The 71,482-nt window shown below is 52.8% G+C and overlaps 2 protein-coding genes and 2 pseudogenes across 2 annotated transcripts; all 4 read left to right on the plus strand.

Moving 5' to 3' along the window:
• Positions 1-1,847: 1,847 nt before the first annotated feature.
• LOC147988527 (uncharacterized) lies at positions 1,848-40,044 on the plus strand. Its single transcript, XM_087535060.1, has 3 exons — positions 1,848-2,230; positions 2,341-2,549; positions 39,917-40,044. The coding sequence occupies exons 1-3, from the start codon at positions 2,118-2,120 to the stop codon at positions 40,042-40,044; spliced, it is 450 nt and encodes a 149-aa protein (XP_087391186.1). The 5' UTR covers positions 1,848-2,117.
• A 13,519-nt stretch (positions 40,045-53,563) lies between these two features.
• Positions 53,564-54,382, plus strand: LOC147988528 (subtilisin-chymotrypsin inhibitor-2B-like). Its single transcript, XM_087544572.1, has 2 exons — positions 53,564-53,919; positions 54,030-54,382. Exons 1-2 carry the CDS (start codon positions 53,807-53,809, stop codon positions 54,256-54,258), a joined length of 342 nt encoding a protein of 113 aa, XP_087400698.1. The 5' UTR covers positions 53,564-53,806; the 3' UTR covers positions 54,259-54,382.
• Positions 54,383-58,420: 4,038 nt separating this feature from the next.
• LOC147988529 (subtilisin-chymotrypsin inhibitor-2A pseudogene) lies at positions 58,421-58,821 on the plus strand (annotated as a pseudogene).
• A 5,266-nt stretch (positions 58,822-64,087) lies between these two features.
• Positions 64,088-68,215, plus strand: LOC147988530 (uncharacterized; annotated as a pseudogene).
• The last annotated feature ends 3,267 nt before the right edge of the window (positions 68,216-71,482 follow it).

Genomic DNA, 71,482 nt, shown 5'->3' on the forward strand with positions numbered 1-71,482 from the left:
ACTTCATAAAAATGTTCATATCTTTCAAAATACGAACATTCTTAAAAAGAATGAGGACATTTTGCACATGATAGTTTTTTTGAATAACTCATACAAATTAGGAATTCCAAAAAATCAGAAATATCCGAACAAAAACATTAAACCAATTTGTTTTTCAATTGCCCTGAACATTTTTTGCACTTGTCTAGACTTTTTTCAAAAATAGGAACGCTTTTGAAATTCCAAAAAAATACATTCGAAAGTGCGAACATTATTTGAAACTAACAAAACAATTCTCGATTTTTTAAAAAAATTGATAATACACTCGCATATGTGTCTGGTTCAGCGAAAAAACGAAAACAACCAGTATGCCATGGGCTAGCCCTCCCATGAAACAAGCAAAACAGAGCAACAACTATGGCTCTCAGCCAAAACAAACCAAGCTATCCTTGTAAGAGATCAATTCACTCCAACACTGTTACTTAGTCTATTACAAAACCAAGCAATATCTCTTTTTGCAAGTGACTGTCATTTAAAAAAGACGCTCATCGATCACAGAACTTCCAGCGAAGCCGGCAAGGTGTGCTTTTGGCTTGGGAGAAGTGTTTGTTCTGACCATCCGTGTTTTGCGAGGTCGGATCCTTGCCTAGCTCTCGGGAGAGCACCTCTTCTTACCGACGGTGTGGTGACTCTCTTAGGTATCATAGAAGGAAGGATCTTTGTCACCCAAGCCCGGTGGAGTCAGCTTGCCGACGTTCTCTCTAGCGTTTGGAGACTCCTTTGGCTATCTGTTCTGCTTAGTGATTTAGGATCATGAGAGTGGTGGGCGACACACAGGTTAGCTGTGCTTACAGTTATATTTCTTTTACTCGTTCTGTCTTTGTGTTGTAAGCTACAATTCCACCTCCATGTATTTTGTGGCCATTGTTTTTGTTGGCCTTATGTAACCCTTGGGCGGTTGATGACTTTGTTAATTCAAAGCTGGACTCTTCTTGGGTTGTCTTCTATAAAAAAACATATGTTTCCTTCCCATTATTGTCCTTGCATTGTCAGAGTGGAACTCAAATGGCATTAGTAAAAAGAAAGAGTAAAACACAGATATCACATATCTCCACACAAAAGCACATGATATCCAGTACCATGTCCTTCGTGACCCAAAAAATACACTCAAGGATGTAGCTAGGCGGACGTGGATTTGTGGCACTCAGTCTCAGGGCACTGAGTCCCTAACGCGTGCATTTATTTTTCGCTTTAATTTTCAAACTTTTATATCTTTTGAACGCAATGCCCAAACTAAGTTCTGTTTTCAATCCGTGTTTCTCGTGATGAGGGCTTTCTAATAAGATCCATTTTGAATATGTTTTGATTTTTTTTTGAAAATAAATGTTATGTTTCAACTCTTGAAACATAGTACGGGCGACCGGTAAAATCATGATTTTTGTGCCGATGACCAATAATAAAATGCCTTAAAATTTTATCTATGAAACTTGGTAAGAGTGAGCGAGAAACCGCAAGTCTCAATTAGCAAATTGTAAGTTTCAACGATAGAAACATAAAATTTACTATGCCCTCGTGCAGGATCCAATTACTTCGCGAATCGCGAGGCAATCAAGCGGCAGGGCAGGGCTTGGCCGATGCGTGACCGGGCACCTTCGTGCTCCTATGAATTTCCGGTAACTCGGTAGTTAAATAATATTATAGTAAGTCCATGATTTTCTGGAGACTACACTATTATAAGTCCATAGGTTTCTGGAGAGATAATATTATCATCCTTCCGGTAACTCGGTAGTTAAATAATATTATAATAAGTCCATGATTTTCAGGAGACTACGCTATAATAAGTTCATAGTTTTCGGGAGAGATAATATTATTATCCTTAATATTAATAGATTATGATTTTAGAATACCTGAAAATATTATCTCTTATCGCGTACATGGAAGTAAGCATTCAAGACCATATCAATTCGCCAGCTACCTGTAGGTTGCTTGCTTGACCCAAACTTAATGGATGTGCCGACGAAGAAGCTCTGCATGCAAGTCGTGTGGCACGTGTACCTTGCTACCAGAACGTACCATGGATGGAAAATGAAGCTGCTACCTACTCGTAATCTCTCTACTATATATACATCACTCGACCAATGTGTTATGCAAATCAAGTCTCACGCACAGCGCAACTTGCTAGCCTGTCAATCATCGAATATATATCATCGACCGTACGTCCATCAGCTCGGAGAAGACCGTCCATTAATCGGTGAGTAGTAACTAGACTAGATGTGCCGCAATTAATCTTGTTTAGGTTGTTGTTCAAATTCCTCACTGCATGCCTCAGTTAAGCTAGCTCTGTTGATCGATCTTAACCAGTGCGACGACGATGAGCTCCTCGGACGACGTCGCCGGTGGGTGCAAGAAGACTTCGTGGCCGGAGGTGGTCGGGCTGACCATCAAGGAGGCCAAGGAGATCATCATCAAGGACAAGCCTGACGCCGACATCGTCGTCGTGCCGGTTGGTTTGGCGGTGACCGAAGACTTCAGGCCCAACCGCGTCCGCATCTTCGTCGGCACTGTCACAAGTCTGGAAGTGTTGTGCCGGTTGCAAACGCCCGGCACGCGTGTCCGGGGTGTGCCCCCCCTCACGGACGGCGCCGTCGCCGGCACCAGGAGGGGGGAAACGGACGCGTGGGGTCTACACGGAGGGGATCTTGCTGTGGGTCTGGCTCGGATGTTGCTCCAAAGTGTTCCTATGGGCTGACCTAACACAACCGGGTGGGGAGGTCCACTGGTCAAAGCCCGTCCGTGCAAAGTCAAAGGGCTAGATCCCGTGGTCAAACGCTACAGGGTTAGGCGGGACAGGGGCACTGGGGGGGGGGGGGGGGTAGCAATGCCACTGGAGCGTCGCACCGGGCCCTCATACATGCGGGGTGGTGTGGTGGCATGTCCGAAGAGGCGGGACGCGTCTCTGGGGTGTGGCCCCCCCTCACGGATGGCGATGACACGGTAGTAGACGTTCTGCGGTAACGATGCGGCGTCAATATTACTAAATACTCGGAGCGCGATAAAATCATGAGTTTTTTTGCACGACGCGGGCACATGTGCTATAGGAACGATGGTATTTTTTCATAATTTTTGGTGATGGAGAAGTATCCGAAAAATTCCCTCTATGCGGATTGCCCTTCGCGCGTCTAGGGCTGTGGCCGGCGGCCTCCGGGGGTTAGCATGCCGCCAAATCTTGCGTAGGCGGCCTCTCACTAGTCTGGAAGTGTTGTGGCGGTTGCAAACGCCCGACACGCGTGTCCGGGGTGTGCCCCCCCTCACGGACGGCGCCGCCGGCACCTGGAGGGGGGAAACAAACGCGTGGGGTCTACACAGAGAGGATCTTGCTGTGGGTCTGGCCCGGATGTTGCTCCAGAGTGTTCCTATGGGCTGACCTAACACAACCGGGTGGGGAGGTCCACTGGTCAAAGCCCGTCCGTGCAAAGTCAAAGGGCTAGATCCCGTGGTCAAACGCTACAGGGTTAGGCGGGACAGGGGCACTTGGGGGGGGGGGGGGTAGCAATGCCACCGGAGCGTCGCACCGGGCCCTCATACATGCGAGGTGGTGTGGTGGCATGTCCGAAGAGGCGGGACGCGTCTCCGGGGCATGGCCCCCCCTCACGGACGGCGATGATACAGTAGTAGACGTTCTGCGGTAACGATGCGGCGTCAATATTACTAAATACTCGGAGCGCGATAAAATCATGAGTTTTTTGCACGACGCGGGCACATGTGCTATAGGAACGATGGTATTTTTTCATAATTTTTGGTGATGGAGAAGTATCCGAAAAATTCCCTCTACGCGGATTGCCCTTCGCGCGTCTACGGCTGTGGCCGGCGGCCTCCGGGGGCTAGCATGCCGCCAAATCTTGCGTAGGCGGCCTCTCACAAGTCTGGAAGTGTTGTGGCGGTTGCAAACGCCCGGCACGCGTGTCCGGGGTGTGCCCCCCCTCACGGACGGCGCCGCCGCCGGCACCTGGAGGGGGGAAACGGACGCGTGGGGTCTACACGGAGGGGATCTTGCTATTGGTCTGGCCCGGATGTTGCTCCAAAGTGTTCCTATGGGCTGACCTAACACAACCGGGTGGGGAGGTCCATTGGTCAAAGCCCGTCCGTGCAAAGTCAAAGGGCTAGATCCCGTGGTCAAACGCTACAGGGTTAGGCGGGACAGGGGCACTAGGGGGGTAGCAATGCCACCGGAGCGTCGCACCGGGCCCTCATACATGCGGGGTGGTGTGGTGGCATGTCCGAAGAGGCGGGACGCGTCTCCGGGGCGTGGCCCCCCCTCACGGACGGCGATGACACGGTAGTAGACGTTCTGCGGTAACGATGCGGCGTCAATATTACTAAATACTCGGAGCGCGATAAAATCATGAGTTTTTTGCACGACGCGGGCACATGTGCTATAGGAACGATGGTATTTTTTCATAATTTTTGGTGATGGAGAAGTATCCGAAAAATTCCCTCTATGCGGATTGCCCTTCGCGCGTCTACGGCTGTGGCCGGCGGCCTCCGGGGGCTAGTATGCCGCCAAATCTTGCGTAGGCGGCCTCTCACTAGTCTGGAAGTGTTGTGGCGGTTGCAAACGCCCGACACGCGTGTCCGGGGTGTGCCCCCCCTCACGGACGGCGCCGCCGCCGGCACCTGGAGGGGGGAAACGGACGCGTGGGGTCTACACGGAGGGGATCTTGCTATGGGTCTGGCCCGGATGTTGCTCCAAAGTGTTCCTATGGGCTGACCTAACACAACCGGGTGGGGAGGTCCACTGGTCAAAGCCCGTCCATGCAAAGTCAAAGGGCTAGATCCCGTGGTCAAACGCTACAGGGTTAGGCGGGACAGGGGCACTAGGGGGGTAGCAATGCCACCGGAGCGTCACACCGGGCCGTCATACATGCGGGGTGGTGTGGTGGCATGTCCGAAGAGGCGGGACGCGTCTCCGGGGCGTGGCCCCCCCTCACGGACGGCGATGACACGGTAGTAGGCGTTCTGCGGTAACGATGCGGCGTCAATATTACTAAATACTCGGAGCGCGATAAAATCATGAGTTTTTTGCACGACGCGGGCACATGTGCTATAGGAACGATGGTATTTTTTCATAATTTTTGGTGATGGAGAAGTATCCGAAAAATTCCCTCTACACGGATTGCCCTTCGCGCGTCTACGGCTGTGGCCGGCGGCCTCCGGGGGCTAGCATGCCGCCAAATCTTGCGTAGGCGGCCTCTCACTAGTCTGGAAGTGTTGTGGCGGTTGCAAACGCCCGGCACGCGTGTCCGGGGTGCGCCCCCCCTCACGGACGGCGCCGCCGTCGGCACCTGGAGGGGGGAAACGGACGCGTGGGGTCTACACGGAGGGGATCTTGCTGTGGGTCTGGCCCGCATGTTGCTCCATAGTGTTCCTATGGGCTCACCTAACACAACTGGGTGGGGAGGTCCACTGGTCAAAGCCCGTCCATGCAAAGTCAAAGGGCTAGATCCCGTGGTCAAACGCTACAGGGTTAGGCGGGACAGGGGCACTAGGGGGGTAGCAATGCCACCGGAGCGTCACACCGGGCCGTCATACATGCGGGGTGGTGTGGTGGCATGTCCGAAGAGGCGGGACGTGTCTCCGAGGCGTGGCCCCCCCTCACGGACGGCGATGACACGGTAGTAGACGTTCTACGGTAACGATGCGGCGTCAATATTACTAAATACTCGGAGCGCGATAAAATCATGAGTTTTTTGCACGACGCGGGCACATGTGCTATAGGAACGATGGTATTTTTTCATAATTTTTGGTGATGGAGAAGTATCCGAAAAATTCCCTCTATGCGGATTGCCCTTCGCGCGTCTACGGCTGTGGCCGGCGGCCTCCGGGGGCTAGCATGCCGCCAAATCTTGCGTAGGCGGCCTCTCACTAGTCTGGAAGTGTTGTGGCGGTTGCTAACGCCCGACACGCGTGTCCGGGGTGTGCCCCCCCTCACGGACGGCGCCGCCGCCGGCACCTGGAGGGGGGAAACGGACGCATGGGGTCTACACGGAGGGGATCTTGCTGTGGGTCTGGCCCGGATGTTGCTCCAGAGTGTTCCTATGGGCTGACCTAAGACAACCGGGTGGGGAAGTCCACTGGTCAAAGCCCGTCCGTGCAAAGTCAAAGGGCTAGATCCCGTGGTCAAACGCTACAGGGTTAGGCGGGACAGGGGCACTTGGGGGGGGGGGGGGTAGCAATGCCACCGGAGCGTCGCACCGGGCCCTCATACATGCGGGGTGGTGTGGTGGCATGTCCGAAGAGGCGGGACGCGTCTCCGGGGCGTGGCCCCCCCTCACGGACGGCGATGATACGGTAGTAGACGTTCTGCGGTAACGATGCGGCGTCAATATTACTAAATACTCGGAGCGCGATAAAATCATGAGTTTTTTGCATGACGCGGGCACATGTGCTATAGGAACGATGGTATTTTTTCATAATTTTTGGTGATGGAGAAGTATCCGAAAAATTCCGTCTACGCGGATTGCCCTTCGCGCGTCTACGGCTGTGGCCGGCGGCCTCCGGGGGCTAGCATGCCGCCAAATCTTGCGTAGGCGGCCTCTCACTAGTCTGGAAGTGTTGTGGCGGTTGCAAACGCCCGGCACGCGTGTCCGGGGTGTGCCCCCCCTCACGGACGGCGCCGCCGCCGGCACCTGGAGGGGGGAAACGGACGCGTGGGGTCTACACGGAGGGGATCTTGCTGTGGGTCTGGCCCGGATGTTGCTCCAAAGTGTTCCTATGGGCTCACCTAACACAACCGGGTGGGGAGGTCCACTGGTCAAAGCCCGTCCATGCAAAGTCAAAGGGCTAGATCCCGTGGTCAAACGCTACAGGGTTAGGCGGGACAGGGGCACTAGGGGGGTAGCAATGCCACCGGAGCGTCGCACCGGGCCGTCATACATGCGGGGTGGTGTGGTGGCATGTCCGAAGAGGCGGGACGCGTCTCCGGGGCGTGGCCCCCCCTCACGGACGGCGATGATACGGTAGTAGACGTTCTGCGGTAACGATGCGGCGTCAATATTACTAAATACTCAGAGCGCGATAAAATCATGAGTTTTTTTGCACGACGCAGGCACATGTGCTATAGGAACGATGGTATTTTTTCATAATTTTTGGTGATGGAGAAGTATCCGAAAAATTCCCTCTACGCGGATTGCCCTTCGCGCGTCTACGGTTGTGGCCGGCGGCCTCCGGGGCTAGCATGCCGCCAAATCTTGCGTAGGCGGCCTCTCACTAGTCTGGAAGTGTTGTGGCGGTTACAAACGCCCGGCACGCGTGTCCGGGGTGTGCCCCCCCTCACGGACGGCGCCGCCGCCGGCACCTGGAGGGGGGAAACGGACGCGTGGGGTCTACACGGAGGGGATCTTGCTGTGGGTCTGGCTCGGATGTTGCTCCAAAGTGTTCCTATGGGCTGACCTAACACAACCGGGTGGGGAGGTCCACTGGTCAAAGCCCGTCCGTGCAAAGTCAAAGGGCTAGATCCCGTGGTCAAACGCTACAGGGTTAGGCGGGACAGGGGCACTGGGGGGGGGGGGTAGCAATGCCACCGGAGCGTCGCACCGGGCCCTCATACATGCGGGGTGGTGTGGTGGCATGTCCGAAGAGGCGGGACGCATCTCCGGGGCATGGCCCCCCCTCACGGACGGCGATGACACGGTAGTAGACGTTCTGCGGTAACGATGCGGTGTCAATATTACTAAATACTCGGAGCGCGATAAAATCATGAGTTTTTTGCACGACGCGGGACATGTGCTATAGGAACGATGGTATTTTTTCATAATTTTTGGTGATGGAGAAGTATCCGAAAAATTCCCTCTACGCGGATTGCCCTTCGCGCGTCTACGGCTGTGGCCGGCGGCCTCTAGGGGCTAGCATGCCGCCAAATCTTGCGTAGGCGGCCTCTCACAATTCTGGAAGTGTTGTGGCGGTTGCAAACGCCTGGCACGCGTGTCCGGGGTGTGCCCCCCCTCACGTACGGCGCCGCCGCCGGCACCTGGAAGGGGGAAACGGACGCGTGGGGTCTACACAGAGGGGATCTTGCTATGGGTCTGGCCCGGATGTTGCTCCAAAGTGTTCCTATGGGCTGACCAAACACAACCGGGTGGGGAGGTCCACTGGTCAAAGCCCGTCCGTGCAAAGTCAAAGGGCTAGATCCCGTGGTCAAACGCTACAGGGTTAGGCGGGACAGGGGCACTGGGTGGGGGGGGGGGAGGGTAGCAATGCCACCGGAGCGTCGCACCGGGCCCTCATACATGCGGGGTGGTGTGGTGGCATGTCCGAAGAGGCGGGACGCGTCTCCGGGGCGTGGCCCCCCCGTCACGGACGGCGATGACACGATAGTAGACGTTCTGCGGTAACGATGCGGCGTCAATATTACTAAATACTCGGAGCGCAATAAAATCATGAGTTTTTTTGCACGACGCAGGCACATGTGCTATAGGAACGATGGTATTTTTTCATAATTTTTGGTGATGGAGAAGTATCCGAAAAATTCCCTCTACGCGGATTGCCCTTCGCGCGTCTACGGTTGTGGCCGGCGGCCTCCGGGGCTAGCATGCCGCCAAATCTTGCGTAGGCGGCCTCTCACAAGTCTGGAAGTGTTGTGGCGGTTGCAAACGCCCGGCACGCGTGTCCGGGGTGTGCCCCCCTCACGGACGGCGCCGCCGCCGGCACCTGGAGGTGGGAAACGGACGCGTGGGGTCTACACGGAGGGGATCTTGCTGTGGGTCTGGCTCAGATGTTGCTCCAAAGTGTTCCTATGGGCTGACCTAACACAACCGGGTTGGGAGGTCCACTGGTTAAAGCCCGTCCGTGCAAAGTCAAAGGGCTAGATCCCGTGGTCAAACGCTACAGGGTTAGGCGGGACAGGGGCACTGGGGGGCGGGGGGTAGCAATGCCACCGGAGCGTCGCACCGGGCCCTCATACATGTGGGGTGGTGTGGTGGCATGTCCGAAGAGGCGGGACGCGTCTCCGGGGCGTGGCCCCCCCTCACGGACGGCGATGACACGGTAGTAGACGTTCTGCGGTAACGATGCGGCGTCAATATTACTAAATACTCGGAGCGCGATAAAATCATGAGTTTTTTTGCACGACGCGGGCACATGTGCTATAGGAACGATGATATTTTTTCATTATTTTTGGTGATGGAGAAGTATCCGAAAAATTCCCTCTATGCGGATTGCCCTTCGCGCGTCTACGGCTGTGGCCGGCGGCCTCCGGGGGCTAGCATGCCGCCAAATCTTGCGTAGGCGGCCTCTCACTAGTCTGGAAGTGTTGTGGCGGTTGAAACGCCCGACACGCGTGTCCGGGGTGTGCCCCCCCCTCACGGACGGCGCCGCCGCCGGCACCTGGAGGGGGGAAACGGACGCATGGGGTCTACACGGAGGGGATCTTGCTGTGGGTCTGGCCCGGATGTTGCTCCAGAGTGTTCCTATGGGCTGACCTAACACAACCGGGTGGGGAAGTCCACTGGTCAAAGCCCGTCCGTGCAAAGTCAAAGGGCTAGATCCCGTGGTCAAACGCTACAGGGTTAGGCGGGACAGGGGCACTTGGGGGGGGGGGGGGGGGTAGCAATGCCACCGGAGCGTCGCACCGGGCCCTCATACATGCGGGGTGGTGTGGTGGCATGTCCGAAGAGGCGGGACGCGTCTCCGGGGCGTGGCCCCCCCTCACGGACGGCGATGATACGGTAGTAGACGTTCTGCGGTAACGATGCGGCGTCAATATTACTAAATACTCGGAGCGCGATAAAATCATGAGTTTTTTGCACGACGCGGGCACATGTGCTATAGGAACGATGGTATTTTTTCATAACTTTTGGTGATGGAGAAGTATCCGAAAAATTCCCTCTACACGGATTGCCCTTCGCGCGTCTCCGGCTGTGGCCGGCGGCCTCCGGGGGCTAGCATGCCGCCAAATCTTGCGTAGGCGGCCTCTCACTAGTCTGGAAGTGTTGTGGCGGTTGCAAACGCCCGGCACGCGTGTCCGGGGTGTGCCCCCCCTCACGGACGGCGCCGCCGCCGGCACCTGGAGGGGGGAAACGGACGCGTGGGGTCTACACGGAGGGGATCTTGCTGTGGGTCTGGCTCGGATGTTGCTCCAAAGTGTTCCTATGGGCTGACCTAACACAACCGGGTGGGGAGGTCCACTGGTCAATGCCCGTCCGTGCAAAGTCAAAGGGCTAGATCCCGTGGTCAAACGCTACAGGGTTAGGCGGGACAGGGGCACTTGGGGGGGGGGGTAGCAATGCCACCGGAGCGTCGCACCGGGCCCTCATACATGCGGGGTGGTGTGGTGGCATGTCCGAAGAGGCGGGACGCGTCTCCGGGGCGTGGCCCCCCCTCACGGACGGGGATGATACGATAGTAGACGTTCTGCGGTAACGATGCGGCGTCAATATTACTAAATACTCGGAGCGCGATAAAATCATGAGTTTTTTGCACGACGCGGGCACATGTGCTATAGGAACGATGGTATTTTTTCATAATTTTTGGTGATGGAGAAGTATCCGAAAAATTCCCTCTACGCGGATTGCCCTTCGCGCGTCTACGGCTGTGGCCGGCGGCCTCTGGGGCTAGCGTGCTGCCAAATCTTGCGTAGGCGGCCTCTCACAAGTCTGGAAGTGTTGTGGCGGTTGCAAACGCCCGGCACGCGTGTCCGGGGTGTGCCCCCCCTCACGTCCGGCGCCGCCGCCGGCACCTGGAGGGGGGAAACGGACGCGTGGGATCTACACGGAGGGGATCTTGCTATGGGTCTGGCCCGGATGTTGCTCCAAAGTGTTCCTATGGGCTGACCAAACACAACCGGGTGGGGAGGTCCACTGGTCAAAGCCCGTCCGTGCAAAGTCAAAGGGCTAGATCCCGTGGTCAAACGCTACAGGGTTAGGCGGGACAGGGGCACTGGGTGGGGGGGGGAGGTAGCAATGCCACCGGAGCGTCGCACCGGGCCCTCATACATGCGAGGTGGTGTGGTGGCATGTCCGAAGAGGCGGGACGCGTCTCCGGGGCATGGCCCCCCCTCACGGACGGCGATGATACAGTAGTAGACGTTCTGCGGTAACGATGCGGCGTCAATATTACTAAATACTCGGAGCGCGATAAAATCATGAGTTTTTTGCACGACGCGGGCACATGTGCTATAGGAACGATGGTATTTTTTCATAATTTTTGGTGATGGAGAAGTATCCGAAAAATTCCCTCTACGCGGATTGCCCTTCGCGCGTCTACGGCTGTGGCCGGCGGCCTCCGGGGGCTAGCATGCCGCCAAATCTTGCGTAGGCGGCCTCTCACAAGTCTGGAAGTGTTGTGGCGGTTGCAAACGCCCGGCACGCGTGTCCGGGGTGTGCCCCCCCTCACGGACGGCGCCGCCGCCGGCACCTGGAGGGGGGAAACGGACGCGTGGGGTCTACACGGAGGGGATCTTGCTATTGGTCTGGCCCGGATGTTGCTCCAAAGTGTTCCTATGGGCTGACCTAACACAACCGGGTGGGGAGGTCCATTGGTCAAAGCCCGTCCGTGCAAAGTCAAAGGGCTAGATCCCGTGGTCAAACGCTACAGGGTTAGGCGGGACAGGGGCACTAGGGGGGTAGCAATGCCACCGGAGCGTCGCACCGGGCCCTCATACATGCGGGGTGGTGTGGTGGCATGTCCGAAGAGGCGGGACGCGTCTCCGGGGCGTGGCCCCCCCTCACGGACGGCGATGACACGGTAGTAGACGTTCTGCGGTAACGATGCGGCGTCAATATTACTAAATACTCGGAGCGCGATAAAATCATGAGTTTTTTGCACGACGCGGGCACATGTGCTATAGGAACGATGGTATTTTTTCATAATTTTTGGTGATGGAGAAGTATCCGAAAAATTCCCTCTATGCGGATTGCCCTTCGCGCGTCTACGGCTGTGGCCGGCGGCCTCCGGGGGCTAGTATGCCGCCAAATCTTGCGTAGGCGGCCTCTCACTAGTCTGGAAGTGTTGTGGCGGTTGCAAACGCCCGACACGCGTGTCCGGGGTGTGCCCCCCCTCACGGACGGCGCCGCCGCCGGCACCTGGAGGGGGGAAACGGACGCGTGGGGTCTACACGGAGGGGATCTTGCTATGGGTCTGGCCCGGATGTTGCTCCAAAGTGTTCCTATGGGCTGACCTAACACAACCGGGTGGGGAGGTCCACTGGTCAAAGCCCGTCCATGCAAAGTCAAAGGGCTAGATCCCGTGGTCAAACGCTACAGGGTTAGGCGGGACAGGGGCACTAGGGGGGTAGCAATGCCACCGGAGCGTCACACCGGGCCGTCATACATGCGGGGTGGTGTGGTGGCATGTCCGAAGAGGCGGGACGCGTCTCCGGGGCGTGGCCCCCCCTCACGGACGGCGATGACACGGTAGTAGGCGTTCTGCGGTAACGATGCGGCGTCAATATTACTAAATACTCGGAGCGCGATAAAATCATGAGTTTTTTGCACGACGCGGGCACATGTGCTATAGGAACGATGGTATTTTTTCATAATTTTTGGTGATGGAGAAGTATCCGAAAAATTCCCTCTACACGGATTGCCCTTCGCGCGTCTACGGCTGTGGCCGGCGGCCTCCGGGGGCTAGCATGCCGCCAAATCTTGCGTAGGCGGCCTCTCACTAGTCTGGAAGTGTTGTGGCGGTTGCAAACGCCCGGCACGCGTGTCCGGGGTGCGCCCCCCCTCACGGACGGCGCCGCCGTCGGCACCTGGAGGGGGGAAACGGACGCGTGGGGTCTACACGGAGGGGATCTTGCTGTGGGTCTGGCCCGCATGTTGCTCCATAGTGTTCCTATGGGCTCACCTAACACAACTGGGTGGGGAGGTCCACTGGTCAAAGCCCGTCCATGCAAAGTCAAAGGGCTAGATCCCGTGGTCAAACGCTACAGGGTTAGGCGGGACAGGGGCACTAGGGGGGTAGCAATGCCACCGGAGCGTCACACCGGGCCGTCATACATGCGGGGTGGTGTGGTGGCATGTCCGAAGAGGCGGGACGTGTCTCCGAGGCGTGGCCCCCCCTCACGGACGGCGATGACACGGTAGTAGACGTTCTACGGTAACGATGCGGCGTCAATATTACTAAATACTCGGAGCGCGATAAAATCATGAGTTTTTTGCACGACGCGGGCACATGTGCTATAGGAACGATGGTATTTTTTCATAATTTTTGGTGATGGAGAAGTATCCGAAAAATTCCCTCTATGCGGATTGCCCTTCGCGCGTCTACGGCTGTGGCCGGCGGCCTCCGGGGGCTAGCATGCCGCCAAATCTTGCGTAGGCGGCCTCTCACTAGTCTGGAAGTGTTGTGGCGGTTGCTAACGCCCGACACGCGTGTCCGGGGTGTGCCCCCCCTCACGGACGGCGCCGCCGCCGGCACCTGGAGGGGGGAAACGGACGCATGGGGTCTACACGGAGGGGATCTTGCTGTGGGTCTGGCCCGGATGTTGCTCCAGAGTGTTCCTATGGGCTGACCTAAGACAACCGGGTGGGGAAGTCCACTGGTCAAAGCCCGTCCGTGCAAAGTCAAAGGGCTAGATCCCGTGGTCAAACGCTACAGGGTTAGGCGGGACAGGGGCACTTGGGGGGGGGGGGGTAGCAATGCCACCGGAGCGTCGCACCGGGCCCTCATACATGCGGGGTGGTGTGGTGGCATGTCCGAAGAGGCGGGACGCGTCTCCGGGGCGTGGCCCCCCCTCACGGACGGCGATGATACGGTAGTAGACGTTCTGCGGTAACGATGCGGCGTCAATATTACTAAATACTCGGAGCGCGATAAAATCATGAGTTTTTTGCATGACGCGGGCACATGTGCTATAGGAACGATGGTATTTTTTCATAATTTTTGGTGATGGAGAAGTATCCGAAAAATTCCGTCTACGCGGATTGCCCTTCGCGCGTCTACGGCTGTGGCCGGCGGCCTCCGGGGGCTAGCATGCCGCCAAATCTTGCGTAGGCGGCCTCTCACTAGTCTGGAAGTGTTGTGGCGGTTGCAAACGCCCGGCACGCGTGTCCGGGGTGTGCCCCCCCTCACGGACGGCGCCGCCGCCGGCACCTGGAGGGGGGAAACGGACGCGTGGGGTCTACACGGAGGGGATCTTGCTGTGGGTCTGGCCCGGATGTTGCTCCAAAGTGTTCCTATGGGCTCACCTAACACAACCGGGTGGGGAGGTCCACTGGTCAAAGCCCGTCCATGCAAAGTCAAAGGGCTAGATCCCGTGGTCAAACGCTACAGGGTTAGGCGGGACAGGGGCACTAGGGGGGTAGCAATGCCACCGGAGCGTCGCACCGGGCCGTCATACATGCGGGGTGGTGTGGTGGCATGTCCGAAGAGGCGGGACGCGTCTCCGGGGCGTGGCCCCCCCTCACGGACGGCGATGATACGGTAGTAGACGTTCTGCGGTAACGATGCGGCGTCAATATTACTAAATACTCAGAGCGCGATAAAATCATGAGTTTTTTTGCACGACGCAGGCACATGTGCTATAGGAACGATGGTATTTTTTCATAATTTTTGGTGATGGAGAAGTATCCGAAAAATTCCCTCTACGCGGATTGCCCTTCGCGCGTCTACGGTTGTGGCCGGCGGCCTCCGGGGCTAGCATGCCGCCAAATCTTGCGTAGGCGGCCTCTCACTAGTCTGGAAGTGTTGTGGCGGTTACAAACGCCCGGCACGCGTGTCCGGGGTGTGCCCCCCCTCACGGACGGCGCCGCCGCCGGCACCTGGAGGGGGGAAACGGACGCGTGGGGTCTACACGGAGGGGATCTTGCTGTGGGTCTGGCTCGGATGTTGCTCCAAAGTGTTCCTATGGGCTGACCTAACACAACCGGGTGGGGAGGTCCACTGGTCAAAGCCCGTCCGTGCAAAGTCAAAGGGCTAGATCCCGTGGTCAAACGCTACAGGGTTAGGCGGGACAGGGGCACTGGGGGGGGGGGGGTAGCAATGCCACCGGAGCGTCGCACCGGGCCCTCATACATGCGGGGTGGTGTGGTGGCATGTCCGAAGAGGCGGGACGCATCTCCGGGGCATGGCCCCCCCTCACGGACGGCGATGACACGGTAGTAGACGTTCTGCGGTAACGATGCGGTGTCAATATTACTAAATACTCGGAGCGCGATAAAATCATGAGTTTTTTGCACGACGCGGGACATGTGCTATAGGAACGATGGTATTTTTTCATAATTTTTGGTGATGGAGAAGTATCCGAAAAATTCCCTCTACGCGGATTGCCCTTCGCGCGTCTACGGCTGTGGCCGGCGGCCTCTAGGGGCTAGCATGCCGCCAAATCTTGCGTAGGCGGCCTCTCACAATTCTGGAAGTGTTGTGGCGGTTGCAAACGCCTGGCACGCGTGTCCGGGGTGTGCCCCCCCTCACGTACGGCGCCGCCGCCGGCACCTGGAAGGGGGAAACGGACGCGTGGGGTCTACACAGAGGGGATCTTGCTATGGGTCTGGCCCGGATGTTGCTCCAAAGTGTTCCTATGGGCTGACCAAACACAACCGGGTGGGGAGGTCCACTGGTCAAAGCCCGTCCGTGCAAAGTCAAAGGGCTAGATCCCGTGGTCAAACGCTACAGGGTTAGGCGGGACAGGGGCACTGGGTGGGGGGGGGGGAGGGTAGCAATGCCACCGGAGCGTCGCACCGGGCCCTCATACATGCGGGGTGGTGTGGTGGCATGTCCGAAGAGGCGGGACGCGTCTCCGGGGCGTGGCCCCCCCGTCACGGACGGCGATGACACGATAGTAGACGTTCTGCGGTAACGATGCGGCGTCAATATTACTAAATACTCGGAGCGCAATAAAATCATGAGTTTTTTTGCACGACGCAGGCACATGTGCTATAGGAACGATGGTATTTTTTCATAATTTTTGGTGATGGAGAAGTATCCGAAAAATTCCCTCTACGCGGATTGCCCTTCGCGCGTCTACGGTTGTGGCCGGCGGCCTCCGGGGCTAGCATGCCGCCAAATCTTGCGTAGGCGGCCTCTCACAAGTCTGGAAGTGTTGTGGCGGTTGCAAACGCCCGGCACGCGTGTCCGGGGTGTGCCCCCCTCACGGACGGCGCCGCCGCCGGCACCTGGAGGTGGGAAACGGACGCGTGGGGTCTACACGGAGGGGATCTTGCTGTGGGTCTGGCTCAGATGTTGCTCCAAAGTGTTCCTATGGGCTGACCTAACACAACCGGGTTGGGAGGTCCACTGGTTAAAGCCCGTCCGTGCAAAGTCAAAGGGCTAGATCCCGTGGTCAAACGCTACAGGGTTAGGCGGGACAGGGGCACTGGGGGGCGGGGGGTAGCAATGCCACCGGAGCGTCGCACCGGGCCCTCATACATGTGGGGTGGTGTGGTGGCATGTCCGAAGAGGCGGGACGCGTCTCCGGGGCGTGGCCCCCCCTCACGGACGGCGATGACACGGTAGTAGACGTTCTGCGGTAACGATGCGGCGTCAATATTACTAAATACTCGGAGCGCGATAAAATCATGAGTTTTTTTGCACGACGCGGGCACATGTGCTATAGGAACGATGATATTTTTTCATTATTTTTGGTGATGGAGAAGTATCCGAAAAATTCCCTCTATGCGGATTGCCCTTCGCGCGTCTACGGCTGTGGCCGGCGGCCTCCGGGGGCTAGCATGCCGCCAAATCTTGCGTAGGCGGCCTCTCACTAGTCTGGAAGTGTTGTGGCGGTTGAAACGCCCGACACGCGTGTCCGGGGTGTGCCCCCCCCTCACGGACGGCGCCGCCGCCGGCACCTGGAGGGGGGAAACGGACGCATGGGGTCTACACGGAGGGGATCTTGCTGTGGGTCTGGCCCGGATGTTGCTCCAGAGTGTTCCTATGGGCTGACCTAACACAACCGGGTGGGGAAGTCCACTGGTCAAAGCCCGTCCGTGCAAAGTCAAAGGGCTAGATCCCGTGGTCAAACGCTACAGGGTTAGGCGGGACAGGGGCACTTGGGGGGGGGGGGGGGGTAGCAATGCCACCGGAGCGTCGCACCGGGCCCTCATACATGCGGGGTGGTGTGGTGGCATGTCCGAAGAGGCGGGACGCGTCTCCGGGGCGTGGCCCCCCCTCACGGACGGCGATGATACGGTAGTAGACGTTCTGCGGTAACGATGCGGCGTCAATATTACTAAATACTCGGAGCGCGATAAAATCATGAGTTTTTTGCACGACGCGGGCACATGTGCTATAGGAACGATGGTATTTTTTCATAACTTTTGGTGATGGAGAAGTATCCGAAAAATTCCCTCTACACGGATTGCCCTTCGCGCGTCTCCGGCTGTGGCCGGCGGCCTCCGGGGGCTAGCATGCCGCCAAATCTTGCGTAGGCGGCCTCTCACTAGTCTGGAAGTGTTGTGGCGGTTGCAAACGCCCGGCACGCGTGTCCGGGGTGTGCCCCCCCTCACGGACGGCGCCGCCGCCGGCACCTGGAGGGGGGAAACGGACGCGTGGGGTCTACACGGAGGGGATCTTGCTGTGGGTCTGGCTCGGATGTTGCTCCAAAGTGTTCCTATGGGCTGACCTAACACAACCGGGTGGGGAGGTCCACTGGTCAATGCCCGTCCGTGCAAAGTCAAAGGGCTAGATCCCGTGGTCAAACGCTACAGGGTTAGGCGGGACAGGGGCACTTGGGGGGGGGGGTAGCAATGCCACCGGAGCGTCGCACCGGGCCCTCATACATGCGGGGTGGTGTGGTGGCATGTCCGAAGAGGCGGGACGCGTCTCCGGGGCGTGGCCCCCCCTCACGGACGGGGATGATACGATAGTAGACGTTCTGCGGTAACGATGCGGCGTCAATATTACTAAATACTCGGAGCGCGATAAAATCATGAGTTTTTTGCACGACGCGGGCACATGTGCTATAGGAACGATGGTATTTTTTCATAATTTTTGGTGATGGAGAAGTATCCGAAAAATTCCCTCTACGCGGATTGCCCTTCGCGCGTCTACGGCTGTGGCCGGCGGCCTCTGGGGCTAGCGTGCTGCCAAATCTTGCGTAGGCGGCCTCTCACAAGTCTGGAAGTGTTGTGGCGGTTGCAAACGCCCGGCACGCGTGTCCGGGGTGTGCCCCCCCTCACGTCCGGCGCCGCCGCCGGCACCTGGAGGGGGGAAACGGACGCGTGGGATCTACACGGAGGGGATCTTGCTATGGGTCTGGCCCGGATGTTGCTCCAAAGTGTTCCTATGGGCTGACCAAACACAACCGGGTGGGGAGGTCCACTGGTCAAAGCCCGTCCGTGCAAAGTCAAAGGGCTAGATCCCGTGGTCAAACGCTACAGGGTTAGGCGGGACAGGGGCACTGGGTGGGGGGGGGAGGTAGCAATGCCACCGGAGCGTCGCACCGGGCCCTCATACATGCGGGGTGGTGTGGTGGCATGTCCGAAGAGGCGGGACGCGTCTCCGGGGCGTGGCCCCCCCTCACAGACGGCGATGACACGGTAGTAGACGTTCTGCGGTAACGATGCGGCGTCAATATTAATAAATACTCGGAGCGCGATAAAATCATGAGTTTTTTTGCACGACGCAGGCACATGTGCTATAGGAACGATGGTATTTTTTCATAATTTTTGGTGATGGAGAAGTATCCGAAAAATTCCCTCTACGCGGATTGCCCTTCGCGCGTCTACGGTTGTGGCCGGCGGCCTCCGGGGCTAGCATGCCGCCAAATCATGCGTAGGCGGCCTCTCACAAGTCTGGAAGTGTTGTGGCGGTTGCAAACGCCCGGCACACGTGTCCGGGGTGTGCCCCCCTCACGGACGGCGCCGTCGCCGGCACCTGGAGGTGGGAAACGGACGCGTGGGGTCTACACGGAGGGGATCTTGCTGTGGGTCTGGCTCGGATGTTGCTCCAAAGTGTTCCTATGGGCTGACCTAACACAACCGGGTTGGGAGGACCACTGGTTAAAGCCCGTCCGTGCAAAGTCAAAGGGCTAGATCCCGTGGTCAAACGCTACAGGGTTAGGCGGGACAGGGGCACTGGGGGGCGGGGGGTAGCAATGCCACCGGAGCATCGCACCGGGCCCTCATACATGCGGGGTGGTGTGGTGGCATGTCCGAAGAGGCGGGACGCGTCTCCGGGGCGTGGCCCCCCCTCACGGACGGCGATGACACGGTAGTAGACGTTCTGCGGTAACGATGCGGCGTCAATATTACTAAATACTCGGAGCGCGATAAAATCATGAGTTTTTTTGCACGACGCGGGCACATGTGCTATAGGAACGATGGTATTTTTTCATAATTTTTGGTGATGGAGAAGTATCCGAAAAATTCCCTCTATGCGGATTGCCCTTCGCGCGTCTACGGCTGTGGCCGGCGGCCTCCGGGGGCTAGCATGCCGCCAAATCTTGCGTAGGCGGCCTCTTACTAGTCTGGAAGTGTTGTGGCGGTTGCAAACGCCCGGCACGCGTGTCCGGGGTGTGCCCCCCCTCACGGACGGCGCCGCCGCCGGCACCTGGAGGGGGGAAACGGACGCGTGGGGTCTACACGGAGGGGATCTTGCTGTGGGTCTGGCCCGGATGTTGCTCCAAAGTGTTCCTATGGGCTAACCTAACACAACCGGGTGGGGAGGTCCACTGGTCAAAGCCCGTCCATGCAAAGTCAAGGGGCTAGATCCCGTGGTCAAACGCTACAGGGTTAGGCGGGACAGGGGCACTAGGGGGGTAGCAATGCCACCGGAGCGTCACACCGGGCCGTCATACATGCGGGGTGGTGTGGTGGCATGTCCGAAGAGGCGGGACGCGTCTCCGGGGCGTGGCTCCCCCTCACGGACGGCGATGACACGGTAGTAGACGTTCTACGGTAACGATGCGGCGTCAATATTACTAAATACTCGGAGCGTGATAAAATCATGAGTTTTTTGCACGACGCGGGCACATGTGCTATAGGAACGACGGTATTTTTTCATAATTTTTGGTGATGGAGAAGTATCCGAAAAATTCCCTCTATGCGGATTGCCCTTCGCGCGTCAACGGCTGTGGCCGGCGGCCTCCGGGGGCTAGCATGCCGCCAAATCTTGCGTAGGCGGCCTCTCACTAGTCTGGAAGTGTTGTGGCGGTTGCTAACGCCCGACACGCGTGTCCGGGGTGTGCCCCCCCTCACGGACGGCGCCGCCGCCGGCACCTGGAGGGGGGAAACGGACGCATGGGGTCTACACGGAGGGGATCTTGCTGTGGGTCTGGCCCGGATGTTGCTCCAAAGTGTTCCTATGGGCTGACCTAACACAACCGGGTGGGGAGGTCCACTGGTCAAAGCCCGTCCATGCAAAGTCAAAGGGCTAGATCCCGTGGTCAAACGCTACAGGGTTAGGCGGGTCAGGGGCACTAGGGGGGTAGCAATGCCACCGGAGCGTCGCACCGGGCCGTCATACATGCGGGGAGGTGTGGTGGCATGTCCGAAGAGGCGGGACGCGTCTCCGGGGCGTGGCCCCCCCTCACGGACGGCGATGATACGGTAGTAGATGTTCTGCGGTAACGATGCGGCGTCAATATTACTAAATACTCGGAGCGCGATAAAATCATGAGTTTTTTGCACGACGCGGGCACATGTGCTATAGGAACGATGGTATTTTTTAATAATTTTTGGTGATGGAGAAGTATCCGAAAAATTCCCTCTACGCGGATTGCCCTTCGCGCGTCTACGGCTGTGGCCGGCGGCCTCCGGGGGCTAGCATGCCGCCAAATCTTGCGTAGGCGGCCTCTCACTAGTCTGGAAGTGTTGTGGCGGTTGCAAACGCCCGGCACGCGTGTCCGGGGTGTGCCCCCCTCACGGACGGCGCCGCCGGCACCTGGAGGGGGGAAACGGACGCGTGGGGTCTACACGGAGGGGATCTTGCTGTGGGTCTGGCCCGGATGTTGCTCCAAAGTGTTCCTATGGGCTGACCTAACACAACCGGGTGGGGGGGGGTCCACTGGTCAAAGCCCGTCCGTGCAAAGTCAAAGGGCTAGATCCCGTGGTCAAACGCTACAGGGTTAGGCGGGACAGGGGCACTGGGGGGGGGGGGTAGCAATGCCACCGGAGCATCGCACCGGGCCCTCATACATGCGGGGTGGTGTGGTGGCATGTCCGAAGAGGCGGGACGCGTCTCCGGGGCATGGCCCCCCCTCACGGACGGCGATGACACGGTAGTAGACGTTCTGCGGTAACGATGCGGCGTCAATATTACTAAATACTCGGAGCGCGATAAAATCATGAGTTTTTTGCACGACGCGTGCACATGTGCTATAGGAACGATGGTAGTTTTTCATAATTTTTGGTGATGGAGAAGTATCCGAAAAATTCCCTCTACGCGGATTGCCCTTCGCGCGTCTACGGCTGTGGCCGGCGGCCTCCGGGGGCTAGCATGCCGCCAAATCTTGCGTAGGCGGCCTCTCACAAGTCTGGATGTGTTGTGGCGGTTGCAAACGCCCGGCACGCGTGTCCGGGGTGTGCCCCCCCTCACGGACGGCGCCGCCGCCGGCACCTGGAGGGGGGAAACGGACGCGTGGGGTCTACACGGAGGGGATCTTGCTATTGGTCTGGCCCGGATGTTGCTCCAAAGTGTTCCTATGGGCTGACCTAACACAACCGGGTGGGGAGGTCCATTGGTCAAAGCCCGTCCGTGCAAAGTCAAAGGGCTAGATCCCGTGGTCAAACGCTACAGGGTTAGGCGGGACAGGGGCACTGGGGGGGGGGGGGTAGCAATGCCACCGGAGCGTCGCACCGGGCCCTCATACATGCGGGGTGGTGTGGTGGCATGTCCGAAGAGGCGGGACACATCTCCGGGGCGTGGCCCCCCCTCACGGACGGCGATGACACGGTAGTAGACGTTCTGCGGTAACGATGCGGCGTCAATATTACTAAATACTTGGAGCGCGATAAAATCATGAGTTTTTTTGCACGACGCAGGCACATGTGCTATAGGAACGATGGTATTTTTTCATAATTTTTGGTGATGGAGAAGTATCCGAAAAATTCCCTCTACGCGGATTGCCCTTCGCGCGTCTACGGTTGTGGCCGGCGGCCTCCGGGGGCTAGCATGCCGCCAAATCTTGCGTAGGCGGCCTCTCACAAGTCTGGAAGTGTTGTGCCGGTTGCAAACGCCCGGCACGCGTGTCCGGGGTGTGCCCCCCCTCACGGACGGCGCCGTCGCCGGCACCAGGAGGGGGGAAACGGACGCGTGGGGTCTACACGGAGGGGATCTTGCTGTGGGTCTGGCTCGGATGTTGCTCCAAAGTGTTCCTATGGGCTGACCTAACACAACCGGGTGGGGAGGTCCACTGGTCAAAGCCCGTCCGTGCAAAGTCAAAGGGCTAGATCCCGTGGTCAAACGCTACAGGGTTAGGCGGGACAGGGGCACTGGGGGGGGGGGGGTAGCAATGCCACCGGAGCGTCGCACCGGGCCCTCATACATGCGGGGTGGTGTGGTGGCATGTCCGAAGAGGCGGGACGCGTCTCTGGGGTGTGGCCCCCCCTCATGGATGGCGATGACACGGTAGTAGACGTTCTGCGGTAACGATGCGGCGTGAATATTACTAAATAGTCGGAGCGCGATAAAATCATGAGTTTTTTTGCACGACGCGGGCACATGTGCTATAGGAACGATGGTATTTTTTCATAATTTTTGGTGATGGAGAAGTATCCGAAAAATTCCCTCTATGCGGATTGCCCTTCGCGCGTCTACGGCTGTGGCCGGCGGCCTCCGGGGGTTAGCATGCCGCCAAATCTTGCGTAGGCGGCCTCTCACTAGTCTGGAAGTGTTGTGGCGGTTGCAAACGCCCGACACGCGTGTCCGGGGTGTGCCCCCCCTCACGGACGGCGCCGCCGGCACCTGGAGGGGGGAAACGAACGCGTGGGGTCTACACAGAGGGGATCTTGCTGTGGGTCTGGCCCGGATGATGCTCCAGAGTGTTCCTATGGGCTGACCTAACACAACCGGGTGGGGAGGTCCACTGGTCAAAGCCCGTCCGTGCAAAGTCAAAGGGCTAGATCCCGTGGTCAAACGCTACAGGGTTAGGCGGGACAGGGGCACTTGGGGGGGGGGGGGGTAGCAATGCCACCGGAGCGTCGCACCGGGCCCTCATACATGCAGGGTGGTGTGGTGGCATGTCCGAAGAGGCGGGACGCGTCTCCGGGGCGTGGCCCCCCCTCACGGACGGCGATGATACGGTAGTAGACGTTCTGCGGTAACGATGCGGCGTCAATATTACTAAATACTCGGAGCGCGATAAAATCATGAGTTTTTTGCACGACGCGGGCACATGTGCTATAGGAACGATGGTATTTTTTCATAATTTTTGGTGATGGAGAAGTATCCGAAAAATTCCCTCTACGCGGATTGCCCTTCGCGCGTCTACGGCTGTGGCCGGCGGCCTCCGGGGGCTAGCATGCCGCCAAATCTTGCGTAGGCGGCCTCTCACTAGTCTGGAAGTGTTGTGGCGGTTGCAAACGCCCGGCACGCGTGTCCGGGGTGTGCCCCCCCTCACGGACGGTGCCGCCGCCGGCACCTGGAGGGGGGAAACGGACGCGTGGGGTCTACACGGTGGGGATCTTGCTGTGGGTCTGGCCCGGATGTTGCTCCAAAGTGTTCCTATGGGCTCACCTAACACAACCGGATGGGGAGGTCCACTGGTCAAAGCCCGTCCATGCAAAGTCAAAGGGCTAGATCCCGTGGTCAAACGCTACAGGGTTAGGCGGGACAGGGGCACTAGGGGGGTAGCAATGCCACCGGAGCGTCACACCGGGCCGTCATACATGCGGGGTGGTGTGGTGGCATGTCCGAAGAGGCGGGACGCGTCTCCGGGGCGTGGCTCCCCCTCACGGACGGCGATGACACGGTAGTAGACGTTCTACGGTAACGATGCGGCGTCAATATTACTAAATACTCGGAGCGCGATAAAATCATGAGTTTTTTGGACGACGCGGGCACATGTGCTATAGGAACGATGGTATTTTTTCATAATTTTTGGTGATGGAGAAGTATCCGAAAAATTCCCTCTATGCGGATTGCCCTTCGCGCGTCAACGGCTGTGGCCGGCGGCCTCCGGGGGCTAGCATGCCGCCAAATCTTGCGTAGGCGGCCTCTCACTAGTCTGGAAGTGTTGTGGCGGTTGCTAACGCCCGACACGCGTGTCCGGGGTGTGCCCCCCCTCACGGACGGCGCCGCCGCCGGCACCTGGAGGGGGGAAACGGACGCATGGGGTCTACACGGAGGGGATCTTGCTGTGGGTCTGGCCCGGATGTTGCTCCAGAGTGTTCCTATGGGCTGACCTAAGACAACCGGGTGGGGAAGTCCACTGGTCAAAGCCCGTCCGTGCAAAGTCAAAGGCCTAGATCCCGTGGTCAAACGCTACAGGGTTAGGCGGGACAGGGGCACTTGGGGGGGGGGGGGTAGCAATGCCACCGGAGCGTCGCACCGGGCCCTCATGCATGCGGGGTGGTGTGGTGGCATGTCCGAAGAGGCGGGACGCGTCTCCGGGGCGTGGCCCCCCCTCACGGACGGCGATGATACGGTAGTAGACGTTCTGCGGTAACGATGCGGCGTCAATATTACTAAATACTCGGAGCGCGATAAAATCATGAGTTTTTGCACGACGCGGGCACATGTGCTATAGGAACGATGGTATTTTTTCATAATTTTTGGTGATGGAGAAGTATCCGAAAAATTCCCTCTACGCGGATTGCCCTTCGCGCGTCTACGTCTGTGGCCGGCGGCCTCCGGGGGCTAGCATGCCGCCAAATCTTGCGTAGGCGGCCTCTCACTAGTCTGGAAGTGTTGTGGCGGTTGCAAACGCCCGGCGCGCGTGTCCGGGGTGTGCCCCCCCTCACGGACGGCGCCGCCGCCGGCACCTGGAGGGGGGAAACGGACGCGTGGGGTCTACACGGAGGGGATCTTGCTATGGGTCTGGCCCGGATGTTGCTCCAAAGTGTTCCTATGGGCTGACCTAACACAACCGGGTGGGGAGGTCCACTGGTCAAAGCCCGTCCGTGCAAAGTCAAAGGGCTAGATCCCGTGGTCAAACGCTACAAGGTTAGGCGGGACAGGGGCACTGGGGGGGGGGGGGGGGTAGCAATGCCACCGGAGCATCGCACCGGAACCTCATACATGCGGGGTGGTGTGGTGGCATGTCCGAAGAGGCGGGACGCGTCTCCGAGGCATGGCCCCCCCTCACGGACGGCGATGACACGGTAGTAGACATTCTGCGGTAACGATGCGGTGTCAATATTACTTAATACTCGGAGCGCGATAAAATCATGAGTTTTTTGCACGACGCGGGCACATGTGCTATAGGAACGATTGTATTTTTTCATAATTTTTGGTGATGGAGAAGTATCCGAAAAATTCCCTCTACGCGGATTGCCCTTCGCGCGTCTACGGCTGTGGTCGGCGGCCTCTGGGGGCTAGCATGCCGCCAAATCTTGCGTAGGCGGCCTCTCACAAGTCTGGAAGTGTTGTGGCGGTTGCAAACGCCCGGCACGCGTGTCCGGGGTGTGCCCCCCCTCACGGACGGCGCCGCCGCCGGCACCTGAAGGGGGGAAACGGACGCGTGGGGTCTACACAGAGGGGATCTTGCTGTGGGTCTGGCTCGGATGTTGCTCCAAAGTGTTCCTATGGGCTGACCTAACACAACCGGGTGGGGAGGTCCACTGGTCAAAGCCCGTCCATGCAAAGTCAAAGAGCTAGATCCCGTGGTCAAACGCTACAGGGTTAGGCGGGACAGGGGCACTAGGGGGGTAGCAATGCCACCGGAGCGTCGCACCGGTCCGTCATACATGCGGGGTGGTGTGGTGGCATGTCCGAAGAGGCGGGACGCGTCTCCGGGGCGTGGCCCCCCCTCACGGACGGCGATGATACGGTAGTAGACGTTCTGCGGTAACGATGCGGCGTCAATATTACTAAATACTCGGAGCGCGATAAAATCATGAGTTTTTTGCATGACGCGGGGACATGTGCTATAGGAACGATGGTATTTTTTAATAATTTTTGGTGATGGAGAAGTATCCGAAAAATTCCCTCTACGCGGATTGCCCTTCGCGCGTCTACGGCTGTGGCCGGCGGCCTCCGGGGGCTAGCATGCCGCCAAATCTTGCGTAGGCGGCCCCTCACTAGTCTGGAAGTGTTTTGGCGGTTGCAAACGCCCGGCACGCGTGTCCGGGGTGTGCCCCCCTCACGGACGGCGCCGCCGGCACCTGGAGGGGGGAAACGGACGCGTGGGGTCTACACGGAGGGGATCTTGCTGTGGGTCTGGCCCGGATGTTGCTCCAAAGTGTTCCTATGGGCTGACCTAACACAACCGGGTGGGGGGGTCCACTGGTCAAAGCCCGTCCGTGCAAAGTCAAAGGGCTAGATCCCGTGGTCAAACGCTACAGGGTTAGGCGGGACAGGGGCACTTGGGGGGGGGGGGTAGCAATGCCACCGGAGCGTCGCACCGGGCCCTCATACATGCGGGGTGGTGTGGTGGCATGTCCGAAGAGGCGGGACGCGTCTCCGGGGCATGGCCCCCCCTCACGGACGGCGATGACACGGTAGTAGACGTTCTGCGGTAACGATGCGGCGTCAATATTACTAAATACTCGGAGCGCGATAAAATCATGAGTTTTTTGCACGACGCGTGCACATGTGCTATAGGAACGATGGTAGTTTTTCATAATTTTTGGTGATGGAGAAGTATCCGAAAAATTCCCTCTACGCGGATTGCCCTTCGCGCGTCTACGGTTGTGGCCGGCGGCCTCCGGGGGCTAGCATGCCGCCAAATCTTGCGTAGGCGGCCTCTCACAAGTCTGGATGTGTTGTGGCGGTTGCAAACGCCCGGCACGCGTGTCCGGGGTGTGCCCCCCTCACGGACGGCGCCGCCGGCACCTGGAGGGGGGAAACGGACGCGTGGGGTCTACACGGAGGGGATCTTGCTGTGGGTCTGGCCCGGATGTTGCTCCAAAGTGTTCCTATGGGCTGACCTAACACAACCGGGTGGGGGGGTCCACTGGTCAAAGCCCGTCCGTGCAAAGTCAAAGGGCTAGATCCCGTGGTCAAACGCTACAGGGTTAGGCGGGACAGGGGCACTTGGGGGGGGGGGGTAGCAATGCCACCGGAGCATCGCACCGGGCCCTCATACATGCGGGGTGGTGTGGTGGCATGTCCGAAGAGGCGGGACGCGTCTCCGGGGCATGGCCCCCCCTCACGGACGGCGATGACACGGTAGTAGACGTTCTGCGGTAACGATGCGGCGTCAATATTACTAAATACTCGGAGCGCGATAAAATCATGAGTTTTTTGCATGACGCGTGCACATGTGCTATAGGAAAGATGGTAGTTTTTCATAATTTTTGGTGATGGAGAAGTATCCGAAAAATTCCCTCTACGCGGATTGCCCTTCGCGCGTCTACGGCTGTGGCCGGCGGCCTCCGGGGGCTAGCATGCCGCCAAATCTTGCGTAGGCGGCCTCTCACAAGTCAGGATGTGTTGTGGCGGTTGCAAACGCCCGGCACGCGTGTCCGGGGTGTGCCCCCCCTCACGGACGGCGCCGCCGCCGGCACCTGGAGGGGGGAAACGGACGCGTGGGGTCTACACGGAGGGGATCTTGCTATTGGTCTGGCCTGGATGTTGCTCCAAAGTGTTCCTATGGGCTGACCTAACACAACCGGGTGGGGAGGACCATTGGTCAAAGCCCGTCCGTGCAAAGTCAAAGGGCTAGATCCCGTGGTCAAACGCTACAGGGTTAGGCGGGACAGGGGCACTGGGGGGGGGGGGTAGCAATGCCACCAGAGCGTCGCACCGGGCCCTCATACATGCGGGGTTGTGTGGTGGCATGTCCGAAGAGGCGGGACGCATCTCCGGGGCGTGGCCCCCCCTCACGGACGGCGAAGACACGGTAGTAGACGTTCTGCGGTAACGATGCGGCGTCAATATTACTAAATACTTGGAGCGCGATAAAATCATGAGTTTTTTTGCACGACGCAGGCCCATGTGCTATAGGAACGATGGTATTTTTTCATAATTTTTGGTGATGGAGAAGTATCCGAAAAATTCCCTCTACGCGGATTGCCCTTCGCGCGTCTACGGTTGTGGCCGGCGGCCTCCGGGGGCTAGCATGCCGCCAAATCTTGCGTAGGCGGCCTCTCACAAGTCTGGAAGTGTTGTGCCGGTTGCAAACGCCCGGCACGCGTGTCCGGGGTGTTCCCCCCCTCACGGACGGCGCCGTCGCCGGCACCTGGAGGGGGGAAACGGACGCGTGGGGTCTACACGGAGGGGGATCTTGCTGTGGGTCTGGCTCGGATGTTGCTCCAAAGTGTTCCTATGGGCTGACCTAACACAACCGGGTGGGGAGGTCCACTGGTCAAAGCCCGTCCGTGCAAAGTCAAAGGGCTAGATCCCGTGGTCAAACGCTACAGGGTTAGGCGGGACAGGGGCACTAGGGGGGGGGGGTAGCAATGCCACCGGAGCGTCGCACCGGGCCCTCATACATGCGGGGTGGTGTGGTGGCATGTCCGAAGAGGCGGGACGCGTCTCTAGGGTGTGGCCCTCCCTCACGGATGGCGATGACACGGTAGTAGACGTTCTGCGGTAACGATGCGGCGTCAATATTACTAAATACTCGGAGCGCGATAAAATCATGAGTTTTTTTGCACGACGCGGGCACATGTGCTATAGGAACGATGGTATTTTTTCATAATTTTTGGTGATGGAGAAGTATCCGAAAAATTCCCTCTATGCAGATTGCCCTTCGCGCGTCTACGGCTGTGGCCGGCGGCCTCCGGGGGTTAGCATGCCGCCAAATCTTGCGTAGGCGGCCTCTCACTAGTCTGGAAGTGTTGTGGCGGTTGCAAATGCCCGACACGCGTGTCCGGGGTGTGCCCCCCCTCACGGACGGCGCCGCCGGCACCTGGAGGGGGGAAACGAACGCGTGGGGTCTACACAGAGGGGATCTTGCTGTGGGTCTGGCCCGGATGTTGCTCCAGAGTGTTCCTATGGGTTGACCTAACACAACCGGGTGGGGAGGTCCACTGGTCAAAGCCCGTCCGTGCAAAGTCAAAGGGTTAGATCCCGTGGTCAAACGCTACAGGGTTAGGCGGGACAGGGGAACTTGGGGGGGGGGGGTAGCAATGCCACCGGAGCGTCGCACCAGGCCCTCATACATGCGGGGTGGTGTGGTGGCATGTCCGAAGAGGCGGGACGCGTCTCCGGTGCGTGGCCCCCCCTCACGGACGGCGATGATACGGTAGTAGACGTTCTGCGGTAACGATGCGGCGTCAATATTACTAAATACTCGGAGCGCGATAAAATCATGAGTTTTTTGCACGACGCGGGCACATGTGCTATAGGAACGATGGTATTTTTTCATAATTTTTGGTGATGGAGAAGTATCCGAAAAATTCCCTCTACGCGGATTGCCCTTCGCGCGTCTACGGCTGTGGCCGGCGGCCTCCGGGGGCTAGCATGCCGCCAAATCTTGCGTAGGCGGCCTCTCACAAGTCTGGAAGTGTTGTGGCGGTTGCAAACGCCCGGCACGCGTGTCCGGGGTGTGCCCCCCCTCACGGACGGCGCCGCCGCCGGCACCTGGAGGGGGGAAACGGACGCGTGGGGTCTACACGGAGGGGATCTTGCTATTGGTCTGGCCCGGATGTTGCTCCAAAGTGTTCCTATGGGCTGACCTAACACAACCGGGTGGGGAGGTCCATTGGTCAAAGCCCGTCCGTGCAAAGTCAAAGGGCTAGATCCCGTGGTCAAACGCTACAGGGTTAGGCGGGACACTGGGGGGGGGGGGGGGTAGCAATGCCACCGGAGCGTCGCACCGGGCCCTCATACATGCGGGGTGGTGTGGTGGCATGTCCGAAGAGGCGGGACGCGTCTCCGGGGCGTGGCCCCCCCTCACGGACGGCGATGACACGGTAGTAGACGTTCTGCGGTAACGATGCGGCGTCAATATTACTAAATACTCGGAGCGCGATAAAATCATGAGTTTTTTTGCACGACGCAGGCACATGTGCTATAGGAACGATGGTATTTTTTCATAATTTTTGGTGATGGAGAAGTATCCGAAAAATTCCCTCTACGCGGATTGCCCTTCGCGCGTCTACGGTTGTGGCCGGCGGCCTCCGGGGGCTAGCATGCCGCCAAATCTTGCGTAGGCGGCCTCTCACAAGTCTGGAAGTGTTGTGGCGGTTGCAAACGCCCGGCACGCGTGTCCGGGGTGTGCCCGCCCTCACGGACGGCGCCGTCGCCGGCACCTGGAGGGGGGAAACGGACGCGTGGGGTCTACACGGAGGGGATCTTGCTGTCGGTCTGGCTCGGATGTTGCTCCAAAGTGTTCCTATCGGCTGACCTAACACAACCGGGTGGGGAGGTCCACTGGTCAAAGCCCGTCCGTGCAAAGTCAAAGGGCTAGATCCCGTGGTCAAACGCTACAGGGTTAGGTGGGACAGGGGCACTGGGGGGGGGGGCTAGCAATGCCACCGGAGCGTCGCACCGGGCCCTCATACATGCGGGGTGGTGTGGTGGCATGTCCGAAGAGGCGGGACGCGTCTCCGGGGCGTGGCCCCCCCTCACGGACGGCGATGACACGGTAGTAGACGTTCTGCGGTAACGATGCGGCGTCAATATTACTAAATACTCGGAGCGCGATAAAATCATGAGTTTTTTTGCACGACGCAGGCACATGTGCTATAGGAACGATGGTATTTTTTCATAATTTTTGGTGATGGAGAACTATCCGAAAAATTCCCTCTACGTGGATTGCCCTTCGCGCGTCTACGGTTGTGGCCGGCGGCCTCCGGGGGCTAGCATGCCGCCAAATCTTGCGTAGGCGGCCTCTCACAAGTCTGGAAGTGTTGTGGCGGTTGCAAACGCCCGGCACGCGTGTCCGGGGTGTGCCCCCCCTCACGGACGGCGCCGTCGCCGGCACCTGGAGGGGGGGAAACGGACGCGTGGGGTCTACACGGAGGGGATCTTGCTGTGGGTCTGGCTCGGATGTTGCTCCAAAGTGTTCCTATGGGCTGACCTAACACAACCGGGTGGGGAGGTCCACTGGTCAAAGCCCGTCTGTGCAAAGTCAAAGGGCTAGATCCCGTGGTCAAACGCTACAGGGTTAGGTGGGACAGGGGCACTGGGGGGCGGGGGGTAGCAATGCCACCGGAGCGTCGCACCGGGCCCTCATACATGCGGGGTGGTGTGGTGGCATGTCCGAAGAGGCGGGACGCGTCTCCGGGGCGTGGCCCCCCCTCACGGACGGCGATGACACGGTAGTAGACGTTCTGCGGTAACGATGCGGCGTCAATATTACTAAATACTTGGAGCGCGATAAAATCATGAGTTTTTTTGCACGACGCGGGCACATGTGCTATAGGAACGATGGTATTTTTTCATAATTTTTGGTGATGGAGAAGTATCCGAAAAATTCCCTCTATGCGGATTGCCCTTCGCGCGTCTACGGCTGTGGCCGGCGGCCTCCGGGGGCTAGCATGCCGCCAAATCTTGCGTAGGCGGCCTCTGACTAGTCTGGAAGTGTTGTGGCGGTTGCAAACGCCCGACACGCGTGTCCGGGGTGTGCCCCCCCTCACGGACGGCGCCACCGCCGGCACCTGGAGGGGGGAAACGGACGCGTGGTGTCTACACGGAGGGGATCTTGCTGTGGGTCTGGCCCGGATGTTGCTCCAGAGTGTTCCTATGGGCTGACCTAACACAACCGGGTGGGGAGGTCCACTGGTCAAAGCCCGTCCGTGCAAAGTCAAAGGGCTAGATCCCGTGGTCAAACGCTACAGGGTTAGGCGGGACAGGGGCACTTGGGGGGGGGGGGGGTAGCAATGCCACCGGAGCGTCGCACCGGGCCCTCATACATGCGGGGTGGTGTGGTGGCATGTCCGAAGAGGCGGGACGCGTCTCCGGGGCGTGGCCCCCCCTCACGGACGGGGATGATACGATAGTAGACGTTCTGCGGTAACGATGCGGCGTCAATATTACTAAATACTCGGAGCGCGATAAAATCATGAGTTTTTTGCACGACGCGGGCACATGTGCTATAGGAGCGATGGTATTTTTTCATAATTTTTGGTGATGGAGAAGTATCCGAAAAATTCCCTCTATGCGGATTGCCCTTCGCGCGTCTACGGCTGTGGCCGGCGGCCTCCGGGGGCTAGCATGCCGCCAAATCTTGCGTAGGCGGCCTCTGACTAGTCTGGAAGTGTTGTGGCGGTTGCAAACGCCCGACACGCGTGTCCGGGGTGTGCCCCCCCTCACGGACGGCGCCACCGCCGGCACCTGGAGGGGGGAAACGGACGCGTGGGGTCTACACGGAGGGGATCTTGCTGTCGGTCTGGCTCGGATGTTGCTCCAAAGTGTTCCTATCGGCTGACCTAACACAACCGGGTGGGGAGGTCCACTGGTCAAAGCCCGTCCGTGCAAAGTCAAAGGGCTAGATCCCGTGGTCAAACGCTACAGGGTTAGGCGGGACAGGGGCACTGGGGGGGGGGGGGCTAGCAATGCCACCGGAGCGTCGCACCGGGCCCTCATACATGCGGGGTGGTGTGGTGGCATGTCCGAAGAGGCGGGACGCGTCTCCGGGGCGTGGCCCCCCCTCACGGACGGCGATGACACGGTAGTAGACGTTCTGCGGTAACGATGCGGCGTCAATATTACTAAATACTCGGAGCGCGATAAAATCATGAGTTTTTTTGCACGACGCAGGCACATGTGCTATAGGAACGATGGTATTTTTTCATAATTTTTGGTGATGGAGAACTATCCGAAAAATTCCCTCTACGTGGATTGCCCTTCGCGCGTCTACGGTTGTGGCCGGCGGCCTCCGGGGGCTAGCATGCCGCCAAATCTTGCGTAGGCGGCCTCTCACAAGTCTGGAAGTGTTGTGGCGGTTGCAAACGCCCGGCACGCGTGTCCGGGGTGTGCCCCCCCTCACGGACGGCGCCGTCGCCGGCACCTGGAGGGGGGGAAACGGACGCGTGGGGTCTACACGGAGGGGATCTTGCTGTGGGTCTGGCTCGGATGTTGCTCCAAAGTGTTCCTATGGGCTGACCTAACACAACCGGGTGGGGAGGTCCACTGGTCAAAGCCCGTCTGTGCAAAGTCAAAGGGCTAGATCCCGTGGTCAAACGCTACAGGGTTAGGTGGGACAGGGGCACTGGGGGGCGGGGGGTAGCAATGCCACCGGAGCGTCGCACCGGGCCCTCATACATGCGGGGTGGTGTGGTGGCATGTCCGAAGAGGCGGGACGCGTCTCCGGGGCGTGGCCCCCCTCACGGACGGCGATGACACGGTAGTAGACGTTCTGCGGTAACGATGCGGCGTCAATATTACTAAATACTTGGAGCGCGATAAAATCATGAGTTTTTTTGCACGACGCGGGCACATGTGCTATAGGAACGATGGTATTTTTTCATAATTTTTGGTGATGGAGAAGTATCCGAAAAATTCCCTCTATGCGGATTGCCCTTCGCGCGTCTACGGCTGTGGCCGGCGGCCTCCGGGGGCTAGCATGCCGCCAAATCTTGCGTAGGCGGCCTCTGACTAGTCTGGAAGTGTTGTGGCGGTTGCAAACGCCCGACACGCGTGTCCGGGGTGTGCCCCCCCTCACGGACGGCGCCACCGCCGGCACCTGGAGGGGGGAAACGGACGCGTGGTGTCTACACGGAGGGGATCTTGCTGTGGGTCTGGCCCGGATGTTGCTCCAGAGTGTTCCTATGGGCTGACCTAACACAACCGGGTGGGGAGGTCCACTGGTCAAAGCCCGTCCGTGCAAAGTCAAAGGGCTAGATCCCGTGGTCAAACGCTACAGGGTTAGGCGGGACAGGGGCACTTGGGGGGGGGTAGCAATGCCACCGGAGCATCGCACCGGGCCCTCATACATGCGGGGTGGTGTGGTGGCATGTCCGAAGAGGCGGGACGCGTCTCCGGGGCGTGGCCCCCCCTCACGGACGGGGATGATACGATAGTAGACGTTCTGCGGTAACGATGCGGCGTCAATATTACTAAATACTCGGAGCGCGATAAAATCATGAGTTTTTTGCACGACGCGGGCACATGTGCTATAGGAGCGATGGTATTTTTTCATAATTTTTGGTGATGGAGAAGTATCCGAAAAATTCCCTCTATGCGGATTGCCCTTCGCGCGTCTACGGCTGTGGCCGGCGGCCTCCGGGGGCTAGCATGCCGCCAAATCTTGCGTAGGCGGCCTCTGACTAGTCTGGAAGTGTTGTGGCGGTTGCAAACGCCCGACACGCGTGTCCGGGGTGTGCCCCCCCTCACGGACGGCGCCACCGCCGGCACCTGGAGGGGGGAAACGGACGCGTGGGGTCTACACGGAGGGGATCTTGCTGTGGGTCTGGCCCGGATGTTGCTCCAGAGTGTTCCTATGGGCTGACCTAACACAACCGGGTGGGGAGGTCCACTGGTCAAAGCCCGTCCGTGCAAAGTCAAAGGGCTAGATCCCGTGGTCAAACGCTACAGGGTTAGGCGGGACAGGGGCACTTGGGGGGGGGGGGGGGGTAGCAATGCCACCGGAGCGTCGCACCGGGCCCTCATACATGCGGGGTGGTGTGGTGGCATGTCCGAAGAGGCGGGACGCGTCTCCGGGGCGTGGCCCCCCCTCACGGACGGGGATGATACGATAGTAGACGTTCTGCGGTAACGATGCGGCGTCAATATTACTAAATACTCGGAGCGCGATAAAATCATGAGTTTTTCTCACGACGCGGGCACATGTGCTATAGGAGCGATGGTATTTTTTCATAATTTTTGGTGATGGAGAAGTATCCGAAAAATTCCCTCTACGCGGATTGCCCTTCGCGCGTCTCGGCTGTGGCCGGCGGCCTCCGGGGGCTAGCATGCCGCCAAATCTTGCGTAGGCGGCCTCTCACAAGTCTGGAAGTGTTGTGGCGGTTGCAAACGCCCGGCACGCGTGTCCGGGGTGTGCCCCCCCTCACGGACGGCGCCGCCGCCGGCACCTGGAGGGGGGAAACGGACGCGTGGGGTCTACACGGAGGGGATCTTGCTGTGGGTCTGGCCCGGATGTTGCTCCAAAGAGTTCCTATGGGCTGACCTAACACAACCGGGTGGGGAGGTCCACTGGTCAAAGCCCATCCGTGCAAAGTCAAAGGGCTAGATCCCGTGGTCAAACGCTACAAGGTTAGGCGGGACGGGGGCACTGGGGGGTAGCAATGCCACCGGAGCGTCGCACCGGGCCCTCATACATGCGGGGTGGTGTGGTGGCATGTCCGAAGAGGCGGGACGCGTCTCCGGCGCATGGCCCCCACTCACGGACGGCGATGACACGGTAGTAGACGTTCTGCGGTAACGATGCGGCGTCAATATTACTAAATACTCGGAGCGCGATAAAATCATGAGTTTTTTGCACGACGCGGGCACATGTGCTATAGGAACGATGGTATTTTTTTCATAATTTTTGGTGATGGAGAAGTATCCGAAAAATTCCCTCTACGCGGATTGCCCTTCGCGCGTCTACGGCTGTGGCCGGCGGCCTCCGGGGGCTAGCATGCCGCCAAATCTTGCGTAGGCGGCCTCTCACAAGTCTGGAAGTGTTGTGGCGGTTGCAAACGCCCGGCACGCGTGTCCGGGGTGTGCCCCCCCTCACGGACGGCGCCGCCGCCGGCACCTGGAGGGGGGAAACGGACGCGTGGGGTCTACACGGAGGGGATCTTGCTGTGGGTCTGGCCCGGATGTTGCTCCAAAGAGTTCCTATGGGCTGACCTAACACAACCGTGTGGGGAGGTCCACTGGTCAAAGCCCATCCGTGCAAAGTCAAAGGGCTAGATCCCGTGGTCAAACGCTACAAGGTTAGGCGGGACGGGGGCACTGGGGGGTAGCAATGCCTCCGGAGCGTCGCACCGGGCCCTCATACATGCGGGGTGGTGTGGTGGCATGTCCGAAGAGGCGGGACGCGTCTCCGGCGCATGGCCCCCCCTCACGGACGGCGATGACACGGTAGTAGACGTTCTGCCTAACCCTGTAGTGTTTGACCCCGTCCCGCCTAACCCTGTAGTGTTTGACCACGGGATCTATCCCTTTGACTTTGCACGGACGGGCTTTGACCAGTGGACGTATTCACTCGGTTGTGTTAGGTCGGCCCATAGGAACACTTTGGAGCAACATCCGGGCCAGATCCACGGGAAGATCCCCTCCGTGTAGACCCGACGCTTCCGTTCCCCCCCTCCAGGTGCCGGCGGCGGCGCCGTCCGTGAGGGGGGGGCTCACCCCGGAGACGCGTGCCGCCTCTTCAGACATGCCACCACACCACCCCTCATGTATGACGGCCCGGTGCGATGCTCTGGTGGCATTGCTACCCCCCACCAGGGCCCCCGTCCCTCCGTGTAGACCTCACGGGCGTGGCTGCTGCCGTGTCCCGAAGGGGGGAAACGGCCACGTTGGGCCGACACGGAGGGTATCTTTGGGTGGGTTGGGCCGGGATGGTGTTGGGGGTGCAGCTATGGGCTGGGCTACGAAAATCAGGTGAAAAGGTCCACCGGTGAGACCCAGTCCGGCGCAAGTCAAAGAGCTAGATCCGGCGGTCGTCTATGTCAGGGTTAGACGGGACGGGGTGGCGAGGTGGAACTATTTTTTACAGTGTGCTGAGAGCCAGACATTAATAATTACATTTTGTTAGGACATTTTTTAAAGAAATTGAATTTAATGTAAACAAAAAACAAAAAAAGAAGGTATACCGACGGCACAACGGTCGGCATAGGTGGATTATGAGAAAATAGATGTTTGCCCGAAGAATTGCCTTTTGTTTAGGCACGAGTATGCGGATGACAAGTACTGTAGGAAGTGCGGTTCGTCTCGGTACATTGAGGTGGTCGGTGAGGATGGTGAGAAAAAGCAGCTAACCATCCCCGTTAAGGTTCTTCGGTATCTTGATTTTATAAAAAGACTGCAGCGCCTTTTCATCACGAAGGAGTCTGCCAAAATGATGAAGTGGCACAAGGAAGGTATAAGGTACAATCCAAAAAAATCATACATCCATCGGGAGGGGAAGCATGGAAGTCATTCGATGAAGAATACCCCAAGGAAGCAGCCGAGGCTGGGAATGTCAGAATAGCCATATCAGGTGATGGGTTGAATCCATATGGTATGTCGTCCAATCCATACACCTGCTGGCCTGTGTTTGTAATTCCGCTCAATCTTCCTCCCGGTGCCCTAATGCAACGGAAGACCATGTTCTTGTCGCTCATCATTCCGGGGCCTGACTACCCGGGGAAGCAATTGGGTGTGTTTATGCAGCCGCTTGTGGATGCTTTGCACCATTCTTGGTACTTTCCGAGGTTGACATACGACCGGGATCTGCAGAGAAATTTCTTGATGAAAGTTTGGTTGCACTATTGCATGCATGACTTTCCCGGCTATGCTCTATTCTGCGGATGGTGTACAAGTGGTAAGATGCCATGCCCAGTGTGCATGCAGGCTCTGTGAATGATTTGGCTGAGTAAGGGTGGCAAGTATGTAGCCTTTGACCTGCATCGACAGTTCCTCCCTCCAGACCATCCAGACAGGGAAGACAAGAAGAATTTCACGAAAGGCCGGGTTGTTCATGAAGTAACCGAGATTCCAACATTTTCGGGGGCAGATGTTCTTGCTCAGCTAAAAGCTCTCAAGCCTAAAGTCAAAGGCAAAGGCAAAGGCAAAGCCAAAGGCTTCGAGGGATATGGTGAGACGCACAACTGGACGCACATTACCCCCTTCTCGCAGCTTCCCTATTTCAAGGACCTCAAACTTCCTTACAATATTGATGTGATGCACACCGAAAAGAATGTGGCAGAGTCCCTTTTCCACACGATCCTCAACATTCCTGATAAGACAAAGGATAACGTAAAAGCTAGAGCCGATCAACAGAGAATTTGTGATAGACCACGCCTGAACATGAAGCCTCCCACAGGCGGTCGAAAAAACTGGTTCAAGCCAGATGCTGACTTTGTCCTTAAACCGCCAGAAAAAAAAGAAGTACTTATCTGGCTGAAACAAATTTTGAAGTTCACCGATGGTTATGCATCGGATATAAGTAAGGGAGTCAATCTTTCAACGGGCAAAGTGACCGGCCTGAAGAGTCATGACTACCATGTATGGATTGAGCAGATAATGCCGGTGATGGTTCGAGGCTATGTCCCCGAGCATGTCTGGCGAGTGCTTGCCGAGCTTAGCCATTTCTTCCGCACACTCTGTGCTAAAGAAGTAAGTAAAGAGGTGATTGAAAAATTGCATAAGAAGGCACCGGAGTTGATAGTCAAGCTAGAGAAGATCTTTCCGCCAGGCTTCTTTACTCCGATGACACATCTCATTCTGCACCTCGCGAACGATGTATTGTTGGGGGGCCCTGTGCAAAATCGCTGGCAGTACGGCCCTGAGAGGCAGAACAAGCATCTCCGACAGAAATGTGGAAACAAAGCTAAGATTGAAGCTTCCATAGCTGAGGCAGTTATCCTAGAGGAGGTGTCAGACCTCAGGACATCATACTATCCAGACCACGTTCCCCATCTGCATAACAAGGTACCTCGATACAATATAGAAGAGCCCAAGTATCAACCCAGGCTCGATCTATTCAACGCACAAGGTGGGAGGGCTGGGGCCTCGAAATCTTATAACATGCCACGACAAGAGTGGGAGGACCTCATGTTCTATATCTTGCACAACATCAAGGAAGTTGAGGAAGTGTGGATGAGGTAATACCACTACACCATTCCTTTATGTCTTCCACATCATCATGTTTCATGTTCACTTAGTCCCGGTCTAACACCGCTTATCTTTTTTAGTGATTTCGTTCAAGAGGAATGGACGGGAGTGAATCCTCCTACTGAGGCGGAGGCACTTACTCTTCTCCGTCATGGAAACCCTGGACGTAAAAAATTTGTTGCTTGGTTCATGGAGAAAGTAATTTTCCACACTCCCCTATTAAATACCTACTTCAACATTTATTAGTTAACCGAACTAATGCACGCAACAATTTCCATTATACTTGTAGGGAAAAGATCCGAACATATCTATGGATGATGAATTGAGATGGGTTTCCATGGGTTTTGACCCTGCCGTCATGACATGTAAAAAGTATGATGTGAATGGGTATCGCTTCCATACAGAGGAGCACCAAAACAGCCGCCCCGATCCCAAAACTATAAATACTGGAGTGTATACCCCCGGTCAAAATTCAGTAGACTACTATGGAAGGGTACAAAATATATACGAGGTTAAATTCCGCCAGGGGTGTGAGACCCTAAGTCTTCCTGTGTTCAAATGCCGATGGTTCGATCCGCGGGAGGGGGTAAAACATACGCCTTCCATTGGTTTGGTTGAAGTTAAACCATCAACCGTCTATGCCGGAGCCGATCTCTTCATTGCGGCTACCCAAGCTACACAAGTATATTATCTGCCTTACCCATGCCAGAAAGTGTATCTAAAGGGTTGGGAAGTTGTGTTCAAGGTGTCGCCACATGGTAAGCTACCAGACCCGAATGAAGACGATTACTACAACATTAACCCCATGACATACGAGGGAGTGTTCTATCAAGAGCAACCTGATGATGATGATGATGATGTGGTTAGAAACGATGACGCTAGACCATTGGGTGATGATGATGTGGACCCAAACGTCGATGATGCACGGAATGATGGTGAGACCATTGTCAATGAAAATGACATACTTATGCTAGAAAAGTTAAACGAAGACGCTGACGACGAGGAAGAGCCTCCACCTCCATCGGACAACGAAGATGATATGATTGATAGTGATGATGAGACGGACCGAGAAAGAGGTTACAACAGTGATGATTCATATGGGTTCTAGCAGATGTACGTTTCAAGTATTTTTTTCTATAGTTTAGGAATATGCCTTTTTATGCATTTTTATTAATGTGTTTATTATCATGCCTTTTCCTTCATTTCATTAATTTACTAATTGCCTTTTATCTTTTCAATGCAGGTTCGTGGAACATGGGCAAGGGGAAGGCCGACGGCGTGGGTTTCCTACGCAAGGTCGTCGGCCTGCCTAGTCGGAGTGGTCGAGCACGTAATCCTCCCCCTCGGCTACTTGACGATGACTCCTCATAGGGAGGTCGAGGGAGAGGTTCCCCTAGAGGAGGAGGGGGCGGGGGGAGAGCCTCTAGAGGACGAGGTGCTGGGGGGAGAGCCACTACAGGGGGTCGCGGCCAGAAAGAGCGCACCCTCACCGACTTAGGGGTGTTGTCTTCGAGGCCCTCCTCTAGTGAGGTACCCTCCTCTAGTGAGGTACCCTCCTCTAGTGAGGTACACTCTAGGGAGGAGGAGGAGGAGGTGGAGGAGGAGGCAGGCGAGGAGGAGGAGGAGGAGGACGTTGGGGAAGGGGAGGCAGGCGAGGAGGAGGGTGGTGGCGGGGATGATGGTGGTGACGGGAAGGGGGTTGACAAGAAGGGGTGGCTGCGTGGTAACACAAAGCTACCAAAGCAGGTTCCTGCTACTGAGGAGCAGAAGTGGCTCATTGAGCCCATGGGAAAAGAGTAAGTGGCTCATTATTTTGCTTGTCACATGCTTATTCCGGTTGTTATTTATTTTGCTTGTCACATGCTAATAGTTCATTCTTTTGCAGCAACTGGATATATTCTAAAGGGGTCCATATTCCCAACGGCCTCATCACCGTCTTGCTGAAGTTATATTGGCCGGGGTTGTACTGTCCTGATCCAGTCAGGCAGCCGGACCGTCGGGTTTTGGCCACGAGCTGGGACCACTGGGAAGCGGCCCGCCACGCGGACCATGAGACCCATGCCAAGGCCGTGATCACTACTTTCTGGGTGAGTTCTCTTCAGAAGCACAAGTCCATTCTAGTTTCATGAATGATTTAACTCATGGCTTCTTCCATTCTTGTTTCATGCATGATTGTAGACATTCTATCGAGTTCTTCCGAAGCACAGGGCTAGAGGGGACCAGATCGTGCTGCGCCAATGCAAGAAGAAGGCCCGCCAGATGCAGTACGAGGTGCGCTATGTGGCCATCTCCACATACTACCACGACTATCTTGGTGTGAAGATGACCAAGGAAGAAGCGCGGAGGATGAGCATTACCTTGGAGAGGCCCGAGTTCTTGGCGGGTAAGTATAAAAGATTTTTCATTATGCTTTCATATATTATGCTTTCATTATGCTTTCATTACCTTGTGGTACATTATGCTTTATGCTTTATGCTTCCATAACACCAATTTAGACACACCTACATGCCATTATGCTTTTATTATGTAGGTGTGTCCAAATTGGTGTTATGGAAAACACGAGTCCTGGGGGACATTGGTGGATCTTTGGTGTGATGAGGCTGGAGCCTGGGCGGCTATGAGAACCAAAAATAAGGCTAACCGAGGGACGGAGGGAGTACATGCTCAGGGAAACCGAAACCACTATCTCCACAAGGCAGTTAATGTATGACTAACCCCATTAAACATTCTTCTTCTTCTATTTACCATCACTTTCTTATGTATGACTAACCTCTGTTTGGTGGTGCAGGAGGAGAAACTGAAGCGGCCGCTCTCAGACATGCAGGTGTGGGAGATCGCCCATACGCGGAAGGACTCCAAGCCTGGCGAGCCCCACACTAGTGCAGAACCGGGCAATAGCACCGGTTCGTAAGGCCCTTTAGTGCCGGTTTCGGAACCGGCACTAACATTTCGGCACTAAAGGCCCCCCCCTTTAGTACCGGTTCAGCACGAACCGGTGCTAAAGGGCAACCACGTGGCACGAGCCAGCTCCGGGGGCCGGGAGCCCTTTAGTACCGGTTGGTAACACCAACCGGTACTAAATGCTTGTGGGTTTTTGTTTTATTTTGTATTTTTCAATTAAATTTGTGTTATCAATTTAATTTAGGATTGTTTTACGTTATAATGAGTTGTAGTCGTCATCATCATCATCATCGCATATTAATAAATAAATAAACTCTAGCTAGCTAAAAATCATCATAGTCGTCTAATTACCACTATTTAATCATCATAGTCATTACCGCTAGCTATCTAATCATCATCAACGCTGGCTAGCTTAAAGAGGAAACATTCACTTTGTAACAGAAGCAGAGATATCATCAAGTTCAACATAATCATCACCAACATCGAAGTTCAGGACACGGACATGAGACAAGTACTAATTAAGAGCATGAACTAGTAGCTACTGATCCTGCTGCTCCCTCTCAGGTAGAATAACATAGAACATGTATAGCTCTCCTGATTCATCATACTGGAGCATGCAGATGAATCTGTCTTCTAATCTTGGGTTGCGCTTCTCCTTGCTGCCCCCTAGTACTTCTCTGCGATCGTTAACAATTTTGCTCCAATCTTTCACTATTAAGCATTCTTCGCTTTCAGAAATCCTGAATGCACTCATGTGCAATGTAGGAAATCTTGGTCGTAAGCTAACCATTGACATGCGGCCTTTTGTCTCGATCCACTGAGGCACAACTGTCATCGGAAGTCCGTGTTGAAGAACACCGTATAGTAATTAATATACTAAGCAATGAAAGTTTAGCTTCAAAAATAATGTATGCAAAAGATGCACTAATTAAGGACAAATATTTAAAATCTTACCATCTTTCGATTATAGATGTGACCGTAGTTCAATACGATTACCATTGGTCGCACGTTTTGAGTACTAACATTTCTAAGTTTAGGAAAAAAATTTGTCTTGACAGTATTAAGATCCTCAAGCCATGAAACATAATGACTTATCTCCTCGCAGTTTAGTTGAGCCTCGGGGCAGTAGTAGGTCCTGTCTACCAAGCGCCGGACATGTTTGCTTGAACCGAAATAAGCTGACAATACAAATTAGTTGTCAACTATTTTTGAATAAATTGTATCAAAGACATAAACACATATGCATGCATGGTTGAGAAAAACTCACCAAATGGTAGAACTGGAGGCGTTTGCACATCGACCCAGATGTCTATATTACCTTCAATATCATCTTCCGGACGAATATCAAAGGTGATAACCATATCAGGCTCAAATGCATAAGCCTTGCATAGTGCTTGCCAAGTTTTGCATTCAAAATGGGTGTATGTGTCTCCATTATATAATTTGACGTTGAAAGTATACCCATGCTCCGTCTTCAAGTAAACTCTCTTTACCTCCATATCACCTATAGCCTAAAACCTATCTTATCCAAGACAAAAATTCTTGCATGGTAGGGGATGCGCTAGTAGAATAGTGAAAATTTAAAATTATAAGTTGAAGCAAATGAAGCATAAGTTTTGCATTCAAATAATAATTGACAAAGTGACTTACTCTATCAACTTCGAATGTCTCATCCAGCTTGATGCTGAAGCGCCTACCATCAACAAGGAAATTTTGGTCGCACAGGCCGCGCTGGTCTTCACAGTGTTCGCACATAATAAAATCTTTTTCGTCGTCAGATGACATTTCCTATGTTCATATAGGTGAAACATTAAACACCTATATCTAGCCAAATATATATTCATCTAACATTTGACATTAATATATCTAACTATATATTCAATTGACATTACTATATATTTAACTTTTCTATCTAATTCATCTAACATTCGACATTAATCTAACATTTATATAAACTCAAAATATATAAAAAAATTAAATAAACAGAAAAACTCATTAACAAATAATATTTTAATTAGATCATCAAATCTCAGATACCTAAATTTTTCTTACTAAAAATAAACTAGTTATATTAATTATTGAACTAGTTCAAATCTCATATACCTAAATTTTCTTACTAAAAATAAACTAGTTATATTAATTATTCAACTAGTTCAAATCTCATATACCTAAATTTTCTTACTAAAAATAAACTAGTTATATTAATTATTGAACTAGTTCAAATCTCATATACCTAAATTTTCTTACTAAAAATAAACTAGTTATATTAATTATTCAACTAGTTCAAATCTCATATACCTAAATTTTCTTACTAAAAATAAACTAGTTATATTAATTATTGAACTAGTTCAAATCTCAAATACCTAAATTTTCTTACTAAAAATGAACTAGTTATATTAATTATTGAACTAGTTCAAATCTGATATACCTAAATTTTCTTACTAAAAATAAACTAGTTATATTAATTATTCAACTAGTTCTAATCTCTAGTTCGACAATTTTACTATCTAGCTAGCTAATTCATCTAACATTCAACATTAATCTAACATTCGATCATCTAATTAACTTTTCTAAAAAATAGAAAATAAGTAAAAAAATGTGTGTGTGTATGTGTGTGTATACGTATATGTGTGTACGTATGTGTGTATGTGTGTGTGTATGCATGTGTGGTATATGTGTGTGTGTGCGGCCCCGTACGCCGCCGCCCCGTACGTACGAGCGGGGGCGCCGGCGTACGGGGCGGGGGCGGCGGCGTACGGGGCGGGGGCGCCGGCGTTCGGGGCGGCGGCGGGGACAGACGGCGGCATGCGGCGTTCGGGGCGGACGGCGCACGGCGCGGCGGCCGGGTACGCGCGAGGAGAGAGCGAGATACGTACGGACGGCGGCGCGGGACGACGATGGGACCGCGGCGCGGGACGACGACGGACGGCGGCGCGCGGCGTTCGGGGCGGCGGCGGGGACGACGACGACGACGACGGGCGACGGGCAGCGACGACGGGAGCGGCGCGCGAGAGGTTGACGAAAGAAGTGGGGAGATGTAACTGAAATTTCGTAAGTGTTGTATATATAGGAGAGGCCTTTAGTACCGGTTGAAGCCACCAACCGGTACTAAAGGCCTACTTTGGCCAGGCAAAGAGGCGGGAAGAGCAGGCCTTTAGTACCGGTTGGTGGTTCCAACCGATACTAAAGGGTGGTCTTTAGTACCGGTTGGAGCCACCAACCGGTACTAAAGGCCTTGCGCTGCCACCCCAAAGTTTAGTCCCACCTCGCCCGGCGAAGGGCAGCCGCACTGGTTTATAAACCCAGCCGCGGCTACCTCTTCGAACTCCTCTATATAGCAGGCTTCTGGGCCTAATTAATTAGGGCGCGCTGCCCTGTGAGTCTGCTGGCCCTTCTGGGCCTGCATTTGGTGCACACCCTAGGTCTGGCAGGCCCACTGGGTAGCACGCCAACAATTTTTTTAATATAGTTTTTTCTTTTCTGCATTACTTATTTTCTTCTATTTATTTTTGAGTAGTTTTTTATATAGTTTTTTCTTTTCTGCATTATTTATTTTCTTCTATTTATTTTTGAGTAATTTTTTTGTATAGTTTTTTTATTTTCTGCATTATTTATTTTCTTCTATTTATTTTCTTCTGGAAATTGAATGCTGCATACTGAACAATTAGGTAAATGACCGAAAAACAACAAATGATGTCAGAACATGTTGGAAATTGATGACATCGCTTTAAATGCTGGATACTGAACACAAAAGAAGTCCGGAGTTCAAATAAGTTTAAAAAACATTGAAGTGGCCATGTAACAGATGAGTTCTCGTCCGAAACCCTGATACTCGAAAAGAGTATGTCCAGTTTGTACACGAAGTGCGTCCAGTTTTTGCCGTGACCCTCTCTACTCTTTCGCGCATGCTATGCGGGTGATATGATGATACCATGCCAAGTTTCAACATTTTCACGATTCATTTTGTAGTGATTTTCAATTTCACGGTCATTTAGCTCTCTAAACAATTAGGTAAATGACCGAAAAACAACAAATGATGTCAGAACATGTTGGAAATTGATGACGTTGCTTTAAATGCTGCATACTCACGGCTTATAAACCGCTCATACTGCCTCTCGCTTGGTGAAGATCACAAGATAGTTTGGTTAAATTGCATTACTTGTAAGTCCAGTTAACATGGATGCTTATGATGCAAGAGCAACAACAAAAGTGAAAATTTGGCACAAATAGGTAGTTGTGTAACTAAAATAGGTAGGAGGAGAGATAGCTCTTATGTCACAAAAAAGAAGTTGTATCAAACCTTTTATGTCGGATCTAGAACAAACCAATCGGTATCGCCATCATACAGCCCAACCGTGGCTCGTGATGCATATATATGCATATCAAATGCAGGGTTGGACGTATGATGGTGAATCCGAATGATTTGTATGCAGTCGATGAACTGGTAGATGTATGTAGTCGATGAACTGAAAGACTTATGCAGGGAAGGCGAGAGGTGGGCTATATATAGGGTCGTCTGGCTCACAAAGTGATTGTGGTAGTTTCGATCCAACGACTCACATGAGCTAGGAAGAAACACACCCTTGATCCAACGACTCGCAAGAGCTAGAAAGAAACACACGATCCGTGTGATTCTTCCTAATTGGTGGGATGCACATTAGTACCCACTCTGGGCTTCGGTGAAAGTTGTAGAGGGGCTAGGGTTTCGCCATAGAGGGGCTCCGGAGCATCGAGATGGCACGAAAGCTAGGAGTTGGCATACCATGTGTTTAAAAGTGCTCTTAGGGTGGTACATGCCAAATATTCACTCAATCCTTGTGTAGGGTCTTCACCGGCATCGATTCCTCAGTCTGAGTCTAAGTACTTATAGGCTGAAAGTACCATAACCGATGAACATGAGGGAATCTTGTGTAGAGGTGGTTCATGCCATTGTTTTGGGACTTCCTAGGGACCATCCTAACAAAACCAAGCAAAGAGTTGCACATTAGTACCCACTCCGGACTCCGAAACCCTGATACTCAGAAAGAGTTTGTCTAGTTTGTACACGATGTGCGTCCAGTTTTTGCCGTGACCCTCTCTACTCTTTCGCGCATGCTATGCGGGTGATATGATGATACCATGCCAAGTTTCAACATTTTCAGGATTCATTTTGTAGTGATTTTCAATTTCACGGTCATTTAGCTCTCTAAACAATTAGGTAAATGACCGAAAAACAACAAATGATGTCAGAACATGTTGGAAATTGATGACGTCACTTTAAATGCTGCATACTGAACACAAAAGAAGTCCGGAGTTTAAATAAGTTATTAAATATAAAAAAGAGGTGCAATGCTGGTTAATTTGCTTCAAGCCATTCGGAATAGTGTAGACTGCACTGCACATAGCTCAGTGCAATCTATGCTATTCCGCAAGGCTTGAAGCTAATCAACATGTAGGTGAGCATTGCAACTCTTCGTCATTGTCTGTGCACTCACGGCTTATAAACCGCTCATACTGCCTCTCTCTTGGCGAGGTGGGACTAAAAACAGCTTGCCATAACCTCATTAGTACCGGTTCGTGGTACGAACCGGCACTAAATGGTGATGGTGGGGCCATAGCCTGACCGCAGGCTGACACAGCCTCTTTAGTACCGGTTCGTGGCATGAACCGGTATTAAAGGTTCGCCACGAACCGGTACTATTGATTGCCGCCACGAACCGGCACTAATGTACACATTAGTGCCGGCTCTAATTCAAATCGGCACTAATGTGCTTCACGTTTGACCCTTTTTCTACTAGTGCCAGTACTACGGCAAGAAGACCGCGGGGAGGAAGCAGGCCTACTCCGAAGCGTATCTGAAGTTGCATCCTGACACACCTGACCCCATTGCGGCGCCTCTGGACGACAGGGCGGTGGTGAGCATGGGGCCCAAGGAGCACGGTCGGGAGGCGGTTCTCGATGCTGTGATCACTCCTAGTATCTCCTACACACAGCTTCGTTGGATCGACCCGAGCCTGAGCCAGCGCACGAGCCAGCCAGTGACCAGTACACAGTCCCTCTTTCAGGAGCAACAATCTGTAAGTATATTCCCTCTTATCTTCATTGCTCACTTCATTTTCCGCATTTAGTAGTTTTATGAGTTCCATCATGTCATACCGTAGGCCTACATGGAGTACACATGCCAGGAGACCATGGCGTGGCATCAGAGGCTTTATGAACACCAAGTGCAGAGGGATAGCCAGATGCAGCAGGCTTTTCAGGATATGGCGGCCGGCAGGTGTCCTCAGTTCCCTCCAGCACAATGCCCTCCAGCACAACCAGTGCTGATGAGCTTTGAGGAGTTTGTGGCACAGAACGCTGGCCCCTTGCCGGTTAGTTCATCCCCAATCTATTCACCCAAAGCATGTCATGCCTTTCAACACAGTCATATATCCCGTGCATATGTCTTTTCAACATCCAGGGAACATGTGGATCTACCGTTGGCGGTGGTCTTCGCAGCACTCCGGAGACACGGAGCCCGACCACTCCGATCCACGGAGGCAGGGGCGGAGATGGAGGCGGAGGCGGTCTTGGCGGTAGCGCTGCCGCTAGCAGTGACGACCTGGGCTTTGGCCGTCTTGGCGGTGACGACCTCCGCGGTGCTCGATGATCCTTGTGTGGTGATGATGCTTGAGATGACTTGTGTGTGGTGATGATCATTTAGATGACTTGTGTGCTTCTCTATATGCTTATGTTGGTTGTGATGATGTTCATTTAGAGACTTGTGTGTGATGATGCTTATGCATATATTGTTGTGATGGTGCCGGATGATATCCTGTTGTGTTTTATATGTCTATCTCATCATATATATCTGCTGATATGTGCTGCTATTTAAATTGAATTGATCTGAAAACAAACAGAAAAAAGCAAAAAAAAGCAAAAGCAAACTATGCCGACGGCTAGGCCGTCGGCATAGGGCTAGTGTGAGCTCCCAGTAGCTGACACGTGGGCGCCTATGCCGACGGCCTAGCCGTCGGCTTAGTTTAAAAACTGTGCCGACGGCTAGGCCGTCGGCATAGGCGCCCACGTGTCAGCTACTGGGAGCTCTGTATGAAGGACTATGCCGACGGCCTGGCCGTCGGCTTAGTTTCAAATTATGCCGACGGCCAGGCTGTCGGCATAGCCCTGGTCCTAGAGCAGCGGCTGGTCGCCACGTGGCACACCTATGCCGACGGTCGAGCCGTCGGCATAGTTTTTGACTAAGCCGACGGCTAGGCCGTCGGCATAGTGGTGCCACGTGGCGACCGTTCGTTGGGCAGACTTGACGGCGGCCGCCGTTAGGCGTGATAGTTGCCGACGGCCAGGGCCGTCGGCATAGATGTACGGCCCCCGTCGGCGTATCATATATGCCGACGGCCTCCCTGGTTGTGCCGACGCATATGTTGCCGACGGCCCTATGCCGACGGGGGCTGTCGGCATAGGCCTATCCCGACGGGACTCAGGCCTATGCCGACGGCCCTGGCCGTTGGCATAGGGGGCGATTCCGGTAGTGTTGTCTACGTGCCTGTATTGTGTGTTGTTCCAGCTAGAAGTACTAGTATTAGTACTACACGTCCACGGAAGGATAGATTGCTAGCTTGAGGCTAGCCTGACACTAAGGGTGGTCTATCACAAGCCAGCGTTGCTTTGTCGTCGTCTGTCATCGGTCGCTGCCTGTCACCGGAAAGTACTCGGCGACGTGGTCTGGGCCAACACACTCCAGATCGAATCAGTCATAAAATGAAAGGCATGCTTTTTTGACACGCCATCAGTGTCACGAACATAAGTGCAGGCTACACCAGATGCTAATTTTCTATTTCTATGTTAGACAACACATCCATGTCTGGTGCAATAATAATACAGCAGGTACAGTTGAGGATCATCAGTACTGTATATATTACTGGACATTACTGCTTATGATGCATGCAGTCTGAAACTAAACCATCTGCCGAAATGTGAGGAATTATATCATCATGCCTGAACACTAAAATGTCTCCTTCAGGAGATGCGCCGCTGTATGCCTTGGTTGCAGATCGGGTAGCTGTCGTGGTTCCAAATCCGGCCGCCCAAGCCATAGCAGAGGTCATGGGGTGGACGTGGATGGAGGCAGTGCCTTGAGGTGGACGTGAGCAGCGCTAACGCTATAAGAAGGGGCCGTCGGAGCTCGCGCCGACGGTCGAGGTGGGACAGAGCAGCCGGTGCGTTCTGTGGGTGGTGGGGAGGAGCCGGACATGCTAGAAACGATGCATCCACAAACCACATTAATCTACGCACGAAAAAAAATAGGAAGAGAGTGAAGGCAAGCAAGTTTTTACGCACATGTCAATAGTGTCGTTGCTTGGTCGATCGCAGTCTCTCTCTCCTGTGCATTTCGTCGAGTAACTAAAGGGCGTCCAGAAAGCAGCCTCCATTTCTTGTAACGGGCTGAGGTGTCGTCGTCCAGTTCCAGTGCTAATGTGGCAGCATCTGGGGCAAATCAGCACACCGCGGCGTCATGTGCAGCTGGAGGTGCTCGCACCATGGTCCATGAAGGTGGAGCCGACTTGTCGCTGTCACTCATGACATTTGAAATGTCAGACTTACATTGGTACATTACAGATAGAAAGAAAAACGCAGATAGTAGTACTAGCTGGTACTGTGAAAGCCACTCCTATCTTATCATACTTGCAGTGACCGAGACATCACCACTGAGATGTAGGAAGGATCAATGGAAGGAGACAGATGGCAACAGCGAGGGAGGGTCAGGGCGTGCTTCGGATTCACTTATGCCCGCGATTAGCAGATGATCGGTGCCGTCTCCAGAACAGCGAGGGTCAGGGCGTAGCTGACGAGGGAGGCGGGGGCGCCCCACCGGCGAGCGGGCGGGGGTAGGCTGTGGAGTGCATCCGCGAGCAGCGGGAGGAAGGAAGGTATGGATAGCGCAACGCCCCACCGGCGAGGAGGTGGCCCTCCCGTCGGGGGTAGGCTGTGGATAGCGCATGCCAGCGTAGCCCTCCCGTCGGGGCCGGAATCACCGCCGGTCGCTGGTACGATGAGCTTTTTTCCCTCTTTTTGTTTTTCCCATGTCTGTCTCTCTCGCCGGGGATCCTTCGTAGTCGCAGGGGAGCCTTCCTTTTGATTGTTGTTTCCACTTCAGTTGTGGCTCCCGAAGTTGTCTCATTTGAGTTGGTTCAGTACCATAGTTCAGTGTTGATGTATTTTCAGTAGCAATGTTCAGTTCAGTCAACAGGGTGAAAAAAAATTCAATGCAAGTTCTGTGTTGATCATGTCCAGCAGCATACTTCAGAGCTTTGCATATTTTTGATCAGCTATTGGTGCTGCTTTGTTTGTTCTTGCTTTCCTTTCTTCCGTAATAATAGGATTACAATCTCGAGACAACAAGTCCTCACAACACGAAGGGCTCGAGTTCAACCACACCGCAGTACAAGTTTCGGTACGGCTATAAAATGCCAATTGATGTGCTACCTTATTTTGTTCACTACTAATCATTAGAGGAACAAAAACTCTCTAACAGCCATTCGAATTTTCAGCAGCTAAGTGTCCATAAGCCGACCTGGACAAGGTGTCGCCTGCAAGAATGGCTAAAAGCATTAACAGAATCTGACTGTAGAACCACCGGAAAATTCGAATGTTGAATGGCCAGTGCCATCCCTTGCATAATCGCATGTATTCCCGCTTCAAGGGTGTCATTGCAATGAAATATGTATCTATATGCCATGAAAATCAACGAGCCATCTTTCCTTCGTAAGACCATTCCGACTGCTGCCCGGTCATCCATGCTCGAAAAAGAGCCATCAACACAAAGTGCCACCCAGCCCGACTGCGGTGGTGGCCACAACTTTAAGCATAGTTGAGTGATGAGAGATAGATGGCGGTAATGGCTTTTTTTTTTCTTCTTTTTTCAGGTTTTCAATCTTTTGAAGTTCAGCGCTGATGTATGCTCAAAAGCATACTTCAGAGCTACTACATACGATTCGTACAATTCCCGGCTCAGCCTGTTTAATTTTTGTCTTTTGTCTTTCTTTCATTCTTCTATGCATGCTTTTCGCTCAGGGTTTTATTTTTCCATACTTGTTCATAAAATATATAAAAAATCATCATTTAAAAATTATACATAAACTTCATAAAAATGTTCATATCTTTCAAAATACGAACATTCTTAAAAAGAATGAGGACATTTTGCACATGATAGTTTTTTTGAATAACTCATACAAATTAGGAATTCCAAAAAATCAGAAATATCCGAACAAAAACATTAAACCAATTTGTTTTTCAATTGCCCTGAACATTTTTTGCACTTGTCTAGACTTTTTTCAAAAATAGGAACGCTTTTGAAATTCCAAAAAAATACATTCGAAAGTGCGAACATTATTTGAAACTAACAAAACAATTCTCGATTTTTTAAAAAAATTGATAATACACTCGCATATGTGTCTGGTTCAGCGAAAAAACGAAAACAACCAGTATGCCATGGGCTAGCCCTCCCATGAAACAAGCAAAACAGAGCAACAACTATGGCTCTCAGCCAAAACAAACCAAGCTATCCTTGTAAGAGATCAATTCACTCCAACACTGTTACTTAGTCTATTACAAAACCAAGCAATATCTCTTTTTGCAAGTGACTGTCATTTAAAAAAGACGCTCATCGATCACAGAACTTCCAGCGAAGCCGGCAAGGTGTGCTTTTGGCTTGGGAGAAGTGTTTGTTCTGACCATCCGTGTTTTGCGAGGTCGGATCCTTGCCTAGCTCTCGGGAGAGCACCTCTTCTTACCGACGGTGTGGTGACTCTCTTAGGTATCATAGAAGGAAGGATCTTTGTCACCCAAGCCCGGTGGAGTCAGCTTGCCGACGTTCTCTCTAGCGTTTGGAGACTCCTTTGGCTATCTGTTCTGCTTAGTGATTTAGGATCATGAGAGTGGTGGGCGACACACAGGTTAGCTGTGCTTACAGTTATATTTCTTTTACTCGTTCTGTCTTTGTGTTGTAAGCTACAATTCCACCTCCATGTATTTTGTGGCCATTGTTTTTGTTGGCCTTATGTAACCCTTGGGCGGTTGATGACTTTGTTAATTCAAAGCTGGACTCTTCTTGGGTTGTCTTCTATAAAAAAACATATGTTTCCTTCCCATTATTGTCCTTGCATTGTCAGAGTGGAACTCAAATGGCATTAGTAAAAAGAAAGAGTAAAACACAGATATCACATATCTCCACACAAAAGCACATGATATCCAGTACCATGTCCTTCGTGACCCAAAAAATACACTCAAGGATGTAGCTAGGCGGACGTGGATTTGTGGCACTCAGTCTCAGGGCACTGAGTCCCTAACGCGTGCATTTATTTTTCGCTTTAATTTTCAAACTTTTATATCTTTTGAACGCAATGCCCAAACTAAGTTCTGTTTTCAATCCGTGTTTCTCGTGATGAGGGCTTTCTAATAAGATCCATTTTGAATATGTTTTGATTTTTTTTTGAAAATAAATGTTATGTTTCAACTCTTGAAACATAGTACGGGCGACCGGTAAAATCATGATTTTTGTGCCGATGACCAATAATAAAATGCCTTAAAATTTTATCTATGAAACTTGGTAAGAGTGAGCGAGAAACCGCAAGTCTCAATTAGCAAATTGTAAGTTTCAACGATAGAAACATAAAATTTACTATGCCCTCGTGCAGGATCCAATTACTTCGCGAATCGCGAGGCAATCAAGCGGCAGGGCAGGGCTTGGCCGATGCGTGACCGGGCACCTTCGTGCTCCTATGAATTTCCGGTAACTCGGTAGTTAAATAATATTATAGTAAGTCCATGATTTTCTGGAGACTACACTATTATAAGTCCATAGGTTTCTGGAGAGATAATATTATCATCCTTCCGGTAACTCGGTAGTTAAATAATATTATAATAAGTCCATGATTTTCAGGAGACTACGCTATAATAAGTTCATAGTTTTCGGGAGAGATAATATTATTATCCTTAATATTAATAGATTATGATTTTAGAATACCTGAAAATATTATCTCTTATCGCGTACATGGAAGTAAGCATTCAAGACCATATCAATTCGCCAGCTACCTGTAGGTTGCTTGCTTGACCCAAACTTAATGGATGTGCCGACGAAGAAGCTCTGCATGCAAGTCGTGTGGCACGTGTACCTTGCTACCAGAACGTACCATGGATGGAAAATGAAGCTGCTACCTACTCGTAATCTCTCTACTATATATACATCACTCGACCAATGTGTTATGCAAATCAAGTCTCACGCACAGCGCAACTTGCTAGCCTGTCAATCATCGAATATATATCATCGACCGTACGTCCATCAGCTCGGAGAAGACCGTCCATTAATCGGTGAGTAGTAACTAGACTAGATGTGCCGCAATTAATCTTGTTTAGGTTGTTGTTCAAATTCCTCACTGCATGCCTCAGTTAAGCTAGCTCTGTTGATCGATCTTAACCAGTGCGACGACGATGAGCTCCTCGGACGACGTCGCCGGTGGGTGCAAGAAGACTTCGTGGCCGGAGGTGGTCGGGCTGACCATCAAGGAGGCCAAGGAGATCATCATCAAGGACAAGCCTGACGCCGACATCGTCGTCGTGCCGGTTGGTTTGGCGGTGACCGAAGACTTCAGGCCCAACCGCGTCCGCATCTTCGTCGGCACTGTCGCCGAGATCCCCCACGTTGGCTAGTTGGATTGCCTTTGCTTGCTGTGGCCGGCATAGATGCTGGCTCATAAATAAATCAATAATGGAGGAATAAAAATGTATGGAAGTCATATGTTTGATCATTCAGTAATCTACAGGTTTGTGTGAACTGTGAAGTTCCGTCCATAGCTGATTGAGAAAAACTTATGTCTGTGCGTATTCTGCTTGGTTTGATCGTATTTTTCCGAGCAACCAAAGTTCCCAACTCAATTTTAATCATCAATTCACCACCAAGGAACAATTCCTCCTAAAAAGGAAGGTGCGTGAACTACTAGGAACTGGAATGAATTTGAAAATATAAAATATGCAAGTAGAGAAAATTATGATTTACATTAAACAACACCAAGTGGTAACCACCGCGGCAACGAAAAACATTTGGCGAAAAACTGATCTATGCAATCTAGCCCAAGCCCAATCGAAGCATATTCTGAATACTGAAAGCGATGTGCTTAGCCAAACGGAACATATATAGCAAACAAGTGAATGTGTGATTCACACCAATTCCTATCGCAAAGAACGCATGTGATGTGACTAGGGTTTTCCATACATGCAACCGCTGCCGCTGGTTCCTCTCTCCTTCGGTTGTGTTTCCAACGCCAAAAAGGTGGAAGGGAGCAACGGTTTGGGGATTGACCATGGATTTTGGGCAGTCTTAGCCCTAGTTAGGGTTTAGTCTAGATGTCTAATCGACGATAAGGAGGTGACGGCGTCACCTGCACCATGGAATAAGTCCTTCTGATCGTGATCTCGTTCTAGTGATGCTAATTAGCGCCAGTGGAAGGCATGTGGAGCTTCGGTCTGGCCAGATCTGGTGCCCGTTTGTTTTTGTGTTTCTTCTAGATGTTATACGATAGCGTCATTCAATGGAGTGGACGGGTGATGCTTCGTGTTTTGGTATTATGTCTGCCATGTTCCAGAAAGCACTGCCAAATTCGTTTTCGTTGGGAAGTTAGTGAGGTCAGGCCTCCCTGTTTCTGTCTAGACGAGTTGGGGATGTTTGTTTAGCCCTATCGGTGTTTTCTTCTCTGGGAAGATGTTTTGTTTTCTCCATCATCGAGTGCAAAAGAAGACATCGTCAATATATCCAAGTAACTATGTGTCATGCGAATCAATCTGTGTTGGATGGTTAGAAGGACACTGGTATTCTCAGCCCATCAGGGTTCAAATCCTAGTGCTCGCATTATTCTTGGATTTATTTCAGAATTTCAGGCGATGCACTTTCAGTGGGAGGAGACGTTCCCGTCGACGACGAGGCGCCTACGATGACTTCATAAATATCAAGATGATATGCTGGCTCAGTCTCTCGAAGGTGCTCATAGGGTGTGCGTGTGTGCATTCATACGTATGAGTGTATGTGCATACGTATGAGCGCTTGCTTCTGTACTCCTACTAAGCGATCCTTTTCCTCTCGTTCCCTGGCGGCTGGAACCTTAGCCGCCGCCAGGAGAGGCGATCCACGCATGTGGATCATTTCTACTCCCTCGTAGTTTAGGTTTTTAGCCTGTTCATCGTATTTGCTTTAGCGGCGACGATGACGATGCTAAATAAAGATTCTTTGGATCCTTCCCTAACGAGGCTATCGGTTCTATGGTTGGGGATGGATTTGGAAACCAGTCTATTCAAACAAGGATGGCATGGCGGCGGCGGCGTCCTCGCGGTTGACCTGTGTCCTCGGGCTCCGCCGTTGTGACGACCTTTACTCCAGCGCCGGCGTGGAGCTTGAGAGTTAGTCCTGGAGCGGATGCAGATTGTGCTCTGCATCGATGACATCTGGAAGACGGAATGTCTGTTGGGCTCGTGGTTAGTGGATGGCAGGTATTGTTTCCTTCTTCGGAGTCTTAGTCGTGGTTGGGTGCCAAATCTGGAGTTCGATGACGTGTCCGGGGTGTTGACCTGGTCTGATTCGTATAACGACAAGGGCTTCACTTTTGATAAGCCACCTTGGAGGTCCGCAGAGCTGCATATCAGCGATGCTGCCGCGTCGAGCTTGAGTGAGGAGGTGATTCGTCATTCTTTTCTTCGATGGCTGTTGTGGTGGTGACGGAGGAAGGTGACGGGTGTTGGTGTCAAGGTCAGAAATGTTCTACTACTGTTTCAGTTTTGGAGTAAATTGCAAAAAACCACCACAATTGGGGACTCTAATTTAAAAAACCACCACCTTTCGATTCTTTTTCAAAAACCCACCGCCATTGTACCGACAGTTTGCAAAAAACACTGATGGTTCGATTAAAGCAGTTCAAGTGAAAACCTGACAGATGGGTCCCACTGTCGGATGCCACGTGGCAGGGGAAATTGATGGAACAGACGGACGTTAAGTGACCGGTCAATGGCTCCTCTGCTTCCATGGCATTTTGTCAAACACGTAGCGGGCGCACCAAGAGTTGCAGCCCGGTGCGTCCCGCCAGCCGCCCACCTCGTCGGCAGCCGCCGCCCCGGCGCGCCACCACCTGCTTGGCCCGCTGTGACATGCTGCGCTCTGCGCTGGCACTTGCAGCGCAAAATCAGGCGTTCGAGCGTGTCGGCATCGCCATCGAAAGCACTCCGCCGTCGACCACATCCAGCCTCTAAACGAACTGTTGCGGCGGCTTCGGGATTCCATTGGGCTGCGTTGTGGATCTTCGAGCAGTACACGTGAATGAGGAAATACATGTCCCTGTAAACTTTGCTTCGGAAGCACCTGAAATTATTCCGGCCAGATGCGTACATACACGAAGCGGACGTCGCCTAATCCAGCGAGGCCGAGCTTCAGCGAGCCCTCGCACATGACCGCTCCGTCGAGTACGATCTCCTGCGCGCCGCACCCCATCCCGCTTCGGCAAGGCCGAGCTCCAGCGCGCCCGCGCCCCTGCCCGCTCGGCGCGGCCGAGCTCGATTTGATCGGGAGGTCGAGAGGCAGACCTCGCCGTCGCCTCCAGAAGCTTCGCATCAACACCCCGGTGCCGTATGGCATCTTTATGACGAGCTCTGCAACCTCCTACTACTTCCCGTCGTCGCCCTGCTCTGGCAGCAGCCGCCGCGCCCCCAAGCCATCGTTCTCGAGCTCCCCTGCCACCTCTGCGTCGACTACAAGCTCCTGGTGAGCTCCTCCTTCCCCTTCTCCCGCTCTCCTGTGTCTCTTGGCAAGCACCAGTGGCTGGGACGACACCGGCGAGGGCACCGGTGTGTCCGTGTCGTGAATGAGTGCGTTTGTGTTGACCAAAGGAGGAAGAGGAGTGGCAGTGAGGATGACGGGTGGGCCCCAGGCCAGCCTAATATTTGAGTCAAACGGTGTGAGTTGTTTCCGTGCCACCTCATCATTTACAGAAGGACCCAGCTGTCATTTTCCTAATAAAAAGCTCTAATCAACCCATCAGTGTTTTTTGCAAACTGTCAGTACAATGGCGGTGGGTTTTTGAAAAAAAATTGAAAGGTGATGGTTTTTTGAATTAGGGTTCTCAATTGTGGTGATTTTTTGCAATTTATTCTCAGTTTTGCCATGTCGGTCTTTACGTGACTTGTACTTTGACCTTTATGATATGAATGAGAAACATATTACCATGCAAAAAGAAACCCAAGTTATAATATAGATCGGTTTTTAGTTAGGAATATCCTGTACATGTCGATATTATGTTTCCACGTATGTACCATTCACCCCTGAATTGCTCCGCAGATGAAGGACATATCGTTTTATTAAGCATGGGCCACGCATGACACACACGATATTCATAATGTTATCCTCATCTAGTTGAATAGTACGTTATCCACAAAGTACATCTTGACTTGTACTGTTGGTTCAATAGTACGTTATCCAGCACGTACATAGCGACTTGTATTGTCGGTTGAATAATATGTTATCCTCGTCGTGAGTTGAATAGTAGAACTACACACGTGGAATTTACAGATAGCTACTTCTTTCGTCCGAAAAAACTTGTCCCAAACTTGTTCCTTAAACGAATGTATCTAGCACTAACTTGATGCCAGGTACATCCATTTCTGAGCTTCACACCGCATGTCTTCTATCCCAAGCAAGGTATTGCCATGTCTCTGCCTATAAATACAGCATTTTCGTACTCGACCGATCGATCAATACAACACAATCAAATTACTAGTAAGTAGCGTCGTTCCAGGCACAAGCTGCTATAGCTAGCACTCTCCAGTCTAGATTTAACCGGTGAGTCACAACACCGGGTGCCTCTATTTTCTTGAGAAATCTTTAGACTTGGTTTAAACTTCTGTCTTGGTAGCGCGACAATGAGCTCCTCCGACAACGTTGCCGCCGGCAAGAAGACGATGTGGCCGGAGGTTGTCGGGTTGTGCGCTGAAGAAGCCAAGAAGATCATCCTTGCAGACAAGCCCGACGCTGACATCATCATGCTGCCCGTCGGTACGCCGGTAACCAAGGACTTCAGGCCTGAGCGCGTCCGTGTCTTCGTCGACATCATCGCCGACACCCCAAGCATCGGCTAGCTAGCTTCATGTGCATGGTCGAGACTCAAGAATAAGTTAATATAATGGACTAATAACCGCTGGTGGAGCATTAGCATGTCATGGATTTGAATATGTTTTAGTTGTTTTGGGCGTGTTTTCAATTCCCCTACATAAAAATATATTTCTCCCAGGTTTTTAATCCTCCAAATGTTGAAAATGAGATGGTAATCCTTAAATGAGTTAAAATTCTTGCGTATCCAGGCTTTTCTCATAAAGTATATTTTGCCCTTGTTGAAATGTCAAAGACGTCATGTCCACCTTTTGTTTGACCAAATTTAAATTTTAAATTATCAACATCTAAAATATCAAATAAATACAATATGAAGATATATTTCATCATGTATCATGGTTATATATTGATTTAGTGTAGTAAATGTTGATATATTTTATAAACTTTATCAAACTTCATAAAGTTTGACTTAAGACCAAACTAATGTGCATGTACTTCTCATGTGTTTTGCCTTCTCATTGTGTGGTTGTGCTTGTGGCGGTTGCTTACGTGCTGGCCATGTAAAGACCGGATGTGAACTAGTTTTGCTTGTATATATCCCTTGACGTGGTATTATGAGGCAACTAAAGCACCCTCTAGCGAAAAAAATAATCAGGAAGCAAGTCCCAATGTCATAGTATTTTTCATTTTTCTCGACCAAATTCATAAAAAAAAAACTACAATTCCTTCGTCTATTAAACATGTATCAATTTTTGCACCTTTTTGTACAAATCCAAATTCAAAGAAAAAAACCACCTGTTTATACAAGTACATTTCATAGCTAGGTGGACAAAGTCGTGAATCTTCTATGATGAAAGATTTGTGTCATTGCATACAACACATAAAGATCATCCACAAGACTTGCAAGTATACAATTACATATAATAAGATCGGATGGTAACATTACAACTATAGGATAAAGATGAGCAAAACCAACCGATGGCTTGATCACACAGCCCATCATAGTAGAACAAAGCTGGGCATACTTAAGGGAATCTCCAGAACAAAATAACACCCCATGCATGCTAGGGTTGTTCAGAATGAAAGAAAACCATGTTGGATGGGACTGGCTAGTTGGAAGCTGAAGCAACACCGCTGCAATCCCTGACAGCAACGGCATGATCGTTCCACTTCTAATGTTGTACATGCCAGAGTCTATAACAGGATTTGAAGTAAAAGCTAGACTGTGATAATCACACATGCAGTATATGCAATCCCCTTGAAGCCCGACGCTTGCTTGAGCAGGCATGGACTTTGTGCAACGCTTGCTAACAGAGAGTGCTCGGCCACCCAAGTCATTGATCCTTCTCCATGCACCAGGGATGACACGCAAGTCTGGCTCAAAGACCTCAAATCCATCGGCGTGAGATTATCACATCACTTCTGCTTCACTAATTCACTACCAAGAAAATATCCAAAAAAGAGAGATGTGTACCTAAGGAAAGGACCGAGCACCTAATGATGCTTCGTGTGCTTGCGCGTGAGGTCTGGTCTCACATCCTGAGATGATCTTTCTGCCGAACCAAGTGAATTGCAAAAAAAATCGACATTGAAGGCTGGGGTTGCAGAAACCACAATTCTACGGTTTTGTGCCAAAGAAAATTAATTTTGCGCTTACTTTTTTTTGCAAAAAACACTAGTTGACTGCTTAGGCCATTTTGATGATGATTATGGCAGGTGGACCCCCCTTTTGTTGACGTGGCGTAATAGTTCGGGTAGATATCGTTAGACGTTTTTCTTTCCAGAAAACTCCTTCCTCCAAAAGCAAAACAACCAACTCCTCCCCCCATGAGTGCTCAGGCGGCCCGTCGCTGGCGGCCACTTGCCCCGCCGCCGGCAGCCCTGCTCACGCCACCGGCCCTCCCACCGCGGGCCGCCCAGAGAGGCGCTTGATCACGCAGCCGTCCAGGAGGCCCTAGAGTCGCCCCAGCCGCTCCCTTCTCCTTCCTCCTCTTTCTCTCCCTTCTCTCCTCCCCGACACTATGGGAAACAGTTAATTTGCCGTCAGGAAGCATCTTTGCTGTAAGCCTTTTGTCGAGCAGACGGTACAAAAAGGGTTTGCCGTCATCAGCAGATGGCAAAAAGAAAATATCAAAATATACTTTGCCGTCTGCGAAAAAGAAAAACATAAGGCAAAGAGCTTACTTTGCCATAAGCAAAAAATCTACATACAGCAAAGATCTTTGTCGTCCGCGTTTTTTATTACGGACTGCAAAGTATGCCTGTTTGCCGTCTGTAATAATAAAAGCAGATGACATAGTCCTTTCCGTCTGTAATAAAAAAGCAGACGGCAAAGTAAAGAAACACACCTGGCGGATCGATCTCCGGGATCGATGAGGTGGCACAATCTATAGCGGCTCCCACCCGCCTCTCTCTCACCACACGATCTGTAGCGGGTGGGGATATGTTGATGGGTATTGTGGTGCTCGTCATCATCCATTTGTTCCTCGTCGCCACTGCACTTAGACTGTTCGTTATCGATCTATAAAGATTGTAGCTGCCAACTTTTGATGGTCAGGTGTCCTGTGAATTTTTTAATTAAAAAATTCTTTGCCGTTTGTATAGTAGATAGGCAGATGGCAAACGTTGGCTATTGGCTGACGGCAAAGTTGTAATCTCTGCCGTCTATTAATGGGATTGGCTGACGGCAAAGTCGTTGCCGTCTGCCCGATGAAAAGTTGATGGCAAAGTACTCTTTGCCGTCTATCTTTGCCGTTAGTCGGCTGACAGCAAGCTCTTTGCTGTCTGTACTCGCCAGATGGCAAACTAGTGGATTCTTGTAGTGTGACCTCTGTCTCACTGCTGCAGGTTGTGCCGCCGGAACACGCAGCATGAGCTGCCCCGCCCCCCAAATCCTTGCCGCCTCGTCGGTCTTTGTTGCTTCAGCTGCCCACCGACGGATCGACCTCTGCCGACGTCGAAAACTGTCAGATCTAGCGGGCATCATCGACCTCGAGCAGGCCCGCCCGCCCGAGGGATGCCTTGCAGCCCACCCACACCAAGCTCTACCACGGCCATGGTTCCCTGCTATGCCACGGCCAGTGGCGATGCCCCATGGGCACGTTCCTCCCAGACCCCGTCGGCACTGTCCCTCGCCGGCGAGGAGACCCCATGCGGGGCGACCCGCCGTGTTGCAGTGCGTAGGGCAGCTCAGGAGTTGATTGCTTTCTTTGGTTTTTTCTGAAGGCTGTCTATGGAAAATTTTAGGTTCATTGTGTAAATATGGGCAAACCCCCTGTCTAACGCCGTCTGTGTGGAACCGTCACACCATGCCAGCAAAAGAGGGGCCCACTTGTCATAATCATCATCAAAAAGGCCTAAGCAGTCAACTAGTGTTTTTTGTAAAAAAGAGAGGCACAAAAGTAGTATTCTTTGGCACAAAACTGTAGAATTGTGGTTTCTGCAACTCTAGCCTTCAATGTCGATGTTTTTTGCAATTCACTCTGTCGAACCAGACATCCAGTGCAACCGGCGACGTCCTCACCCGGTGGTCTGCTCTTCAGCAGGGCATCCCTCCCAAGCTAAGAAAAGGTGTCAACTGGTTGATCCTCTGCTCGCTATGATACATGTGCTTGAGAGAAGCACAAGGGTGTTCAAGAACACCACTCTGCTTCCTACATTAGTAGTCGATAAAATTCACCAGCTTTTGCCTTGAGTCGCGGAAGGTGGGGAAAGATAGTCTTAAGCGAGTAGTTACTTAGTGTTGCGATGACGGAATGGGAAGTTTGGGCTGCCGTTTATGTGGTGGTTATTTGTATATAGTCTTACTTCCACTATTAGGAAAAGGGTTAAAGATGAAATTGACACTAATGGCGCACCAAAGAAGTGGTGCGCCACTACTATATACTGATGGCGCACCATGTGGGGATGCGCCATTAGTGTGAAAGACACTAATGGCGCACTGTGCACAAGGTGCGCCACTAGTAACAAAATGTTTTTTTTTCATTTTTTAAACATACTAATGGCGCATCCATGCAGAGTGCGCCATTAGTAGTTAGAACTACTAATGGCGCACCAGCCACAGAGTGCGCCACTACTGTATTTTTTTTACTTTTTTGCAAAACTACTAATGGCGCACCGTTGCATAGTGCGCCATTACTAGTTTAAACTAGTAATGGCGCACTGTGCCACGGTGCGCCATTAGTATAATTTTTTTTTACTTTTTTGCAAAACTACTAATGACGCATGTCTGTGTGGTGCGCCATTAGTATGTTGGGTTACTAATGGCGCATGACTGTGTGGTGCGCCATTAGTAACCTGGGACCAGCTAGATATTTTTGGACAGCCACACCTACACACTCACTTTCCCCACTTCATTCCCGCCACCTCCTTCTCTAAGCTTGTCGGCTGCCTCCTCCTCCTCACCTCATTTGCACCATAGATTCATCAAAATTAAGTGGTGAAATTACCTTTTTTTGATAGGTAAGTAAGGGGAAAGCTATCTTCATGTTGTAGATCTACTTTTTTTCTCCCTAGCTCGCTCCAATAACGTGCACATGCACTTTTTGTGGCCTAGCTAGATCTATGTATGTTTGTGGTGTTGCATATGTTTGTGGTGTTGCATATATGTTTTTGTTTGCAGGTACCGGTATTTGAAATGTGATAGTTGCCAATATTTTGCCGGAATGTTGATTCATTTCCGTTTCGGCGAGAATTTTGGCACTATGCATTCTTTTTGGTCCTATTTTTAGGGACAGTCATGCCAAATTTTTTCTTGGTTCTAAAATATCTTTTTGCTCTACCCCGCAGGCAACCATGGTCCGCACGATGACCGAAGGCATCGTGAATAGGTTTTTGAGCTCCGCGAAGGCCGAGATGCTTCAAAAGAACGAGACGGAGATAAGATGTCCGTGTCGAAGATGCAAGCTGAAGAGCCTTATTGCAGACCCGGATTCCGGGCAGGTGCGGGACCACCTGCTCTTGCGTGGTTTTATGGATGGCTATCGGTGGCAAGGTGATGAAGATGACTATGAAGTCGTCCATGGGGGCCGGGCAAGAAATGAGGAAGGGCAGCAAGACAACCACCGCGGCTCGGGCCGGCGAGAAGACGAAGAATCTCCAGGACATGATCACGACGGTGATGCTGTACACAGTCATCATGTAGAAGATGCCAGGCATGATGATGAGGAAGATGCCGGAGCAGACGAAGGGCATGATCATGAAGATGAAGATGCCGGAGCAGATGACGATGGAGGCTGGGTGCAGGACCCTCATATTCAAGAGCTGCTTCTCAAGCAGACAGATAACGCAAGAGCTGCCGCCCGAGAGAAAGCCAAGCTGGATCAACTGGAGATAGACGCGGTTACTCGATTGTATGAAGGATGCAGGCCCGAGGATACCCGCCTGAAAGTAACGCTCATGGCTCTGGAGATGAAGGTAAAACACAAAATGACCGACGCATGCTTCGACGAGAACATGTCATTCTGGCACGAACGTCTTCCCAAGGGGAATAAGTGCCCGACCAGTTTCGAGGAGGCGAAGAAAATCGTGTGTCCTCTGGATTTACCGCACGTGAAATACCATGTGTGCATGAACAATTGCATCATTTATCGGGACGAGCACGCGGAGTCTACCATATGTCTGGTGTGCGGCGTCACTCGATACAAGAAGAGGAAGAAAGCTCCTCGAAAATCGGTGTGGTACTTTCCGATCACTCCTCGTCTGCAGCGGTATTTCGCGGACTCTAAGGTAGCAAAGCTCCTGCGTTGGCACGCGGATAGGGAGGAGAAGAAGCGGGAAGCTGACGGAAATGATCCGGAGATAAATAGAAAAGACAAGATGCTGAGTCACCCTAAGGATGCGAGCCAGTGGCAAGCGTTGAACTTCGAAGACCCAGAATTTGGGAAGGATCCAAGGAACATCGTGCTGGGCGCGAGCACCGATGGAGTCAATCCGTTTGGTAGCCAGAGAAGCACACATAGCACCTGGCCTGTGTTTGTGTGGATGTACAACCTTCCCCCCTGGTTGTGCATGAAGAGGAAGTACATTCACATGAGTATGCTAATTGAAGGGCCGAAACAACCAGGGAACGACATCAATCTGTATCTGGGGCTGCTGAAAGAGGAGCTAGACACGCTGTGGAAAACGCCAGCCAATACGTGGGACGCCGCAGAGAAAGAATATTTCCCTATGAGAGCCGCACTGCTCACGACGGTGCACGACTATCTCGGTTACGGATATCTCGCGGGGCAGGTGGTCCACGGATTTTCTGGATGCGTCAGGTGCATGGATGACACAACATATCGCCAGCTAGATAGAGATCCCGGGTCTTCAAAAACCGTGTTCATGGGACATCGAAGGTGGCTTCGCGACGATGACCCGTGGAGGAAACGCAAGGATCTGTTCGATGGTGAAACCGAACTCTGAAGACGCCCGCGTACGAGGAGCAGCGAGGAAATAGACGGGCTGTTGAAAAATTAGAAAGATTGCCCACTGCCGGGAAAGAAGCAAAAGGCGCCAGAGCCGGGAAAGAAGCGAAAGGCGCCAGAGCTGCTACTGAAGGTATGGAAAACGAGGTCTGTTTTCTGGGACTTGCCGTACTGGAAGATCCAGCGTGTGCCTCACAGCCTGGATTCCATGCATATCACGAAGAACGTGTGCGAGAGTCTGGTTGGTACCCTGCTCAACAAACCAGAGAGGACCAAAGATGGTCCTAAAGCAAGGGCAGACTTAAAATCAATGGGCATGAGGTAGGAGCTTCACGCTAATGATGATGATGATGATGATGATGATGATGATGAGGCGAAGCAGGACACAGAAAGTTGTCGCAAAGGCAAAAAGGCCAAGAAGACCGGAAATGACTACCCTCCTGCGTGCTTCACTCTAAGTCAGGAGGAGATCGAGCAGTTTTTCACCTGCCTCGTAGGAGTAAAACTTCCTTACGATTACGCGGGGAAGATAAGCAGATACCTAGACCCAGCGAAGCAGAAGTTCAGCGGGATGAAGTCTCACAACTGTCACGTGCTGATGCCGCAGATACTTCCAGTTGCAATCCGTGGGATCATGGACGCGCACGTCCGTGAAACGCTATTTGGCCTATGCAACTTTTTCGGCATCATCTCTCGGAAGTCGGTTGGCGTGAGGCAACTCAGAAGGCTACAGGAAGAGATCGTGGTGATACTATGCGAGCTTGAGATGTACTTTCCGCCCGCATTCTTCGACGTTATGGTGCATCTGCTGGTCCATATCATGGAGGATATCATCCAACTCAGGCCGACGTTCCTGCAGAGCATGATGCCATTCGAAAGGATGAATGGTGTCATCAAAGGATACGTTCGCAACATGTCACGTCCAGAGGGAAGCATAGCCAGGGCCTTTCTGACCGAAGAGTGCATCTCCTACTGCACGAATTATCTAGGCATCGAGAACCCCGTTGGTCTGCCCGTCAACAGGCACCTCGGCCGGCTCGCTGGATGGGGTCACCGTGAGGGTCACCGTGAAATGCATGTCGACTTCGTGGGTCGACTCGCCGACTTTGAAAGAGCAAACCTAGTCGCGCTATAACACATAGACGTGGTCGATCCTTGGGTGGTAGAGCACAAAACCTTTATTGAGAAGACGTACAATGACCGAGGCCAACAGAGGACGGACGGAGATATAATCAAAGAGCACAACTCATGTTTCACGCGTTGGTTCAAGCAGAAGCTTCTGTCGTACCCTTTACATGAGGATTCTTCCGCGGAAGAACAACTCATATTCGCCTTGTCACAGGGCGCCGAGCACAACCTGATGACCTATGAGGCGTACGATATCAACGGCTACACATTCTACACCGAGGACAAGGACATGAAGAGCGATGGTTATCGGAACTCCGGGGTAACGATGGAATCCTACACTGGTAACGACAAGGACAGATACTACGGAAGGATTGAGGAGATCTGGGAGCTGAGCTACGCTGGAGAGAAGGTCCCGATGTTCTGTGTCAGATGGGCCAAGAGCGTCCTAAAAGAAGACCGGTATTTCACCACCATGGTTATACCCGAAGCCAAATCCAAGACCGCGGGCGCAAACGTCACCGCGAAAAATGAGCCATGGGTACTGGCTTCCCAAGTGGACCAATGCTTCTTCATTACCGACCCATCAAAGCCCAGTCGTGTTGTCGTGAGGAGAGGCAAAAGGAAGATCATCGGAATGGGTGGAGTAGCCAATGAGCAAGACTTCGACAAGTACGGCGAACCAAAGATCGAACATGACGACGACAATGAAGTAGCAGCATACACCACAAGAAGAAGCAGGACCACCCTACCTAAAGGACGTCCGTTCCACAGAAGAACTCCATTTGCGAAAAAGAAGGGCAAAAAGATTGTGAACAGATAGCTAGATAAGATCGATTGTATTTAAATTGTAGCCTTCATTTCTCGGGCACTTTTTGATATCATGAATATTTTTAAATTTCATGGGCACTTTTTGAATTCATGAATATTTTTTCAAATTTGATGATATTTTTTCATATTCAATATGAAAAAATATTGAATATTCATGAGGACACTCGATCTCGATCCCCCTCCCCTCTCGATAGCTATCCCCCTCGCCAGATCCCCCTCGCCGCCGAGCACCCCCCGCACCCTCCCCCCACTCCACCGCCGCCGATGACCCCCCGCACCCTCACCCGCTCCACCGCCGCCGACGACCCACCGCACCCACTCCCGCTCCACCGCCACCGACGACCCACCGCACCCTCCCCCGCTCCACCGCCGCCGCCGACACCCCGCACCTTCCCCCGGCCCGCTCCACCGCCGCCGCCGACACCCGCACCCTCCCCCACTTTTTGAAGATATTTTTAAATAACAAATTTGATGATATTTTCAAATAAGAAATTTGATGATATCTTCAAATAACAAATTTGATGATATTTTCAATTAAAAATAAAAAAACAAAATTGATGATATTTTCCATTTAATTCTTTTTAGTTTGCTGGTATTTTATGATACTATATCTTGTAAACGTTATGGATATATATAAATAGATTTTCTCGTAGAATCACATATATATATATATAAATATATATCATCAAATGTCTCACAACCACCACCATTAATTATTCACACATACACATGTGTATATATATACAATTTCTCCTACATGTTGCCTTGGTGCCTTCGGAGCACGATGACAAGTGGTTCATGGGGGCGGTAGCGAGTAATACTATTCCCCTTTGGGATCTATAACTTGGTCGAGCAAAAATCTCGCTATTTCCTCTTGAAGTGCTAGTATGCGCTCCGTTGGTAGGAGCTGCTCCCGCACCTCTCTGAACTGTTAAGAAGGAGATCAATATGCATGTGTATTAGTTGTGTGAATAGATATCGATAATGGTGTAAAAATTTGTGAATAGTGTTTTGACAAACGTACCCAGTCCTGTTTTTGAGATCTGCTCCTTTTGGACGCCATCATGTGAATGTTCTCGCAAACGTAGTATGCACACAGATCAGTCCCCGACACCTGCTTCAGGGCCTGTACGAGAATGGAATTGAATCAGATAATGATTAATCAAGCATGATAATTAATTAATCAAGCACTAAAGGCCCCCCCTTTAGTACCGGTTCAGCACGAACCGGTGCTAAAGGGCAACCACGTGGCACGAGCCAGCTCCGGGGGCAGGGAGCCCTTTAGTACCGGTTGGTGACACCAACCGGTATTAAAAGGTTGGGGTGTTTTGGGTTTATGATTTCTTTTTCAATTAATTTTGTGTTTTCCATTTAATTCTTTTTCGTTTGCTGGTATTTTACGATACTACATATTGTACATGTTATGCATATATATAAATAGAATTCTATTAGAACCGATCATATATATATCATCGAATGTCTCACAACCACCATTAATTCACACATACACACATGTATATATATACAGTTAGCTAGCTATATACAATTTCTCCTAATTGGTGCCTTTCGTAGCTAGTGGCATTAGCCTAATTGGTGCCTTCGGAGCACGATGACAATTGGAAGTGGTTCATGGGGGCGGTAGCGGGTAATAGTATTCTCCTTTGGGATCTATGACTTGGTCGAGCAAAAATTCCGCTATTTCCTCTTGAATTGCTTCTATGCACTCCTCTGGAAGGAGCTGCTCCCGCACCTCTCTGAACTATTAAGAAGGAGATCAATATGCATGTGTATTAGTTGTGTGACTAGATATCGATAATGGTGTAAAAATTGTGAATAGTGTTCTGACAAACGTACCCAGTCCTGTCTTTGAGATCTGCTCCTTTCGGACGCCATCATGCGGATGTTCTCGCAAACGTAGTATGCACACAGATCGGTCCCCGGCGCCTGCTTCAGGGCCTTTACGAGAATGGAATTTGATCAGATAATAATTAATCAAGCATGATAATTAAAGAGATGGTAGCTAGCTAGCTAGTACTACTTAATTACTTACCTTCGGTCGATACCATTTCAGCTTTAGTTTCCATTGGCCTGGAGTGACGCTGATGAACTTTGCCCAAGACCTGCCCATCGATAAATAAAATGAATAAAGGGGTTATTAAATAGTTCATATCAGGAAATGACGAACTAAATAGGCCGAGATATAGTTAATAATGATTGAAATTACCTGTTGACTATCCCAAACAAGATGGTATAGTCACTTTATTTTGTAAGTAGCGAGTCCAGTATTTCAACTGTTCCTTCGTGAACTTTAATGATTACCAAGATCCAGTGAAATCTGCATGCACACACGTTTGCATGTCTTAATTAAGCGGGCATATGTAAGCAAAAACATGTAGCTAGCTAGTAGGCAAAAACATAATTTGTAGTACAAGGCAGTGTGACTCACTGGAAGTTGTAAGGAAGTAGTATATCTTCATTAGTATTAAGGCGCTTGAAGAACTCTAGCATGCTTTCCTCTACATTTTTTTTCATGATATGCATCTAATTGCCATGTGTATTCATTTATGGTATTTGGGTCAATGAACCCAATGCCATAGCGTCCACCTTTTTTCATTTCATACATCTTCATCCTGCATAATACCACAGAAAAGAATATAGTGAGGATAATTACACGTAATGATTGATCAAAATGATCACTACAGCTAGCTTGAGACTTCAATTACAGAAAGAAATCACTTATAGACAATAGCAACTGACGATAGATTTGTCGAGTGCGTCTTGATTGTATAACTGAAATAGTTCTGAATACTCAACGGACACAGCTTTCTCATGGAAGTAATTATCCTTCTTGACATTCACCATGAGGGACTCTCGATTGGAAATCTTGGTAATGTCCATGTACCATTGATGCAATTCATACATTCTCGTTGGGAGCTTCTTGACCTCGTCTGGCTCGACCAAAGGTTGGGCCCGGACATATTTCCGTTTTATTTCCTCCTCTCTAAGCGGAGACATGGGCTCGATCTCGAGGAGTTGTCCAACAGTGATCTTGAGGATTTCAGCCTGCATTATATGCTCCTGGATTATTACCACATCGCCCAGCTGGGGAATGTTAACAGTTTGCCCACAATAATATTGGGCGCGCGTACTCTCATGTGTTGTTGGCACAACAAGCGGGGGGATTGATTGCGCCGCCTGTTCTCCCAGCTGGGGAACGGTTTTACCACATTTTTTGCCACCTGATTTGCTCGAGCTCGAGCTCGCCTCTTTCTGTAGACGTGCTCGATTTAACTTCCTGAGGTGGCTCTCATAGTCTATGTCAACAGGCTTGGGAGCTGGTGGTCTAGCCATACGAATGAAGTGGTCAATCCTTTCCTCAGGCACTTTCTCCCTTGGCGGCGGTGGCGGTTTCGGTGCAAAATGGGCTTCCACCTCGGCATTCGATATGGCTGCGTTTTCCTCCTCGGACTTGTCGTAAGGCCTCTGCAGAAGAGGCGCGAGGCTTGGACCATATTGAAATCGCTTGCCTCTGCCTGTACCTCCCGTACTACCTCGACTTGTACCGCTACGCACCATAGCTGTGGTGGCTCTCTTCCGTAAGTGCTGAGGCGGCGGAGACAGCTGACGTGGCTGAGTTGGAGGTGGAGGAGTGGCCTGAAGCTGTGCCAGACTTGGAGGAGGAGTGGCTTGAAGTTGTGCCGGACTTGGAGGAGGAGTGGTCTGAAGCTGTGTCGGACTTGGAGGAGGAGTGACATGACGCTTTGCCGGACTTGGAGGAGGAGGAGTGGCCTGACACGTTGGTCGACTTGGAGGAGCGGGAGTCTGTTGACTCGGTGGCGGACTTCGACGAGCAGTCGGCTGAGGCAGTGTCGGTGGACTTTGAAAGATGATGCAATCCTTTCTCCATAGGATGATACGATGTATGGCCTCTCCCAGTGTGTGCTCGTCGTCACCTCCAGGAATGTCAAGCTGTAGCCCCGAATATGGGTCCAGCACCTCATCAACCAAGACACGAGCATAGCCCGTTGGAATCGGGTTGCAATGGAAGGTTGCCTCGGGGGAATTTGTAAAAGCAACAGCATCTGCCACCTTCAGGGATATGTTCTTCATTTTGAAGTGTAGCTTGCAGTTAGTGTTCTCCATGATGTCATCCACGGGGTATCTATCCAGCATTGCGTCGCCTGGGGCGGAACCCACGCTGCTTCTCGGCATGGATGGAACGGTGCTATCCAATGCCGGATCATCCGCTAGCTGCTGAGACCCCCTTTGTTGGCTAAGTGAGTCGATCGGCTCCTGCTGGCGCTGGAATTTGACTGCCAAGTCCGCGTGCTTTGATTCTAGGCCTTGAAAGCGTTCATAGTCCAGCTTCCTCTGCTCCTCCTCCATCTTCCTCTTCTTCTCCTCCGCAATCTTCCTTCTCACACGGGTT

The sequence above is a fragment of the Triticum urartu genome, chromosome 1A (genome assembly GCF_056163025.1).
Source record: "Triticum urartu cultivar PI428250 chromosome 1A, HENAU_Tu73, whole genome shotgun sequence".
In the NCBI taxonomy this organism is placed as follows: domain Eukaryota; kingdom Viridiplantae; phylum Streptophyta; class Magnoliopsida; order Poales; family Poaceae; genus Triticum; species Triticum urartu.

Excerpts from the sequence above, each read along its gene's own strand:
- LOC147988528 (XM_087544572.1), top strand. The coding sequence starts at position 53,807 with ATGTGTTATGCAAATCAAGTCTCACGCACAGCGCAACTTGCTAGCCTG. Across the intron at positions 53,920-54,029 it reads AGAAGACCGTCCATTAATCG|TGCGACGACGATGAGCTCCT; the intron begins GTGAGTAGTAAC and ends GATCTTAACCAG.
- LOC147988527 (XM_087535060.1), top strand. The coding sequence starts at position 2,118 with ATGTGTTATGCAAATCAAGTCTCACGCACAGCGCAACTTGCTAGCCTG. Across the intron at positions 2,231-2,340 it reads AGAAGACCGTCCATTAATCG|TGCGACGACGATGAGCTCCT; the intron begins GTGAGTAGTAAC and ends GATCTTAACCAG. Across the intron at positions 2,550-39,916 it reads CTTCGTCGGCACTGTCACAA|GTTCGTGGAACATGGGCAAG; the intron begins GTCTGGAAGTGT and ends TTTTCAATGCAG.